Raw genomic sequence first — 72,089 nt, 5'->3', positions numbered from 1 at the left:
GGGCTTAAGCCTTAACGCAAGGAACTTAGCAAGAAGGTAGGTAGGACCTCCAATGGTGTTGACAATGGGCCTTAATGGAGCTCCTTCCTTGTGAATTTTGGGGAGACCATAGATCCTGGGAGTGATAGGGTTGCTCTCAATGAGTTTATGGTGTAGGGAACTCACTGAGCTAATGGACTTAATGGCAATAGCCACATTCCTAGCAACCTTTTTAAGGGGTTTTTGGGAAGCTTTTTATAGCTACCGCTATTATGAAGATGATCTAACATCTTATTGTGGTAATCAACCCTGTTAAGAATGACGGCAACTCCACCCTTGTCTGCCTTAAGAACAATGATATCTTTGTTCTGGTTTAAAGATCTGAGGGCTACAGATTCTTCCTTGCTCAGGTTGCTCTTGGGGGGCTTAGCCTTTCTCAAGACAACAGCACAATCCTGCCTAATAGTGTCCTTGATTTTATCAGGTAAACCTCTGATCCCAAACTCAATGTCACAAATGATATCATCAACAGGAATTTTCTTAGGAGCTAAGGCAAAATTTAATCCCTTACTTAAAACTTTAAAAACTGAAGAGGGAAAGGAGAAGCTAGAAAGATTAATTTCTAGCTTCTCCTTTCCCTCTTTGGTTTTTAAAGTTTTAAGTAAGGGATTAAATTTTGCCTTAGCTCCTAAAAAAATTCTTGTTGATGATATCATTTGTGACATTGCGAAGCAGCGAGTCCCTGCACTAAGTTCAGCCTGCATAATACGTGATGTGTCAGTGTCATAGCTATCTTGGCAAGCTCTTAGTTCATGCTAATCTTAATAGCTTACAAAAATGCAGGAGATCTAGTGGAGTACATCTCCAACACCATTATAGGTGTAAGTATGCACACTAAGTTCAGCCTGCATAATCTTGGCAAGCTCTTAGTTCATGCTAATCGTAATAGCTTACAAAAATGCAGGAGATCTAGTGGAGTACATCTCCACCACCATTATAGGTGTAAGTATGCACTATGTGCTTTGAATAGGCAACCCCTGTTGACATGAAGGGATAATAAAAGTAACACAAATCAATTTTGGAAAAGACACAATGCTTGTGCAACAACTTTCAACATGTGCATCATACATACAGTGCAAGTTGAACAAAAAATCCAAACTAGAACTCTCATATGGACAGCACAAATTATGTTTATAGCTGTATCTTCCTAATAAATACATGATATGAGTTCTATTCGCATTCAGTAAGCTTGATACGGATAGATAAGCATGACACAGAAGCTTAACCCTACAGAAACCTAGTCTTTATCATAGTGCAACAGCTTTCAACATGTAACTTCTTACCAAACAAATTGCCATCTGGACTTCTTATTCTTTCTTCTGTATTATGATAACTTGGGTAGGAAGTCTTTGTCATAGTTGAAATAAAGGTTTGCATGGAAGCTAAAAATTTACATTCTGTTTCACATTATTCAAAGAATGTATAAATACCTTACCTTTGGAAATGTCATATGATACAATCCCAGGAAAATTTAGAATATTTTAGGGAAACAACAACGATATTTTGACATGTTATTAGCTAGTGACGCTGGCATTCACTGTTTTGTGGAGTTTCGACAGTCAAAATTATGCCGATTTTCCACTGCAAATACCTGAATTTTCAACGTGAAAATAAACATAGTATATACAAGTATGACAATCTTATACAAACTTTAGAAGCAATGACATTCTTATGAGAATCATTGTACTAGAAGCAATGCACTTTTCGGTCTAATGCCAAAATGAAAGTTACATGAATGATATTTCAATATAGGTTCTGAACCAGATAAAAAAACAAAGATATCTGTAATCTATGGACAAACGTGGCAGACAAACGTGCCGCTGCCGCATTCATTATGGTGAAGAAGCTTACAGAGATAAATCTTTGCTTGTCTTTAGCAGGTATTGAGAGGGATCTATCTGCTGAAAGACTCAATGCAAATACCCTTTTTAACAGTTTCAAAAGGCAAGTTCAAGAACAGTTTGAAGATGTGCACGTTCTAAAGAAGGACCTCCTTTATAGGATCAGTGATCAAACAAAAGAGATAGAGAGAGCTGGGGAAAATCTAAAAGGTAATCAGGAGAAAGAAAACACATTGGTCATTGCCTTTGTAGATGCAATCCTTGTGGCCAAAAAAATGCAACAAAGAAATGACAGGATTATGTAAAATCCAACACCAGATAACAGATGAAGTTTCTAAGACAGTGAGTTACTGAGATTGTAACTCTGCTAGGGACGTGGCATTCAGAGTAATAGAGACACCTCGCTATGCAAACGAAGACAGAGCTTTATATGAAATATGCAAAACAACCGCATGGAATTATGGACCACACAGTCTAATAGCAATAATAGTTACAATTTAAATAATTGTTGAAACTATAATATAAAGTGGAAAACTGGAGTATTTAGAATAGTTGAAAATCTCACAATCCTAATGGTGTGCAAAAAGATATCATAGAAAATTATTTAAAACCAAGAAGAAAATATCAGTATAAGAAGTCATGACGTGTCGTCCGAAAGGGGTGTTTTAAAATCTGAGCAACTAATATCTCTAAATTTTGTTTTAGAATTAAAGAGCCTATTAATATAGATTCCAAGTAAAAGCCTCACAAAAGGTAATACATAAGGTTCAACATCGATTCGGGGGACCGGGGGCAACAATTTCACGATGAAGAGACAGGCGCTTCGAAGGAACCATTTGGTATGCCACGTTTCCGTGCGTACAACATACGTGTTAATAGCCAGACCACTCAATTACAGGAACCTGAACCGGGGGCAACAATTTCCGGTCTTGAAGAAACTGGTAAGGACCTTGAAACTTTGAAGCAAATTCTCGAAGCTATGCAACTTAAGAGCTTTCTACAGTCTGCAAAAGATAGGGACTTGAATCAAGATCAACAATCCAACTTTCCTCAGCACAATAGACTGAATGATGTTGACGATGCATCGAGAATGAGGATCTTCAATGAAGCAAAATTGTTGTCCAGACAAAGAGAAATGCAACGTAATCTTACAAGAGCTTTTGAAGCTCCTATCGTTGTAATGAAGCCTGCAAAACTTCTCAGCAATCTAAAGCCTACAAGAACTTCAGAGATTCTCGGTAATAATCGTGAGAAAGTGCGCTATGGCTCATCGCAGATTGGCTACAAAAGCAACGGCAATAGAGTTTCCAGTCCTAGTAACAACAAATCTTTAAATCATTTTGGCAATGAGATTGCTCCGACTGTAAGGCAAAGATGACAGCGCATGGCAAATGAGGCTTTACAAAGGGAATCTAACTTGAGGAGATCTCGGACCTCATTGTCTCCTCAAACTGCTGCTAGAACAACACAGTCTTCTTCTCCATTGAGCACTGTAAAAAGTCCAAGTTCTTCAAGCCCAAGCAACCAAAGAGTTACAAAACCTGAAATGGAAAAGAAGGCTAGGAATTCAGGAAGCCCAATGAAGGAAAGGGATAATGGCAGAAGTTCTCCAGGGACATAGTCTCCAAAGCCTGCAAGACAAGTTGCTAGCAGAAAGATTGCATCGGACAAAGAACACGGGTCTCCTTGCAATAAAGCGAAGATGAAGGAAGTTTCTGCACTGGAACCTGATGAAAGTGAACTGAATCCAAGCTTGGATAATCCGCTGGTAGATGAGACCTCCCAGCGTTCAGACAGTAACAGAAGTATAATATCTATTTTAGATTTGGAGGTAATTTTTTTCCCTTATAGTATACAATGAATTAGGCATTTTCAACCTTCGAGAAAGAGATTCTTGTTAAGTATTCAGAAATAATTTTCTAACAATTTTTCCTTGATTTGTATACACATGCACATGCAGAAACTATCTTCTGCAAAAATCAGACAAGATGATAACTGTGACGCAGAAAGTGATTATCTCGGAGGAAAAGATTTAGATCGCTGCGAAAAATCATTGGTACCTCCAGAGATTCCTGAGCAGCCAAGCCCAGTGTCCGTTCTTGATCCATCGCTCTATAAGGAAGATTGTTCTCCACCTCCAATTGTGAAGCGTTCCATCACTTTCACAGGTAACATAATGAAGCTTTAATCATTCTGTTAATCATGTTATCTTCAAATAAGCAACATCTGATAAAAGCGCATTATGTTTTAGAATTCCCAGTTTATATGGCTCGAAAAAATTCAGCTTTCATGCTTCAATAAGTAATAAACAGATTTTGAATACCAAGATGATAACTGTGACGCAGAAAGTGAATATCTCAGAGGAAAAGATTTAGATCGCTGCGATAGAAATTTGTGACATAGTAAATTACCTGTGAGACAGATTGAATAGCGGACCCATCTGAAAAGGCGAAAGGAGATGAGGACTCGGGCTGCGGGATGTTGTCGAGCGCACGACATCGAGTCATGGGAGCCAACACAACCCTGCAGGTACGTGAACATGAGTTAGTACCTGAAGCTCACTAGCTTTGCAGAAAAATTATATAAATTACTTGCTCTGAAACTAGACTAGAAATTTGTGACATAGTAAATTACCTGTGAGACAGATTGAATAGCGGACCCATCTGAAAAGGCGAAAGGAGATGAGGACTCGAGGTGCCATTGAGGATACACTGTCTTCGTGATTTTTCCCTCTGCTGAACTATGATTGCTAGCAGAAGCTATTGCAAAGCATAAACAATGAAACCAGAAGGCGTCTAAGAAGAGAAGCGGAAGAGTCCGGGAAAACAATTTGGAAGTGGGAGAAGGGAAGTAAATGCAAGAAACATGGGAAGCAGATGCAAGGTGTTGATATTGGGGACCGCCCTCCTGACACCTGCCGGCAGCCACGGACACCTGCAGCTTAACACCAAAGCACAACCTTGTAACAGCCAACAGGATATAATACCTTAGGAAAGCTTGGCATACCCCGACTGTATGCCTATTCGCACTTAACATTAAACATTAACGAATTAATGTTAGCATTAAAAGGAAACCGCTCACGGTCAGGGCCAGTTGATTGTGCGCAAATACGAGTTTAGGCTATGGTCCGGCCTCTTCCGCCTCGGGAAGAGGCCAAATAAGATGGGAAAGTTTGAGCGGGTAAGCAGACATAGGTTAGTCGGAGAAAACACCGCACAGACATTATAATAACCGCCGTATAACAGACTAGGTAAACACCAAACTAATGCTAAGTCGGGAAATAGCGATTACTATAGTCCCTGCCGGATGCCAGATGGCAGGGACTAATAAATTTAAATATGGTTGGAGGAATCTTTCCGAGCAAAATTCCATGTAATAATATTGTTGTTGTTAGGCACAAGATGGATACAAATCTAGGTAATCATATTATTTTATATCTTGATATTAGCTCACTCTAATTTCTACTAATAACTACTAATGTACACGTGATTTCAGATACACAATTACTCGGAAGGCTACATTGGCATTAAGATCTCACCTAAATTCATTTTCAACCAACATAGCATAGAGTAGGTCTAGGAGTAGATTAGTTACTTTTGTTTTTAATAGTTTTAGCATGTTAATATTTTAATATTTTTTTTGTAAGTATGTACGTATGACTTATCTTGTTAAATCTTCAAAACACATTTAGGATTTTTGAAAGGGAGAATATGAATCAATTATGGATCTTTATTGACTTGAAATAGATTTTTTTTAATTGATAAATTTTCTCTTATTCAACTTGTTGAACATTTTTTTACATCTTAATTCTCTTTCTTTTGAACAAGATTGGATTTGATATTATATTTTGATGCTAATGATGATGTCATATGTAATTCACAGGAGAGTTCCTATATTTTTCTCCACCTACATTTCCTTGTAAAAAGTTTGTGCTGCTTGTTTGGTTTAGATCCCTATGGAAGAACTAATTGTTGAAATTAATCCATGTTGATGATAAGAAACTTCAATTCCAACCAATGGTTATGTCAAGCTCTCATGAGTCACCTTTATTTACAAGATTAGAGGGAAAAATAAGGAGGAGGAATCTATGCCTAAAAGAACCAAGAAAGATGTTGCCCTTTTGAAGATTTGACAATCTCTAGGGAAAATTTTGAGGGAAAATCATTCTCTTGTATTCAACATTTTCATCTAGAACAATCTTCTTTTGTTTTAACTATAATAAAGGAAGATGAAATTTTAGAAGTTACATTCATGGACCTCTTCGATGACTGTCTCTTCTAAATGTCTCTTCGAGCTTCTTATTTTGAAATTTTGATTAGATGCTTCTATGCTATTTAGCTACTTGGGAATAATAATCTTTACATATCTAATATTTTGAATTCCAATGTATTAAAAGAACATGGGGAAAACAGATTTCAATTTGCACAAGAAGTTGTTTCAGATATACATGATATTAAACATTTTTTATCTTGTTTAGGAGAAAGTAGAGTTGATTTTAATAAGGTTGATGATGTTAATGTATTTCCTAGATCAAATATTTTGAATGATGCATTAACAAATAATAATGATTTAGGAAAGGATATTTCGTTTGTGCAGACTTCTAGTAGAAAAACTCGTTTTTCCTCTATTTCCAATAGCCATTACTATTTATATCTTGATATGTTTGATGCTTCTCATGTGTAGATAATTGTACCAAATATTCTTATGAGGAGCTAACTATCAGTGATATACAGTTTGCAAATGAGAAAGATGAAGTGGTGGCTTTGGAATCATTTCAACTCTTGATCATTTAGAATATCAATTGCAAGATAATAAGGAACATTGGCATTGTGTCAATTCCTTATTTTCTTATTTCATAAACAAATGACATTCTTGATAGTGATGTATCAAGTTGAAGATGAACCATCATCAGGATGCTTTCAGGGAAGTTTTCTTTACCTTTTCATCTCTCTTAGTTATTTATCATCTTTCTCATAATTACATTTGTTAAACATTTATGTTTAAGTCTTACCTTTCACTTTTCATTATCAGTTAAGAATTAAAAGGACTTAGTTATGAAATGTTTAGTGTGATTAGTTTTTAAGATTGTGAAGCAAGAATAATTTTAAGAGAACAAATTGATGTAACTATATTGATGAAGACCTTAACATTGATATCATAACTTTGCATATTCGATCTCTGACATTCTTTCCAAGGAGGTCGCGCAACAACATAGGGGGCAGTGGATAATTCAAGAACATCGATATTAGGATATTTATTAGTACTTCCATCGGCCTTTCATAGAACAGGATGGGGATGATTCTGAATGATCTGCCATGATCATTCGGTGGCTATAAGTATTTTTGTTTTCTTCTGTTTTGAACTATATGATCTGTTTATGCGATTATTTACTTGTATATATTTATGCCTTTTATGTAAATATTGATGGTCCAAATGAACATGGAACTGGACAGAATGGCTTGGTCCATATCTGATATTTTGCATATCCTTATGTAGATGATACAACATTTAGTTTTAATTTTGTTAATGGAAATTACGATTTTTTTCTTGGGAAAAAAAAATATCATAACTCTGCATTTAGTTTGGAATTTATTTTTAGGATTGATCAAATTTTTATTTTAAATTCATTTTTCTTGTTTGATTTCAATAAAAAATCCTGAATATCTCAACATCTCCTACATTGGTAAAAGAACTTTTATCTATCTAGTTTAAAGTAAACAATGTAATTGAAGGATCTAATAGGGACAAGAGTTCAAATTTACAATTCATCATATCCCTCATAATCTAGTTCCTCCTTTCTATTTTGATTTAAGATATTGGCTTACACATTTTTTTCCTTGATTAAGATGTTGGTATATTTAGAGTTTTATCTTATTGGTTTATGTTACATTTTTTTGTTTCATGATAGCCCTTTGTTTTCTTTTTCTTTGTCTCAATGAATGGATGGTCTGATAAATTGCACCTATCATATTATGATTTCTTCGATATATTATTTAATAAAGTATGCTTTGGGCCTAATTCTGGTAAATATAAGTAATGTACATTTTCTTTTGTTTCACTTTTTTATTTGGTTTCAAGTTTTAATATGGGGAAACTTTTCAAGGCTACACAAGTAAGATCTATATTTCATTATGGGGTTTTATTTATCTGAAACATCTCCATTAGGTTTCACCTATTTTGGAGGGGGCGGCTAGGGAAATCATATATGCCTATGTTCAATGTTATGATTTATCATTCTTGGTCAATGCATTCATTGTCGAATCTAGTATGCCGAGATTCTGCAACTTATGCCTCTTCACCTTGCTGGTAGGGCAAATTCATTTGTGGTGGTTTCGGTGGCACCCTATTTTGTTTCGAATGTTGTCAGCTTAATGCCTTGGCATTTTTATGCTTATCATTGTCATTATTTCCTTTTCGACACTACCACCACCTCTTGCATTGACCGTGTGAAGGTCCTGCTAGAATTCGTCAGCCTTTGCCACCATCGCTCTATTGTTGTGGTCTATATTGTCCTGCCTATTTAGTTTGTGTGTGGGTTTGCGTGTTGGTTCATTTCACTATAAACGACTTTGTCTGGTTTGTGCCCTGGATTCTTTGATGGTTTGTTGGATGTGTATGTTTTACCCGTAGCCAACATCATCGCATCCTGTGTTTCTCATGATGTTGTTGTGGGTTTTCTCCAAGAGTGGTTTGTAGATGTTTTGCCTTGAATCTATTCATTTTTGGGTTGATGCGGTTTTTCGTCACCGCCTCACTTTATACCCACTCTATGCTCACTTTTTGTTGCTAAGGGTTTTGGCCTGTGGGTGTGCTTGCTAGTGAACGTTTGAGTTGGATTTATGGTTTTCTTGTTGTTTGTATGTGGGTTTTTGGCCCTCAATAATTTTTTATGTAATAGGTCAAGCCAAATCTCCAGTTTTATGGAGGGCTCCTTGTCTAATAAATTTTAATACACTCTCAAAGTGTATATGCGGAATGTAATTTATCTTCATCCTTTTAATGAATGAACTTATGGTCCTTTTCTAAAGAAAAATTAAAAAAGAATTAAAAAAAATAGGTTTTAGTTATTTTGCATTAATTAGTGATTATGGAGGAACACTAAGACATATTTCAAATAGTAATGGTTCTCTTTAAGTAGAGGAAAGAGTCTATATCAATTTTCTTTTAATCCCACCCTTCATCCCATCACATCAAAGATTTTTTTTTTCTACATTAATAGTTTAAGAGAATATTTTGGGGTCAAATTTTTAGAGTATGACCTCTATTCTATAAAATAAAATCATCTCTTGTACCACCTTCGTCTCTTCACCCAATTGCATATTTCAATTTTCTACAAATTAAATCTAAAGGGTGAAATTTAACATAAGGGAATTGAAAACACTACAAAGTGTTGGAAGTACATATAAACTCGTCGGGGCTATGGACGGTTGCTAGGAGTGGGGTGATGCGTATATGGAGATGAGACACCTTCGTTGGGCCTATGGATGCTCATGGGCAATGAAGCGATGTCAGGAAAAATATGTAGATTATGTGCCTAATAGATGTTTTCTTATCATAAAACTCCATATTTGTGTCCATTATGTTCAATAGTAGAAGAGTAGCATAAATTAAATTTTTGGATTCATTGTTAAAGACAGAATCGATATCAAGTACTTAAAATTTTTGAATTGATACTGTTAAATTTGTCTTATGTGGGACACATGAAACCTTATATAATGTTTACGAATTTTTTGAAATATATCATCTTCTTTTAAGAAAGTTAAACCCATTAAATTAAAATCAGAGACAACTGTTGCACTCAGTGTGTCGCCATTTTTTGAGCCCTCAACAATTCCCCTTAATTTTTAGAAAAGATAAAGGGTCGTCCATTCAAATTTTTTAATTATTGTTACTTTTGTTATTATTTGAACCTAACTTTCTTGATTTTTGGTTCGTTTGGATTGTTGAGCTCTCTTTTTATTCTCTTTAATTTTTCATGCTTTTATGATTGATTCTTTTATTTTTCATAACTTCCCATTTTTGGGGTTTTCATCGTTTTCTATTCCTCGATAGCTTTCCGGTAATACAAAATTTTCCTTATTTTCAAGTTTCGGATGAAAACATATGGCCCTCATAAGTTTTGCATTATTGAAGTTATTTCTTTTTTCTTTTTAAAGGATGTGGCAATTGATGTGGAAGATAATGTGGACTGATGGTGTGTCCTTTCATTTTTTAATTATTTTTAAAATTGGTTTATCTGAGCATCTAGGGGTCTCAAGTTGGAAATTTTAGTTTCTCACCCAAATGTCTTATTTATCCATTTTTATTTTATTTTGTGTGTTTTTTAATTTAATTTATTTTAATATTTATTCAAATTTATTTAGATATATCAAATAATCCAAGCATCTGGAGGTTTCATATTTGCAAACATTGTTTCACATTCAGATCCTATATTTTTGGTTTCGACATGGATACCCGTATTTTTGGTTCAGACCCAGATACCCCGATTTTTGGTTTACACCCGAATTTTTTGTATTATTATTTATTTGTTATTTTATTGTTTTTTTGTTTTGTTTTGTTTATTCTATTTTATTTTATTTTTAGTATTTCTTTTTATTATTTGAGTTTATTTAGATTTGGGAATCCGAGCATCAAAGATTTTCAAACTTGTGAACATTGTTTTTGACCCAGATTACTGGATCTCTCGGTATTTTGTAATTTAATTGGTGTTAAATTACTTACATGAATTTTCAACCATGCCTAGTAAACTGATGAAATGTACGTTCACTTTTTATGCTCAGAGTCCTTATTACATGAACAATTCCTAAATTAAATTGAGATACTGAAATTCACATGTTTTCTTAACAACTATGAAAGTAAATATGAAATCAAGACTATTGCTCTTTCCTAAAAGAAATATCACACTCTTCTTGAAATAAACATCACACTTGCTTCACTCTTGCTTGAAATGAAATCACACACACACATTTACTTGAAAGAAAACTTGATAATGAAACCAGATCTAAATTACTCTGACAGAAAGAGAAATTAACTCTATACTTAAATTGAAATCTTATTCACACAACTGTAACTCAAAACCATATTGCAAATCTATATCAATCCACACTCTGTTATACTACTTTCATGTGCATAAGAGATCTCGACTTCACTCATTCATCCTACAAAAAATGACTAAACAATTATACTTTGTTATCAATTGTGTGATCATTGTTAACAATCAAACTATTAGTGAAATAAATTAATTAAACACAATATAGAATGTGGAATTAAAATGTTAGTTTGAAAACAATAAACCCTTACAACTCGAGGGGGGACTCCTGCAAGAAGTAGGTAACAACACGACTCCTTCACAAGATTATATATGCATGGATAAATCACACAACAAAAGGATGAAATGAAACAGAGTTTTTAATTGCAAAAACATAGTTTTAAAGACAATATCCCAGTCGATCACTGTCATGCGAGAGGCAGATTTATAATCTCTTACGAATAACTATTTTAGAGTATTACGACCCTACCCTACTCGAAAATGACTAAAATTAACACGAAGAGATAACATAACATGATTTCCTCATGATTTTCTATCAGTGAAGCAAATCATGAGGCTTAATATTTGCATTCATTAATTCCTCGCTCGTCTTATTTGCCTTCTTCAGTGGTTGGATTTTGCTTTGACTGAGATGCTACAATGCTTTCCTTATCTATCCAGGTTATGAAATATCAAATCTTTCACGTATAAGTTCGTTATGAGATGAGCCCACTCATCTCACAATGATATAAAATCATTTCTCTCTTATCTCTTATTCTTATTTCTTTTCTCTTATTGCTTATTCCCTTTCCTTTCTCCTCTTGCTATTCCCCTCCCCCTCCCTTATACCCTCCCCTGCCCTTTGACATGCTCCGCTTACGCTTACCCTTGATCATTGTGCCAACTATTTTTCACCTGGCCATATGTCTCGTTCCTCGGCTGGAGTTTCGGAACCTGTCAAACCTTCGATTTTGCTGCAGAATTGGTGCAATTCAGTAGCTCATGCAAATATTAAGTTAAATAATAAAGAACAATGACACTTATGAAATAGAAGATGATTAGATACCTGTTATGCCATATACCTTGTAAACTGATGCCCAATTTAGAGTTATGAGAGTCAAAAAGAAGGAGGATGGAATGTAAGAAAGTGGTCAAAAAGAGGCAATTTTGGGGTTCAACATTCCCCCACACAGAAGACATTGCATGTCCTCATGCAAAATTTCAAAATTTTTAATCTTTCTCTGTCACTAAGCATCTTCAAAATCCTGGGCAAGGACATCTAAGTTAGTCCTCTTTGTTTTCTTGATGCTGACTGTTGCCATCCTTGGTTTCTTCATCAAGATTCTGTTCTGCAAACTTGTCACCTTTTTCTTAAGAAATTGATTTTTAGTTTTCAATTTCTTATTTTTCTCATACCATAAACCAAGATGTAACAGGATGTTGTCATTTTGAGTTCTCTGGATTTCATTTTGTGCCTTTACTGTTTCATTTTCCTGCTTCAAATGTCTATTTAGTACCTCCAATTCATAGATTTCCTCTTTGAGAGTGTTTACAATTTGGGGTTCTTCTGGAGGATCAAAATGAATAATTTCTTCTTGGTTTGAGGATGATTCAACAGTATTTCTTGTAGCTCTTTGTTCCAGAGACTCTATGTAGTTGTATATTTCTTGCTGGACAGGATCAATTTCTGGAGTTCTCCTAGCTGGACTAGCAACTAGTGATGGAACTCTTGGTTCTTCTTCTTCTTCTAAATTGACGAATTCTGGAGATTGTTGAGACTGTGCATGTAGTGGTTTATTAAGCCTTGCACTTCTTCTTACAATTGATGGTGGTTTTTCAGTAGTTCAGGGATGCTTTTTAACTTCTTCTTGCTTTATTTCTTCTTTCAATGAACTTTCCCTTTTATTGTTGGCTATATTTCTTCTAACATTCTTTTGCTTAAGAGTTTCTAACACATTTATAAGAGGGGTTTCATCATCAGAGTACTGATATTGCTGTGTTTCTTGTGCAGGTGAGTTTTCTTTAGGGTTTGAGGGAAATTTTCTTCTACTCTTCCTGGTCTTATCACTATGTCCTTCTGGTTCAACTTCTTTGAAATGATTTCTAATCATAAAATCCTCCAATTATCTCCTTTGCTTTTTAGATGGGATTCAATTAGAATTTTCACTAATCCATGATGATACAAGGCATTACCTATGGACTGTATCTTCCTCTGAATATTTCGAGCCATTTTTCTCAAACTATTAAGCAGGAAGTAAGGTAGGTTGATTTCATTACCATAAAGAAAATTCATCATCAGACAAGCATGGTAAAAGAACATGTTCCCAAACCTACCCTCACAGGTTATGAATTTTTGAATAATTAACAGTAAATTGCTCCATTTATTCTTTAAGGCTGTGACCAGAATTCCCTACTTAAAGATAGAGATATCCATATCTGGGATTTTAAGGAATATTTCCCAGTCCTTCTCTTTGATATTTCGGTTTTTGAACCAGATTTACCTGATTCTCGGCAATCCGATAGCATCTGCTATGAATGACTCTGTCAAAACTAATTTCACATCCCCAATTTCTGCTTCTATGCCATCGTATTCCCGAGCAAAGGATTTTGTCACTTCTTTCTCGTGCCCATCAAATTTTTCCACAAATTCTAACCATTGTGCTTGCTACAACTGTTGTTTGACCTGTGGGTATCCTTCAAGGAATTTAGCCCCATTTGGCTCTGAGCGTACAATGACTCCCATGTTGGAGAAGCCTTAGCCCCTAATTTCTCTTTTGACAGGGTTATGGAAGAAATTTAGTTATGGAATGGGTCAGAGAGACAAAATTTAGGTAAAGGGCAGTTTCAGCAATGAAACAGGGCTAAGTGAAATGGATATGATGCAAGAACTGCGCATGAAGTGGAATGATATACGAAGAGAAGGGAGTGAATTTAAATGATAGCAAGGTCTCATATCAAAGTTATATCTTTTGACAATATATTTTCATTAAGATCAAAGTCATGTGAGTAATGAGAGTAATCATTATTCAAAATGGCAGTAGCAATGGTCATTCATCTTTTTATTTCATAATTCAATGTTTTTACCTTTATTATCTAATTAATATTTACATACCTCATATCTTTGCCTTACTCATTTTTTTTGTCGTTTTGTAGGTTGTACTCCGCTACTTTAGTTGTAATATTTATTGAATTTGTTTTAGCCATGATCTCCATTTGCCCTGGTCACAATCTCCCAAGACAACTGCAGAATTCTATCAAAGTTGCAGATCCTTGACAATTTTTTAGCTGTGTTATTTTTCAAAAGAGAAAAGAGGAATAAAAAGAAAATGGGACTAGAATAGGGAAAAGAAAATCTAAGCTGCCAAGAACTCTTGGTTTTCAACCTGGATTTTCTGTATAAACATGCCAACAATGTTGGTTTTCATGTTTATACAATTATTATTATTTTTATTCCTTTTTGTTATTTTTTATTTGGAAAAAGAAAGTAGTTGCTAAGTTGGAGAGGAAGAAGAATCTTCCTTGACCAACTTCAAATCAAGATTATCTTGCAGATTTCTTATGAATTCTTCTCTTGTTAATGGTTTATGATATATTCGTAATCTATGACCATTTACAAGGAAGGTTACTTTCTCTTCATCAATGGTTCTGATTCTGACTACTCCATTATCAAAGACAGTTTCAATCTCATAAGAAACAAGTCAATGAGTTTGAAATTTTCCATGAAAATCTTTAAATTTTGAATCAAAAAGCAATGCCCAATCATGACGTTGAAATTTTCTTCCTTTGATAAACTTATCATGTCACCTGGATCTTTGTTTTCGAACTATATTGGTTCTATGAATAGCATCATGTCGTATCTCATCAAGTTCATTCAATTGCTCCATTCTTTGTCTTTGGGCTTCTAATAGATCAAGACCCAACTTGGTTGTTGTTTTAAAAGTCTTTATTTGGAACTCAATAGGAAACATGACTTTCTTTCCATAAACAAGTTCATAAGGAGTGTGTCTTGTTGTATTTCTCCATGTGGTACGATATGCCCATAAAGCTTCTGGAAGCTTTTCTGCCCAATCCCTTCTATGCAAATGCACAGTCTTGGTAAGAATTGCTTCAATTACTTTATTGGTAGATTCAACTTATCCATTGGCTTGTGGATGATATGGAGTTGACTTCCTATGTTTGATTTTGTACTCCTCCATTATCTTCTATACCAACTTGGATGTAAATTGAGTGCCTTGATCTGTCACAATTTCCCTTGATTTATCACTTCACATCTAATTCAGCACACTAGTTTTTACCTAATATTATTATTATATAAATTAATTATAACGGCTAGTTTTCTACATAATATTACTATTCAACGACTAGTTTTCTTCCTAAGTCCCATTGACTAGGTCAACCCTTGCCTTTAATATTATTCTATTAGATTATATTATTATTTAATTAATAAGTTGTGACTTTCTCGATAATAAATAATTATTTATTACACAACCGTTGAATTTTTAACCAATTGATTTTATTTCACAAACGACTAACACTGGACAATGATGCATCCATGATATTTATTCTCTTAGATCGATTGATTTCTCACCTTGTCCTGAGGATGAACCACATTAGTTGGTTCGAAACGTCGACCCAATCCTTACGATGTGATTAATCCGGAAGACTTTTCTCTAAATTGATGGATCACAAAAGTATTAGATCTAACAATAAATGAAACTACAACATTTTCAGTAGCAAAAGAAAGTGCTTTAGCTTCTACCCATTTTGTGACATAATCTGTACAAACAAGAATGTACCTTTTTTGTCTTGACGATGGATTGATTGGACCAACAAAATCCAAAGCCCATTTCTCAAAAGGTTCAATAAGTACCTAAGGTTGTAGAGGCATTTCATCCGAAGGAACAGGTTTCCCCATTCTTTGACAACTGTCACATCTCTTAACATATTCCTTGGCATCCTTAAAAAGAGAAGGCCAATAATATCCTAAGAGAAGGAATTTATAAGCAGTTCTTTTATCAGCGAAATGTCCTCCACATGGTTCATCATGACAAGCCTTTAATATCTCTGGTACTTCATCCTCTCTAACACATATTTGAATGATTAAGTCAGGTCTTGTCTTGTACAATTCTTCATTTATCCATGAATAAGATGCACTAGTTTGAATAACCTTCTTTTTCTCTCGAGGAGACAAGTATGATGGTAACTTCCCTGTAGCCAAATAATTAGCAATATCTGAAAACCAAGGAGATTTAATAGATACTGCAAAAATATATTCATGAGGAAAATTATCTTCTTCGGGAACATCATTATTATCATTTTGGATTCTAGATAGAAAATCAACAATTGTGTTTTATTTTCCAGGTCTATCCAAAATAGTAATATTGAATTCTTGTAATAACAATAGCCATCTTGTAATTCTGCCATTAGTAATTGATTTATTCATTAAATATCTAATTGCAGAATGATCTGTGTGAATGAAGGTTTCATAACCAGTGATATAATGTTTGAATTTATTGATGGCATGCATAACAACTAAAAATTCCTTTTCTGTTACAATGTAATTTAACTCTGCAGGAGTCAATTTTTGCTTGTGTAGTAAATGGCATGAGTTAAATATTTTTGTCCTAATACAGCTCCTAAATTTGTATCTGAGGCATCAGTCGAAATGTGAAAAGGTAGTTTCCAATTTGGTCCTCTTAAAATGGGTGCTTCAGAAATATTTTCTTTCAATGTTTCAAAAGCTTTTTGGCAATCAGAATTCCAGATGAATTCACAATCTTTTGTAAGCAATTTGAAAAGTGGAGAGGCTATATTTGTAAATTTTTCTATAAATCTTCTATAATAACTAGTTTCTTAATGAGAATATTTTCCAAATTTTTAAGAGCTTCTTCAAAAGAGTTTCCATAGACAGTAAAATCATCCATGTAAACTTCCACACAATCATGAATTAGATCAGAAAAAATGCCTAAAACTGCCCTTTGGAATGTTGCAGGTGCATTACATAACCCAAAAGGAAGTACTCGATAAGCATAGGTTCCCCATGGACAGGTAAAAGTTGTTTTATCTTGATCTTTTGGAGTTACTTGGATCTGGTTATATCCACTAAAACCATCTAAGAATGAAAAATACTTTTTCTCTACCAATGTATCCAGGACTTGATCTATAAAATTAAGTGGAAAATTATCTTTTAAAGTAGCTTTATTCAATTCCCTATAATCAATGCATACTCTCCATTTTCCATTCTTTTTTGGAACAATTACCAATGGTGAAACCCACTGGTTGTCTAATATTGGATAAATGAAATTCACATTTAACAATTTTTGTAATTCCTCTTTAACAATTTCCCTTAGATTTGGATTCATTCTCCTCTGGGGTTGTCAAATTGGTCTAGCATTTTCTTCAATATAGATATGATGCATACAAGTGTTAGGATCAATTCCTTTCATATCAGTGTATTCCCATGCATAAGAAGAGGAATGTTCTTGCAACATCTTTATTAATTATTTCTTTTGAGATTCTTCCAAATTATCATTAATATTCAAAGTTTTCCCTAGAAAAAATTCTATTAAAGAATTGCCAAATTTCTCCATAGAATGTAAAGCCATTTGACGAGATGATAGATATTCAATATTACATTGTTCTTGAAAACTTTGATTTTGTTCACAATATGAGGAAGATTCATTATTTTCCATTAAATTCAAAATTTGATCTTCTTCATCTATTTGTGAAGTAACAAAAATTGGTCGTATATCAAAGTTTTCATTATCATCTTTTATCCATGCTTCACTTTCCACTTCTATCATTGTTTTTGCAGGAGGATATAATTTGAATTTCTTCGTCAAACTTCCATTAGAGATAACAGTATCACCAGATCTACAACTTATAAAAGCATCAGCTGTAGCTAACCATGGCCTTCCTAGAATCAATGGGTGTCCTCCTACATTATTCTTGGGTGTCAAGATCATAAAGTCAATAGGATATTCCCAAGAATCTAAGGATACAAATACATCTTCTAACACACCATCAGGTTTCATAACAGATCTATCTGCTAATTGCAATAATATAGGTCTCTATTGAAGATTAGGAAGTTTCAATTGGTTCATAGTTTGTTTACTCATGATATTTATGGTTTCTCCTAAATCAATCAATGTATTTGGAATCTCAATGCCATTAATGTGTGTTTTCACAATGTTACTTCCTGGATCTATATATTTTTGAATTGATGTCTTTCCCTTTATGACATCTGCAATTTTTCCAACTAACTGGATTCTTTTAACTTCTTTCCTTTTTCTTCCTGGTTTTTAATGCTTAACTCCCTAATTTTCTTTGAAAATATTGTCTTCAATTCATCTATCATATCATAATCATGCAACACAATCTATTTTTCTACCCCTTTGTCAATTTTCAATCTTTCAGGAAAAGGCGGATTTTGAAAAGAAATTGAAAGTTGTTCTATAATGGGAGTTGATTTTAAATGAGTATCATTAGAATGTACAGGGGTGGTTTACTTTTGAGAATTCTCCTCTTATGAAGAGATGTCTCTTTCTCAGAGAGGTCATCTTTCTCAGACTCCTAGATAACAATGGATGGTGACTTCTTTTCCAATACTCTACCAGATCTAAGTTGGACATTGTTTAGATCTAATGGAGTTATCATGTAAGTTTGGAAATTCTGCCCTTCCATGTTGTAAACAGGCTGTGAATTTTTATTATTTGGATTTGGAAGTGGTTGAGCAGGCAGTTGATTTGGCTTTTGTGGAAATGGTAGTGAAAGTTGTGGGTTTGGATTTTGAGGTTGAGAGGGTTGAACAAGATGAGGAAAATATTGTGGTGGAAAAACAGGGTAAGGTTGTTGAAATTGAGGATATTGAGGGTACTTTCCATAAGTATTTTTCCATCCTTGTGCCCAAGGTTGAGGCCAAGGTTGCCAAGGCATGGGTGCAGTCCAATTATTTTGTGATGGTTGTGCATATGTTTGAGTGTTGAAACCTTGGGTCATATTCGATTGTGGATTTTTCCATGGTCTCTTAGCAATAAAACAAAGAGGTTCTACTTGATTTGACATTAATTCCTCTTGATATACAACTTTAAGGTCTGGTATTGAAGTACATTCTTTTGTATCGTGATTTTCTGCACATATAACACAGGTTTCCACACTTTTTAAGTCAAGAGGGCATTCTCTCAAGGCATGCTTCTTTCTACATTTTGGACAAAAGATAGATAATGCAACATTTTCATCTTTTTGCTTGTTTTGTACTTTAAGGGTATCTATTTGTTCACTAAGACTCCCCAAAATATATGTTTTAAAGTTGTCAAGTGAATTGCCTATATCAACCCTACTTATTGTCCTAGTTGTAGATTTATTAATCCTATACATAATAGGATCTCTTGGATTTTTCTCAGTTCTTTCCTTTCCTCTTGAAATGTGTATGCATAACTCACAAATATCTCCAAATGATAACTGAGAAATATCTCCTTTACCCATCAAATTGAGAAGATCTATCCACTCATCTCTGATAGATTTTAGTAAGAGAGCTTTCAAAGTTTCTTCATCTAGATTATGCATTTTAGCCCTTTTTACATTATAAGCAAATTTTTCTACAAAATCTTTAATATTTTCATCTTCTTTTTGTATCATTTTAAAGACTTCATCTTTAAGGTTATGGGACATACAATAATCCTTGTATTTTTCTGAGAATTCAGTTTTCATCTGTTCCAATTTTCTTATAGAATGTACTCCTAATCCCATAAACCATTTTAATGTTGCATCCTTAAGAGTGGCTGGAAACAATTTCAACTTTTGAGTATCAAGCAAGTAGTCATAAGATCTACACAAGACTTCAAACTCAAAGAGAAATGCTTCAGGATCCTCATTTCTTAATCCATGAAAATGAGGAAGGATGGAAGGTGAGATATTTTTCATTGTGGTTGTGGTATCTTCATCAAAAATGGGAAATCCAAAAGGTTGTGGATCGCCTCTACCACCTCCTCTTCCTCTTCCTCCACCACTTCCACCTCCTCTATTTCCTCCTCTTCCACCTCCAATACTAGGTTGTTCACCATTCTAATTTTGTACTTCTCCTTCCCCTTCTCCTGCTATTGTAAATTCCTCAGAACTAATGTAAGGTTCCAAAATCGGATTTTCTAGTTCCTCCTCTAGCTCCTCTAGTTATTCTATCAATGGAATGTTAAAATAGGTTTCTTCTTCTTCCTCTTCACTAGGTATTTCTAGTTCTTGTCCTAGAAGTTGTTCTCCAGTTGAAGATAGAAAAATTACTCCTTCAGTTGGGAATGTAGGATCTTCTTCTTCTACTACAGCTTCAGTTGAAGAAGTTGGTGAATCTTTAGGTTGGATTTCAGATCTAAGTACCTCAGGAAGTCTATGTCTGTCTGCAATTGATGGAATATGAGTTTGGGTGGATGGTGTGGCACTATGAGGTCATGGTGGGGTGAGTGATGATGTTGGAATCAAACTCCTACCTCTACTTACAAATATACCTCTAGAATCTCTTTCCCTATGCATATCATTTTTATTTTTTATTTTTTAATGAAAATAAAAATAAAAAGACTCCTATATACACTTCCTCGGCAATGGCGCCAAAATGTTTACTTACATGAATTATCAACCAGGGCTAGTAACTGATGAAATGTATGTTCATTATTTGTGCTAGGAGTCCTTATTACTTAAACAATTCGTAAATTAAATTGAGATACTGAAATGCACATGTTTTCTTTAACAACTATGAAAGTAAATATGAAATCAAAACTATTGCTCTTGCTTAAAAGAAAGATCACACTCTTCTTGAAATAAACATCACACTTGCTTCACTCTTGCTTGAAATGAAATCACACACACACTTTCTTGAAAGAAAATATCACACTTGCTTGACTCTTGCTTGAAATGAAATCACACACACACATTTTCTTGAAAGAAAACTTGATAATGAAACCAGATCTAAATTACTTTGACAGAAAGAGAAATTAACTCTATACTTAAATTGAAATCTTATTCACACAACTGTAACTCAAAACCATACTGCAAATCTATATCAATCCACACTCTGTTATACTACTTTCATGTGCATAAGAGATCTCGACTTCACTCATTCTGTGATATCCCCAATTTGGTTTTTTTATTTAACAGGATTAACTAAGTTTATTGGGGAAGTGCGAAGCATAGCGCAATTTTGTAATCTAAGCATTGGAGACATTTTTGGTACATGGGACTTAGGATAAATCGAAAACTTCAATATTAGTGGGATATGGGGGCCACCCCTCATGGAATACGAACCCCTTGGAGGAAAAATCAATTTTGTGGAAAGGAGGTCGAAATATTTGGATGAGGCCACCCGCAAGGAAAGGTGAGGCAACAATTATAAATTGAGGGTTGAAGGCAGCATTGGGGACCTTTTGATAATTTGACATTTACACATTGTTGCTCTAGCTATTCAGCTGAGTCACAAGTGTTGTTTAGCACCAGAGGTTTCCAAGAGGAAATCTCACCCTCTTCTTCAGTGGACCATGAGTGCCACGCTAGGGAGGTATTTTCATGACTTTGTGGAGACTTGGGGGACTAGTCTCAGGTGGTATGACTTGCCTTAGCTTCAACTTAGATGTAGAAGAAGAACCACGTAGATCTTAGGTGAAGTGGGGTAATGAAATTAGGGGCTATACCATTACTGGGCAATTCCTTGTCCAAGTTACAGGTGAAGGAAGAGAATTTACAGGAGTTAAGAGTGACCTTATCAGCAAGACAGATTTCTTTGGTTGGGCCTCTGTAGACTTGTCCCAAGACTGCTCAGTCTTTGGTGGAGTTGATTATGGGGAGGCTTGAGAGAAGGATTTAGGAGCTGAGATGCTAGGATTTCATCTGGAGGGCCATTGGAGGAGGATTGTTGTAGTTTGGAGAGCAGAGATTGATAGGAGCAGCCATAGTAACAGAATTCGAATTTGGTGGAGGGCCAAGCTGTGAAAGGTCAAATTTTGAAGGTTGGAACCAAGTGAAACCCTTTCTGGGTTTTTGACAAGGATCTCATATCCAAAAATGCATAATTTTCTAGGCAGATTTGAGGGGTCAAACAGGGGTCCCAACTCAACCAACAACAAGAGGAGCTAGGGGAAATTTGGGCTGAAATTCCGAGGTCAACATTTGGCCAATTCCTTCATGGGTTTTTGGTGGAGAGCTTGGGGTTAATTTCCCGGAATTTTCCAAGCACCAGAGGAGGCCCTAGCAGTAGTTCTTCACAGCCAGCAGCATATTTCTTGGCAGTTTCAGCGTAGAGCCATGAGAGAGATGCATCATATTTGGGAGGGACTTCTTATTGTTCATTTGGGCTTAGCTAGCTTGCCTTGAGCAAGCCCAGGTGCACTCTTTCTAGCACCTCATTGTACCCTCTTCATATTATAATAAAATGGCTCAGCAAAGCAGTTTTTGGTGCAATTTCATGGACTGATTCATGTGTTTGATTTTCATGGTTTTTATGTCTATGTTTTCTTTGTTATTTACTGTAAATATTCCCTAGGAATATTACCCATTCATCATACAGCAAAATGACTTAAAAAACTGTAATTTGTTATCAACTCTGTGATCATTGTTAACAATCAAACTATTAGTGAAATAAATGAATTAAACACAATATAGAATGCGGAATTGAAATGTTAGTTTGAAAACAGTAAAACCTTACAACTCCAGGGGGGGCCTCTTATGAGAAGTAGGTGACACATTACTCCTTCCAAAGATTATATACGCATGGATAAATCGCACAGCAAAAGGATGAAATGAAACAGAGTTTTTAATTGCAAAAACATAGTTTTAAAAACAATATCCAAGTTTGTCACTATCATGTCGAGAGGCAGATTTATAATCTCTTACAAATAACTGTTTCAGAGTATTACGACCCTACCCTACTCGACAATGACTAAAATTAACACGAAGAGATAACATAACGTGATTTCCTCATGATTTTCTATCAGCGAAGCAAATCATGAGGTTGAATATCTACATTCATTAATTCCTTGCTTGCCTGGTTCGCCTTCCTCAGTGGTTGACTTTCGCTTTGAATGAGCTGCTACGGTGCTTTCCTTATCGATCTAGGTTATGAAGATAGGTACAAATCATTGTGCCAACTATTTGTCACCTGGCCATATGTCTTGTTCCTCAGCTGGAGTTTCGGAACCTGTCAAACCTTCGATTTTGCTGCAGAATCAGTCACTAGCTGCAGAATTGGTGCAATTCAGTAGCTCATGCAAATATTAAGTTAAATAATAAAGAACAATGACACTTATGAAATAGAAGATGATTAGATACCTGTTATGCCATAGACCTTGTAAACTGATGCCCAATTTAGAGTTATGAGGGTCAAAAAGAAGGAGGATGGAATGTAGGAAAGTGGTCAAAAAGAGGCAATTTTGGGGTTCAACAGTGGGTTTACCTGAATTTTTAGAAACATTGACATACATATGTGTGCATGTAAATTATTAGCAGGGGCTCCACATTCTATACATTCCATAAATTCTTATGCAATTAATGGTTGGAGACAATAAAAATATAAACACCACAAAATTGTCTTCCCATAATGCATGTGGAGAGTGAATTAAAATTGTAGATCAACAGTGAAGATTAGCCCATGAATTAAATGAAAACGGTGGTTGAGCGCTCTCTTCTTGTGGCCATTGCTTGAGTTTCAGAAGGCCAAATTGAGCCCAAAATAGCTCATTGGAAAGCTAAGAGTCTAAGGAATATTTTGAGAGAATTGTTCTTGTTAAAATTACAATGGAAATGCCTGAATTTTTTTTTAAGAAATCAATAAACATTTTTATTGTTATTTTTCATGTTTTATTTTTATTAGTTTTATTTATATTTAAAATTTCGTTTTCATTTTAATTAAAGTTTCCCGTTGTATTTATAAAATTAAATTAAATTAAATTTAAAAAAAAAAAAAAAAAAACAGTAATAATTTGGAAAGATAAATGCAACAGATAAAATGAGAAGATGAAGGAAATGATAAGTGATTTTCAATGGAAAAGAAAAGGAATCAAATCCCAGCAATTCAAGAGGAGAATAAGCAACCAAAAGAAGCAATAACGGAGAAGATCAAATGTTGAGATTTAATTCCACGTAAATCGTCCCAGCATATAATAGATTTTTTTATATTTTAGAAATCAATTTGAGGAAAATAAGAAGAATATATATTTTATTTTGAAAAAAAAAACAACATAATTTTCAATAGATGGATGGAAAATACATTCTATGGATACACCCAAGGCACATTCTAAGTATCCTAGCATATTTCCCTTCATTATAAAATACCGACATCATCAGTGCCCACGATCAGCGAATAAAAATTGTATACAATCAACAATATGTGTTTAGAAATGAAATTGTCTTGAACATTGTTCTGTAACATGTATCGACCCAAGCATCTACCATCAAAAAACATAAAAGTGCATTATCAACATAAAACCAACTATCATAAATTGAGTAAAGGTGTTGTAGGGTGACTTCATTAAAAGGCATGTGAAAAATATATATGAGTGTTGTCCTCTATCTGTTTAGAAATCCTCCTAGACCCCATATCCTAAAGAGCGCCTTCTTTAGAAAGGAAGTTTGTCTATTTGTTTTGCTCCTTATAAATATAAAAAACAGAAATATGATCAAAAGCTTTCTTAATACAAATGATCTCCTCAACTATTGGAAAAAGTGTGTGGTTGTGACATCTTTGCACCCCATTGAAAATATTGGCCACCAACATAGAATCTCCAAAGACTTGTATGGACTTTACACCTTTTTCATAGGCGAAAATGAGAAGATCCTTCAATGCCATGAATTCAACATAATTATTTTTCCCACGGCCTAGACCAATTTGATTTATAAAACAATGATTGTCATTCATGAAAAGAACAAAATCACAGCCACAGGAGCCATTTTCAAGGGTTGCATCATCAAAGAAAGCCCTCAGAGAGGTCTGATCTATTTCCAAAATATCTTTCTTGTTATTTTCCTATTCTCTATTTTTATACAACTCTTTTCAATGAAGAATGGGATGGAAATTATTGGACTGTAATCCAAACTGAGATTTTTAATGAGAAGTTGTAGAAGAATTTTTGAAGATCTAGAAAGCTCATTAGATAATTTTATTATGTAATTTGACGAATTTATGCAATATAATTGTTTATGTGTGTGCTCATTTTTCATTTATTTCAACATTTTTCTTTTTCTAGTACTTTCCTTTTATGAATATCACAATCCATATTTCCTTTATGTAAAATGAAATGTGTAAGTGTTTTCTTGATTCATTTAGTTCCATCTTTGCTCTAAATCCTTGGGTATATCTATTTTTCATAATCTTTGCTCTAAATCCCTGAGTATATCTATTTTTCGTAATTTGATATTCACCCTCTAGTATTGAGACTTGCTCTCATTTATGAGATAAGCTATTTAATTTATCTTTTGCAAGTTAAATTAACATTGCATGCAAATAAATAGAAAAATCCAAAAAGAAAAAAATATGTATATTATCATTAAACTCTCTTAGCAAAGCACGCATTCTTCAGGTGGCTAATTGAGACCACATTTCCGTCAGAAAAAATTACCATCCCAAATAGTTGTGGTTCTCTTACAAGTCTACATCTGGGTAATTTTTCCCCCTCTGTTGTTGTTCTAAGCAAGTTTTTTAAACACCGTCAGTTGGATATAATTAGATAATGATTATTATTAAATATTTAGAACAATTAGATTAGATTAGTGTTATTAGTACAGGAAATCGGGCCCATATTTTGTATCACCACACCAAAGGAAAAGAGGTTTAATTAGAATCCTAATCGGGTGATATCTCCCCTATTGTAGGTGGAATTTTTCCACCTATCAACACATTGGAAGGTCCAATTTCTTCTTTTCCCTTTATTCTCTCAATAAGATTTTCCTTAGCCCTCGACTTACTAGATGAAGTCAAGTTTGATTCAATTTCAATAACATCAATCTGTATTTTAGCTAAAGTGTCAGAACTCCTTTCTCTCAACATCAAGGCAAAGTCATAATCAATTGTTGCTACAAAAGTGGCTTTGGATGTTGTAGTAGATGGATTGATTTCATTTTGGGATCTTATTATAAACTTTATTAAATTTCTTAATGGAACCTGAAATAGATTCACCTTTTTTCTTTTACATAGAATTGAATTATGTCCCATAATAAAAATCTTCTTTCCTTTCACCCCATTGTTTCAGAAAGTATTTGTTAATAAATCCCATGAAGTAACAGATTCAACATAAACTTTTCTAAACCATGTATGTACCTCTCATTCCAAATATTGCACAACAATTTCATATAAAGATCCTCCTCTCGCACATTCATATTATCAACAAAATTTTGAAAAACTGCAAGGTGTTCTTCGACGGATTTTCACCTTTTCCATTATACTTAGGAAAATGTTTGAGATATCCTTGAGAAATTTGTTGATAGCCAAAAATGACCTCATCGACGTTTGTGAAGACTACCAAGTCAGAGTCCCAAGTCAAACTATTTTTTGTTTGTGGTGATGGCTCTGACTGGTTCTATTCGGTCCAATTACCCCTCACCCTTCCTATTTACTTACAATATATTTGATAATTCATCAACAAGAAGAGAAATATCATAATTACCCTCTTGATACTAGCTTGCAAGAAAGCAACCCTTAAGCTGAATTGAGGGCTTAACCAAGCCACACCTAAGGTTGCTCCTATGTAAGGAGACTTCTAAAAGTGTTTTTTTAAACTTAAAATACTAATTAATCTAGAATACAACAAGCAAAAGAAAATATAATCTATCCTATCTCAATTAGGACAAGATATATATATCACCCAAATCAAGAGCAGAGTAATTAAACAAATGGAGGTTTAACATGTTCTTTTAATGATAAATATCAAATTGCAAAAGAAGCTCTAACAGTTGATATAGTAAGTACACAACATGCATTGTTTGGATATTTTAAAACAGTGAATGATTAGCCATCAAAATGTAGAAATGGTTCATACAATCTAATGACAACTAAATTAACTTAATATGGAACATTTCTAAGTGAAAAGTTACTCAGAAAATTGTTTTAATGCAAGAGCAAATGGGAAAATCAATAACATATCAATTCCACTACAAGATTAGATAGTTGATCTGTTGACACCTAATCATCAGGATTGGGTGAATATAATGTAAATAAATAAATAAGTAATATGAACAGTCATTGGGAGATGAAGTGAACAGTCTCTCCCTCATGTATATAATGAAGACCTACCTGAAGGAATAAGATATACGAATCAATTTTGCTTTGAGGAGTTACTGCCTGGCCTGACATGGTATCAGAGCCAGCTCCCAAAATTAGTTGTAACTCCCTTCTGCCTACTGAGCTCTCTGTCCACTGCCCCTGTGCGCTCTGTCTGCCATAATTGATTCTGAGCCATTCTACGCTTATCTTCCATAATTAATTCTGAGCCATTTCTGCCATGCCTCGGACCTGAAAATCTTTTGAATCGCTAAGTTGAATGCCCTTGAGGCCGTGCTACTACATTGAATGGTCCGAGTAGCTATGCGGAGGAGCAGTAAAACGTTGTTGGTGCGTGAATGGTGCGTGAATCGTCTCCATGACCAAGTTCACTGCGTGAATGGTGCGTGAATCAAAGCCTCTATCTACACGAGAGAGTGTTGATGGATTCCAATTGATTCTCTGATGGTTCAGATCCTAGAGGTATTAACCAAAGCTCTCTGTCTTACGTTAATGTTAGCTTCTAGAACATTTCCGTGAACGCTAAAGTTGTCGTGGTCTCCACATCCCACACTATTAATATATCTGCATTTGTGAACGTTAAAGCTGTCGTGGCACCAGTACCAAGGTTACATCATGTTGACGAGATGAAGTGGTTCATGGTTGGAAATTGGGTTATCTAAAATGTTTTATTTAAATGGTTTTGGAAAAATTATTTTGATGAGATTCAGGTGAAGTAATATTAAAAACCCTGTTGTCGGCACTTGTGTTAAAAACCCTGTAAGGCTTCAATAATCTTGAATGGCAACTCGTCTTTATTGTTAATTCAAGGCTCCGAGTTTGAACCATGTGAAAATTGGTTTGTATGAGCCACGCGTTGAATGTACATGGTATCCTATGATGTGTATGTGAGTTAAATGCCATGCGTTGAATGAACATGGTATCTTGAACTGTTTTGGTACGCTGCCTATGAAGCGTTGTCCTATGATGTGAGTTGAGCCCTGATTTTGTGCATGTTTTAAAATCACTGCTGTGTGTTGAAATTTTTTTGAAGGGCTACATTGAGTGATCAAGTTGAGTTGGGTGAAAAAGTTTGTTGTCCAGTCATATCAGAACTATATTTTTTTTCCCATTAAGAGTAAAAGTTTTGCAGCTGAAGTTTTTTTTGTTATAGTATGCATTCAATCATATCCATCGTGGGAATATTTCTCACTGGCAAAGATAACTATCCTGAGTGGTCCTGGATGATAAAACACACGCTCATTTTCAATGAGTTGTGGAAAGGAGTGTGTGTTGGAGACGGAGACAAAGAGCCAGAACAACCTACATCAGACAAAGAGCTCGTCATTTGGGAAAACAAGAACAGCAAAGCTTATGCATTAATCACAGCATCTGTAAATGAAGAGGTGAGTCGCCATATTTCGCCATTTTCAACTGCTTTTGAAGCCTTACAAAAGCTGAAAGAACTCTATGACTCAAATTTTGTACTTGAAGTTGTTCAACTCATGATTAAACTCTTCACTCTTGAACTGCAAAATAATGATCCTCTTGCTCTTGCATCTGAAGTAAAGTCTATAATGCAAGATATCAAATCCACTAAGGTTGAATTAGATATTCCTCTTATCGTTTTTCTCAAGGCATTTTATCCTACTTACTCCAATTATCTTGAGTCATTGCAAGCAAATGGAAATCTCAAAGATATCACCTTTGACTCTCTTGTGAAAAAGTTTGTTGAAAGAGAGAAAGCTTTTGGAAAGAAGACAGCCCCTGAATCTTCTGAAGAGGCTGTATGCCTTTCTCATAAAGAAAAGAATCATGCTAAAGATTCTTCCAGAGGAAGAGGTGGTCGAAGAGGAAGAGGAAGAAATTTCAGAGGCAGTGGGGGCAGACACTCTCAAGGAGAAAAGGAAAATTTGCACTGCATACACTGCAAGAGAAATGGATCACATGATGCCTCTACATGCAAGTTACCATGGGACAAAATTGAGCAGCAAAGAAACCAACAAAAAGGTAAAACTGATGATACAGATAAAGGTAAAGCACCTGAATCCACTCACTATGTTGTGGCACAATGTAATATTGGAGTAAATGAAGATTTATTTAATGCTTCACTTGCTTCTTGGAAAAATGATTGATTGCTTGATTCAGGAGCAACTTGCCACATGACTCATAGAAAATAATTTTTTTGAAGAATTCACTGACAATGTTGATGGAGCAGTATACTTTGCAAGCCAATCAAAATCAAGCCATCAGGGCTTGGCACAATCAAGCTCAAACTGCCTGGTCTTCCAGACTTTCTTCTGTATCATGTTCTATATCTCCCACAGCTCAATAGAAACTTGTTGTCTTTGGTCCACATCCGCCAGCAAGGTCACTCCATTCATATGTTTGATGGCAAGCTTGACGTAAGAAAAGCATCTAACCACTCACTTGTCATGAGGGGAATAGAAGAAGAAAGGCTTCTCAAGCTACAAGGAACCTCTGCTCGTGCACAACATTTCTCATACAATTCTCATCATGAAGAAGGTACACTTCCATCAAGTTTATTATGGCATGCTAGACTTGAACATTTGAACTATGAAACCCTCCGCTTGTTGAAGAAAAATGGTATTGTTAGTTTGCCTACAATTCCTAGGAAACTTAAGCAATGTGATGCTTGCATTATAGGAAAGCATAGAAAACAGTCTTTTCATGATTCACATTCAAGAGCACAAAGAAAACTTGAACTCATTCATTCAGATTTATGTGGTCCAATTCCTGTTCCTTCCGCAAATGGAAATAAATATATGCTGACATTTATTGATGACTACACCAGAATGTGTTGGGTTTATTTATTGAAGAACAAATCTTAAGCTTTTCAGACATTCAAGAATTTTCATAAATGGATTGAAAATGATGCACAATCTCATATTGGGTCTATTCGCACTGATAATGGAAAAGAATACACATCAAATGAATTTGAAAACTATCTTCACCAACATGGGATCAAACATCAAACAACTGTGCCTTATAATCCCCAACAGAATGGTGTAGCTGAAAGAATGAATAGGACAATATTAAATATGGTACGATCCATGCTCTTCTTCAAAAATGTAAAGATAATGTTTTAGGTTGATGTTGTTCTATGTGCTGCATATATAAAGAATAGATGTCCATCTAATGCTATTAGAAATAAGACTCCATATGAAATGTGGTATGGACATGTTCCTTCGGTAAAGCATCTCAGTGTCTTTGGTTCCACCTGTTATGCCTTGATACCAAAGGTACATAGAAACAAACTTGGTGCTAGAAGTCGTAAGTGTATCTTCCTGGGGTATTCAAACACCTCCAAAGCATACTGTCTCTATGATGAAGTAAATAAAAAGTTTGTTGTATCTAAAGATGTAATTTTTCTTGAATCATCCAAAACTGACAATGTTGTTGAGGGGCAACTTGATCGCTTGGATAGATTCACAAAAACAAAATCATTTCAAGAATTTGATAATCAGATTCCACATCTTGAATCAACATGTGGAATCTTCTTCTAGATCAACATGTGGATTCCTATACTAGATCAACATGTGGAATCTTCTTCTAAAGAACACTCTCCCCTGCATGAAACTCCAACAATGGATGATGTTTTAAGTGATGTGATTGATAGAACTGGGAGACTCAATCTTGATTCAGTCCCAACTCAATCAATAGAGCAGCCGGGAGCATCTGAGAAAGGTCCCCCAAAGTGGTTGACAAAGACACTTGAAAGTGTTCATCCTGATGAGGTTGGAAAGACAGGAACTAGAAATTCAAACCGGCAAAATGGAGGTGATGTGGATGACTCTAATTCACCTGTTGATATGGATTTTTCTTATGATTGTGAATTGAACTTGTCTACATATTTTGAACCAACTTCCTTCAAAGAAGTTGCTTCTCTTGATGAATGGAAAGAAGTGATGCAAAAGGAGTATGATGCCTGTCAGACCAGGAGTAACTCCAGACTAGGCAAAAAACTGATTCATATATTTCATTAGGTAGCTATTGTTATATACATGAATGTGACTGATCAGTTCATCTTCTTGATGACTGTTCACATTCCACATTCACCTAATCGCAGAGGATTAGGTGTCAACATTCCCCCTTTAATCTGAAGGGATGTTGGTGAGTCCAAGCATCGTTCTGAATCTTTCAAGCTTTTCTCTTCCAAGCGCTTTGGTGAATATGTCTGCAATTTGCTCATTTGTGGAACAATGACAAAGATGGATTGTTTTGGCCTCAACATGATGTCGGATCAGATGATATTTAGTATTGATGTGCTTTGTACGATCATGGAACTTTGGGTTCTGTTGTGGTCACCAACAACCCCCCTCTTTGTTTGGTATTAGCAATAACACCAAGCAAATGGGGACCCTTAACAAAAAATCCAAAAAACATTTTATCAAAATTTTTGTATTTTGACTCCCTAAAGCTGTATCGCATCGCGAGAAGAGAGTGAAGCGTTTTCCTATGCGCATAATAAGCTGCGAAGAAGCGACGCGAAATTCATCGCATCGCATATATTGTGAAGCGCTCTTAAATGAAAAAATTAAGGAATCGCCGACGGCCGATATGTGACGTCGCATATCGCAACATCGCATAAGCAGCACACAGTGATTGGATGATTAAGCGCGATTTTGCGATTCGCGATCTGTGATTTGCGATCTGCGATGAATGATACCATCAATTCCTGCGATGACACATCTTGACATCGCAATCCTCGATACTGTGATACAAGTCGCAGAAATCACTCATCGCAAAATTTCCTCGACATAGTGTTCAAGGAAAGCTGTATGTAGACCAAAATTGGGCGCGCGCCTTAAAAGAAATTAATGATTGTATGCCAAAGTATCCAAGAAGGATTGTGTTGTGTTTTTCGAAGAGTCAAGTCATTATGAGTGTCATGATTATGCATTCATTAGAGCTTAAAGCTTTCATGTCAATCTTTTCGTCATTACTCTTTTCCTTTGCGTAAACTGTAAGACAGCAACTAATATAAATCAATGTGCAGGAAACATCTAAGGAAAAGGGGAAAGCGTCAATACTCGGGAAACAGAGAAGAGATGCCTTCGCAAACGGATGCCGCATGCAGCAGGACCGCGGATTCCAGAGTATCACTCAACAGATACTGATGGAAATAGACTATCCAAGACTCAGAGTCAAAGGCGCACAAAAGCAGCATGTTTACAAAAGATCCTGAAGCTTAGACTGGGTAAAGCAAAAAGAAAAACGCTAAAGAGGGAAAACGCTCCAGAAAAGCCTGGAACAAAGAACGGAAGCAGTTTTCAATACAGAAAATTGTTCAGAGAGCAAAGTCCCTAACTTATTCAGTCATTCGCACGGCCGGAAACCGAAATAGCAACAGCACAATCAGTTTGAAAGAAATTTGGGTTATACCAAGTATACACACAGTGAATACACCAAGCCAGAGGAAGATTTTCGAAAATATCTTCTAGTTTGTCAGAAAACGGTGCCAGCTCTTGTTATTTCTATTTTCATAGCTCAAACGAAAGGAGAAGACAACCAGCCGACTCTTCCCAGGCGAATGTTGCATTGCTTACAGCACTAAGGAGCAAATACAGAAACAGTTAGAAATTAGATTCAATTTTTAGAAATAAATTTGCTTTAGTAGAAGGGCGGTCATTTGAAACCGTGTCCTAAATTTATGTAATTAAGATTAATTAGTTAGTAGTATTTAAACCCTTCTCAGGCATTTGGAGAAGGGTCCGGAAATTTGTCAAAAAACTTGTCCTCAGAACATGCACTTTTGCACCCTCGGAGGGGGTTTTTGATGAATGGATGGATCGAGATTTATCAATGTTTGCATTTTAATGTCTGCTACTGATGTTGCACTTTTGTACTCTTAGTAGATGTTAGAACAAGTAGAGATAAATCGTTATTGCTTGAAGTTTATGGGTAGGATTAGTCATAAATGGTACTTTTATCTCTTGACCAATTTCTGCTTATATTCTTAAAGTGATATGCAGTTTTCAGTTGTTTATATGTTAATGTATGAATGTGTGGGTTACCATTTGGCACTTCTGTACGGTGGAGTCATTTATTTGTGCTTGACATATGAATAACTTATTATGCGATATGCTGTTCACAACTGTTTTGCTTAACTTTTTATGCAGAGTGGTTTATCTTAATTGATTTCTATTCTTATGATAGCTGAATGATCTTTATTACCAGTTATTGTTCGAAATCTCTTTAGATCGCATAATAGAAGAAATACACCTCGGGTTAGCATAGATTAGATGTGTTGTTTCTTATTAGATTACAATAGCATAGAGTTAGTTTAGAAGTTTGAATTAAATTAGCTTAAAATACTCCTGGATCAGCATCATCCAACTCTACACATACACACACCCCTTAGATTGGGAAACTGGTCCCATTATCCCCAGTCGGACCCGCTATACCAAACGGATAAGGAGCTGCCAACCAAGGTCCGGACCGGGTGGGTATCCCCCTTGTTGTCGACCCGATTTTCGGGGCTTCAATAGGTTCTTGGCCAACTTTATTGCAGAGGTGTTGTCAATCATGAGTGGAGTTGATTGTACTTGTTTTACCTGCAAATCTTCAAGAATTTTCCTGAGCCACACAATTTCTTTCGTTGCTTCAGCTGCTGCCACGCATTTTGCTTCTGTTGTGGAAACTGCTAGAACTGATTGTTTGCGTGATCTCCAAGAGACAGCTCCTTATCCAAGACTCATAGCATACTCTGAAGTAGATACTCCAGTTTCTTTGTCTCCATCGAAGTCTGAATCAGAGTATCCAATCAAGTTGAAGTCGTCCACCTGTGTATACTTGATTCCAAGGTCTTGAGTTCCCTTCAAGTACCTTAGAACTCTTTTTGCAGCAGACCAATGTCCCTCACAAGGCTTTTGCATAAACCTGGAGAGGATTCCAACAGCAAATGAAATGTCTGGTCTGGTAGTAGTGAGGTAGATGAGACTTCCTATAAGCTGTCTATACTTTGTTGCATCCTCAAATTCCTTTCCTTCAATAGATGTGAGCTTTAAGTTTTGTTCCATTGGAGTAGAAAGACGATTGTACTCTGTCATGCCAAATCTGTTTAACAAATCTCCAATGTATTTCTTTTGAGAAAGAAATATGGATTTTGGATGTTGGGTTACTTCAATGCCAAGATAGTAATGAACATAGCCCAAATCAGTCATTTCAAAACTTTTTCCTAATTCTTTCTTTATGGATGCAATATAGCTTTCATTGTTCCCTGTCATTAAAATATCATCTACATATACCACAAGATATACAACTGTTTTGCCAACTTTCTTGACAAATAAAGTTGCATCATCAAGATCAAAATGATTGAAGTTGAGTTTCAGAAGATGCTCAGTTAATTTTTCATACCAAGCTCGCGGTGCTTGTTTGAGGCCATACAAGGACTTCACAAGTTTGCATACTTTTTGTTCATGTCCTTTCACAGCAAATCCTTCAGGCTGGGACATAAAAACATTCTCTTTTAGATCTCCATTCAAGAATGCAGTCTTTACATCCATTTGATGGACTTTCCAACCGTTCTGAGCTGCTAGTGCAAAGAGTGTCCGGATGGTGGCCCATTTTGCTGTGGGGGCAAAAGTTTCCTCATAATCGACCCCTTCCTTATGTGCAAAACCTTTTGCCAGAAGCCTAGCTTTGTGCTTGTCAAGTGAGCCATCAGCTTTGTACTTGTTCTTGTAGACCCACTTGCAGCCAATTGGTTTGGTTCCAAATGGAGGGTCAACCAGCTTCCAAGTGCCATTCTTTATGAGGGCATCATACTCCTTTTTCATCGCTTCTTTCCATTCATCATGAGAAGCAGCTTCTTTGAAGGAAGTTGGTTCAAAATCTGTAGACAAGTTCAATTCACAATCATAAGTAACATCCATATCAACAGGTGAATTAGAGTCATCTACATCACCTCCATTTTGTCGGTTTGAATTTCTGGTTCATGTTTTTCCAATTTCATCAGGATGAACACTTTCAAGTGTCTTTGTCAGCCACTTTGGGGGACCTTTCTGAGATGGTCCAGGCTGCTCTGTTGATTGAGTTGGGACTGAATCAAGATTGAGTCTCCCAATTCTATCAATTACATCACTTAAGGCATCATCCGTTGTTGGAGTTTCATGCAGGGGAGATTGTTCTTCAGAAGAAGATTCCACATGTTGTTCTAGTATAGGAATCCCCCCTTCAAGATGTGGAATCTGATTATCAAATTCTTGAAATGATTTCGTTTTTGCGAATCTATCCAAGCAATCAAGTTGTCGCTCAACAACATTGTCAGATTTGGACGATTCAAGAAAAATGACATCTCTAGATACAACAAACTTTTTATTTACTTCATCATAGAGGTGGTATGCTTTAGATGTGTTTGAATACCCCAGGAAGATACACTTACGACTTCTAGCACCAAGTTTGTTTCTATGTACCTTTGGTATTAAAGCATAACAAGTGGAACCAAAGATCCTGAGATGTTTTACCGAAGGAACATGTCCATACCACAATTCATAAGGAGTCTTGTTTCTTATAGCATTAGATGGACATCTATTCTTTATATATGCAGCACATAGAACAGCATCAGCCCAAAACATTATCTTTACATTTTTGAAGAAAAGCATGGATCGTACCATATTCAAAATTGTTCTATTCATTCTTTCTGCTACACCATTCTGTTGGGGATTATAAGGTACAGTTGTTTGATGTTTAATCCCATGTTGGCGAAGATAGTGTTCAAATTCATTTGATGTATATTCTTTTCCATTATCAGTGCGAATAGACCCAATATGAGATTGTGCATCATTTTCAATCCATTTATGAAAATTCTTGAATGTTTGAAAAGCATCAGATTTGTTCTTCAATAAATAAACCCAACACATTCTGGTGTAATCATCAATAAATGTCATGATATATTTATTTCCATTTGCAGAAGGAACAGGCATTGAACCACATAAATCTGAATGAATGAGTCAAGCTTCCTATGTGCTCTTGAATGTGAATCATGAAAAGACTGTTTTCTATGCTTTCCTAGAATGCAAGCATCACATTGCTTATGTTTCCTAGGAATTGTAGGCAAACCAGCAACACCATTTTTCTTCAATAAGTGGAGACTGTCATAGTTTAAATGTCCAAATCTAGCATGCCATAATAAACTTGATGGAAGTGTACCTTCTTCATGATGAGAAATATATGAGAAATGTTGTGCATGAGCAGAGGTTCCTTGCAGTTTGAGAAACCTTTCTTCTTCTATTCCCCTCATGACAAGTGAGTGGTCAGATGCTTTTCTTACCTCAAGCTTGCCATCAAACATATGAATGGAGTGACCTTGCTGGCGGATGTGGACCAAGGACAGCAAGTTTCTTTTGAGCTGTGGGAGATATAGAACATGATCCAGAAGAAAGTCTGGAAGACCAGGCAGTTTAAGCCTGATTGTGCCAAGCCCTGATGGCTTGATTTTTGACTGATCTGCAAAGTATACTGCTCCATCAACATTGTCAGTGAAATCTTCAAAAAAATCTTTCCTATGAGTCATATGACAGGTTGCTCCTGAATCAAGCAACCAATCATTTTTCGAAGAAGCAAGTGAAGCATTAAACAAATCTTCATTTACTCCAATGTTACATTGTGCCTCAATATAGTGAGCGGATTCAGGTGCTTTACCTTTGTCTGTATCATCAGTTTTACCTTTCTGCTGGTTTCTTTTCTGCTCAATTTTGTCCCATGGTAGCTTGCATGTAGAAGCATCATGTGATCCATTTCGCAATGCAGATCTACTTTTTCTCCTTGAGAATGTCTGCCCCCCCCCCCCGCCTCTGAAGTATCTTCCTCTTCCTCTTCATCCACCTCTTCCTCTTGTAGAATCTTGAGCAGGATGCTTTTCTTTATGAGCAAGGCAAACAGTCTCTTCAGAAGATTCAGGGACTGTCTTCTTTCCAATGGCTTTCTCTCTTTCAGCAAACTTTTTCACAAGAGAGTCAAAGGTTATATCTTTAAGATTTCCATTTGCTTGTAAAGACTCAAGATAATTGGAGTAAGTAGGATAGAGTGCCTTGAGAAAAGCAATAAGAGGGATATCCAGCTCAACCTTAGTGGATTTGATATCATGCATTATGGATTTAACTTCAGATGCAAGAGCAAGAGGATCATTATTTTTCAGTTCAAGAGTGAAGAGTTTAATCATGAGCTGAACAACTTCAAGTGCAGAATGTGAGTCATAGAGTTCTTTGAGCTTTTGTAAAGCTTCAAAGGCAGTTGAATATGATGAAATATGGCGACTTACTTCTTCATTTACAGATGCTGCGATTAATGCATATGCTTTGTTGTTCTTGTTATCCCAAATGACGAGCTCTTTGTCTGATGTAGGTTGTACTGGGTCATTGTCTCCTTCTCCGACACACACTCCCTTCCACAACTCATTGAAGATGAGGGTGTGTTTTATCATCCGGGACCATTCAGGATAGTTCTCCTTGCCAGTGAGAACTATCCCTACCATAGAGATGATTGAATGCATTCTGTAAAAATTCTTCTGCTGAAAAAAAAAATCCTTATGTCACAGCCTTATGTACTTTATTTTCCTCTAACGTTTGATAGAAGCATCAGCATTTCTTTGTACATATCACTTCAATATATCATGCAATACTACTATGTTGAAAAAACGCACAAGGGATCACTTCAATATATATCAATATATCATGCAATACCACTTTGAAAGCAGCGCAATATATCACTGTATCACTTCAATGTATCAATATATCACTTCAATATACTATTTTGAAAGCAGCGCAGTATATGACTATATCATTTCAATGTATTAATATATCACTTTAATATATCATCCAATACTATTTTTGAAAGCAGCGCAATATATAAACGCTTTAAAAATTTTGAATGATACTGCACAATACTCAAACGTTTTGAATGATACTGTACAATACTCAAACGTTTTAAACTCTCAGTCTTCACTGTTTCAGCAGATTGAGTCTCTTCCAAGCGCAGAGACAGTGTACTCTGCTCCACCGTCGGTCAATTTGTGAAATTGTTGTAGCCGTTGCAATATTTGCGATTGGAGGGAAATATTGTCATTACCATTTCCTCCACAGTTCCCTGTTCGATTCCGTCTTTCACATGTTCGAACACTTGACATAGAAGAGAAGGTAGTAAGCGGCAATGGCGAAAGAGGAAGCAGCATCCATGGAGGTGGAGGCGGAGAGGACAACAAAGCCCTCAGTTGCCGGCGCTTCTTCGCCCTTCGTAGACAAAACTCTGGCTCCTGGAGACACAGTGCTAGACCTAACGCGACTCGATAATCAGACTCTCAGACTGGGCGGTGGTCTTCGTCAGGACTGTGACAATGTTACTGTAACAAAGGTTGGTAGGCTCAGGTATACAAAGCCAAACAAATATTGGGTTGAAGGCTCACAAAAAAGGTATACACCTGCCGTGGAAGACAAAATTATTGGCATTGTTGTTGATAGCAAGTCTGATAACTTTCTAGTGGACATAAAAGGTCCAACATGGGCTTTTCTACCCGTTCTTGCATTTGAAGGTGGAACAAGGAAGAACATACCAAAGTTTGAGACTGGTCAACTGATCTATACGCGAGTGGTTAAAACAAATCGTGACATGAACCCAGAGGAAGACACAAAGCGAGATTAGCGATGGCGAGGCAGCGTAACTGATGAGAATCAATGAGACGCAAGACAATCAATGAGACGCGCAGGTATTCATGGTCAGAGAATCAATGAAACGCAAGACAGAGGTAGCGCTCAGGTATTCATGCGCAGAGAATCAATGAGAGGAGTTACGACTATTCTTAGGACTGGCTCTAATACCATGTCAGACCAGGAGTAACTCCAGACTAGGCAAAAAACTGATTCATATATTTCATTAGGTAGCTATTGTTATATACATGAATGTGACTGATCAGTTCATCTTCTTGATGACTGTTCACATTCCACATTCACCCAATCGCAGAGGATTAGGTGTCAACAATGCCCTCATAAATAACGGCACTTGGAAGTTGGTTGATCCTCCATTAGGAACCAAACCAATTGGCTGCAAGTGGGTCTACAAGAACAAGTATAAAGCTGATAGCTCACTTGACAAGCACAAAGCTAGGCTTGTGGCAAAATGTTTTGCACAGAAGGAAGGGGTCGATTATGAGGATACTTTTTCCCCCACAACAAAATGGGCTACCATCCGGACACTCTTTGCCCTAGCAGCTCAGAATGGTTGGAAAGTCCATCAAATGGATGTAAAAACTGCTTTCTTGAATGGAGATCTAAAAGAGAATGTTTTTATGTCCCAGCCTAAAGGATTTACTATGAAAGGACATGAACATAAAGTATGCAAATTGGTGAAGTCCTTGTATGGCCTCAAACAAGCACTGCGAGCCTGGTATGAAAAACTAACTAAGCATCTTCTGAAACTCAATTTCAAACATTATGATCTTGATGATGCAACTTTATTTTTCAAGAAAGTTGGCAAAACAGTTGTATATCTTGTGGTATATGTAGACGATCTTTTAATGACAGGGAACAATGAAAGCTACATTGCATCCATAAAGAAGGAATTGGGGAAAAGTTTTGAAATGACTGATTTGGGCTATGTTCATTACTATCTTGGTATTGAAGTAACCCAACATCCGAAGTCCATATTTCTTTCTCAAAAGAAATACATTGGAGATCTATTGAACAGGTTTGGCATGACAGAATGCAATCCTCTTACTACTCCAATGGAACAAAACTTAAAGCTCACATCTATTGAAGGAAAAGAATTTGAGGATGGAACAAAGTATAGACAGTTTGTAGGAAGTGTCAACTACCTAACTACTACCAGACCAGACATTTCGTTTGTTGTTGGAATCCTCTCCAAGTTTATGCAAATGCCTTGTGAGGGACATTGGTCTGCTGCAAAAAGAGGTCTAAGGTACTTGAAGGGAACTCAAGACTTTGGAATCAAGTGTACACAGGTGGACGACTTCAGCTTGATTGGATACTCTGATTCAGACTTCGATGGAGACAAAGAAACTGGGGTATCTACTTCAAGATATGCTATGAGTCTTGGATCATGAGCTATCTCCTGGAGATCACGAAAATAATCAGTTCCGGCATATTCCACAACAGAAGAAGAATACGTGGCAGTAGCTGAAGCAACAAAAGAAAATGTGTGGCTCAGGAAAATTCTTGACGATTTGCAAGTCAAACTAGTAAAATCAACTCCACTCATGATTGACAATACCTCTACAATAAAGTTAGCCAAGAACCCAAAGTTCCATGATCGAACGAAGCACATCAATACTAAATATGATCTGATTCGACATCATGTTGAGGCCAAAACAATCCATCTCCATCATTGTTCCACTAATGAGCAAATTGTAGACATCTTCACCAAAGCGCTTGGAAGAGAAAAGCTTGAACGATTCAGAATGATGCTTGGACTCACCAACATCCCTTCAGATTAAGGGGGGGAATGTTGACACCTAATCATCAAGATTGGGTGAATATAATGTAAATAAATAAATAAGTAATATGAACAGTCATCGGGAGATGAAGTGAACAGTCTCTCCCTCATGTATATAACGAAGACCTACCTGAAGGAATAAGATATACGAATCAATTTTGCTGTGAGGAGTTACTGCCTGGCCTGACATGATCTAATAAATAATCATTTTCATATGCAACAAAAGTGCCAAAATATGAAGCAATTTACAAAGATTTTCCATTGAAAAGAAGTAAATTGGCATTAGCAAATCAAAGTACTTGCAAATTTAATCAATAAACCTGGTATTCCCTGCACTATTTCTTAATGGATCTCCAACAATCTTTCACAAATCATGGGCTCTGATACTGAAGAAAAGAGTTGCAATAGTGCAAGCTCTATTTTAAATACAAAGGTTGTTTTTTGAAAAGCCAACCCCAAAATAATTTAGATCTGAATTTTCCTCTTCCCCTACAGCAAGAATTATCCTTGCAAGAGTGCAAAAAAACTTTGAAATTGCAGAGAAGGGGAACCCCTTCCTCCTCAAAATTGCAATTTATAATTTGCAAAAAGATATCTAAAAATAAAGAGTCGTTGGGAGACAGATTTGCTCCAACAATTTTTAGCTGGAAAAATTCTCTTTTCTCCCTTGTCGATGCAATATTATTGATTCAAGAAATTTTGGGGTTGATATTTCTAACTACTCCCTATCAAAACCAATCATAATACAGAAATAAAAACAATTTGATTTTGTACAACAAAAATAAAATGCTAATTCTCTCAACAAATTTCCAAATAAAAATTAAATTAGACAAATAAAAAAATAAAAAGTATTCCATTTTGTGATTGTTTCATGTAGAGAACTTCATTTGAGCAATCTAGAAAATGAATTAATGACAACAGTTCTTCCAAGCCAATGAAATTTTCCCCAAATTCAACTGAGCAAAACAAATTTTGTTGCAAATTCGTTTCTCAATATTCTGCTACATTTTTGGGCTATTAAATATTCTTATCTACTTGATTTGATGTTGTGAGATGATTCTCCGTGATTTTAGCTTTCAAACTAGCTATCATTTGCTCAGTTTGGCTTAGTAAAACTCAACTTATGGCTTGTCAAAGATTAAGTTCCAAAATTAATTGCATACTAGAAAATCCACAAAACTGGGCCATTATATTAAATTTATGTTTAAATAAAATCTAAAAATTATTTAAAATAAAATAACGGACTATGTACAAAATAATTCATAAAAAAGATTTATATTATTTAATGTATTTAAAATAAATAAAAAATTAAAACAAAAATAGATATATAAAAATTAAATAAAACTTAAATACAAAATGTTTACATATAAAAATACTTGGACTATTCAACTAAGTGGAGTGTATACATTGAGAGTATGAAACAAAGTGGAACGACCCGAGAGTTTGAAATGGAGGAAGAGAGGGAGGAGTCGGGCTCCACGTGGAGTGGGCCTTCCCTCCAATATTACATATATATATATATATATATATATATATATATATATTTATATTTTAAAGCTTCTGAAAGCCTCTCACGTGAGCCCATAAATGACTATGCAAGCTTGATTCCCATCTTATTAGTCCCTGCCATAGCTAGTACGTAAGCTTGATTCTCATCTTATTAGTCCCTGCCATAGGTAGTACGTACTATTGTAATTGATATGCATTGGAATATGAGTAATTTATAGGGATTAAAAATGCTTTAACCAAAGTCTTGTTGTATGTGTTGTATTCATTTTTTGTAGAGTTTATTAAATATTGAAACGTCTTTATATTAGCCAATGAATGGTTTGAAAAGTTAGAAATCTTATTTAGCCTTTTCGCAGCGCAGAGAGGCAATACAAACTTTGTATTAAAGAACATACCGTCGAGCCTATTTTTCCATCATTGAGTAATGTTAGCGTTACTTCTAGTATTAAACTAAAACATAAAATGTTGTCACAAAAGACTTTGGGTTTATTACCTGTGAGGTTCTTACATGTAACCAGTGTCTCATGGCAGGTTAGCCATTGCAGTGTCTCATGGCATGTTAGAAATCTACCATGGCCTTCATGGTTACTAATACAATGCAACCTCCACTACCAATTAAACTCTATCTTCACTCAGCACAACTCTGAACAAGTCAAGAAGATTAGGCATTGAGGACCAGTTGGGAAGGTTGGGTGTTGAGGACCAGTAACAATGATAACAAGGATCACTGAACTTATCTATCTCCATTGTAATTTGTTGTAAGGACCAGAGGACCAGTAATACTATATCAGCTAAGCACAGCTCTAAATAGGGTGGGAAGGATGAGCCTTGAGACTTTACATGCTTTCGCAAGGAGCAAGACCAGTAACAACAAGGATCGTTACTCAAAAGAGATAATAGTTAAACACACATATCTTTGTAAACTTGACCCTATTCAAATTGCTATTGATTATGCTCGAGTTGTTAGCTATCAAAGCCCAATAGATGACCTACTTGACCATGTTGTTCACTGTCATATATAGAGCCTTCTAAGGAAATCGATGCATATAGAGAAAAACTGAGATATATTGATTCTAAAACTGAACCTTGAGCCTCCTTACTAGATATGTTATGCGCCTACTGGGTAAACTTATAATGGATCTGCATCATCTATAATCTGCTTCCCCCACTAGCTGGTTATTTGGATGATAAGTTGTGAACCTTAACTTGTGTTGTTGTTAGGTTGGTCATCCTCACTAGTTTGTTGTTCGACTGGAAGCCCAGTGTTCATTTGGTGGTTGCTCCTCCCTTACTCTCATTGATTGAGTTAGTATGCAAAGATAATCCCAGTAGTAGCAGGGACACACCCTAGCCCTAGTGGAAGGCAGCTCATTCATTCGAGGGAGGGAAACTAGAAATAACTCGAGCACAACACTTTGAGCTACATGCCTGGGATAGGCATACACAGAAGGACGGGTGAAATAAAAAATAGTCATATGACGTATATAACAATGGATAGCTATAACAAGCCTAAAAATGATCACTTCTTGAAAGTGGTCATAGAAATTCAGTTAAACCTCCAGTTAGAGTTCCATACAACCTTAGCATTCAGATAAAATAACCATTTCATTGTAGAAACCTAAAGCATAAATGGTTGGACCTTATTTGTTTGTCCAAGCCAATGAGCCCTAGCCATTGCTTGCAAATCTGCATGTGGATTCTAGTCACTGCACATTATTTTGAATATGTCCATAAGAAAGAGCACGAGCTCATAATGAAACTTGTTGCCCTAGTTTATTCCAGAATGTCATCTCACAAAATAAAAATGAAGCGATCATATAATCTCATTATCGTTTATCCCCAATTATCGTGCTCGTTTTGAAAGTATAAAACAAGACCTTGTAGTATTAGGTGCATCAAACGAATCAATTCGTATTTGTCTTTCAACTCCACTTGTGTTTCCACCAACCCATTCATAATTCCATTGCTTCAATAAAACATTGAGATGTCAAGAAACAACAGTGAAAAAAAATACACATTTCTCCATGAAATAATAATTATAATGCAAGACCAAGATACCAATAGGATAAATACCTCATACAAATGAAAGCACTAGATGAAAAAATCCAATACATACCCTATAACTGAGATAATCTTATAATAGGTCTAACATATGTTGGAATTGTGAATAGATAAGTACTCTATGTCCTTGATCTTTAAGTTTTACCATCATCTTGTCCAACAAGTATAATTTATCAGAAGCCTCCAACAATTGTCTGCCAGGTAAAATGACACTTTAGAACCTCCAAATACAATAGTAGAAGTGGGTTACAAACCTCCACTACTATCAAGGCCTAGACTCTTTCATCTTTTGTTCCAAGACGGCCGTTTATAAAATAAATCTACATTTTCAAATGACCTGTAAGCCTCTTGTCTATTGTTGATATTTGGTTGCATCCCTTCACCTTGTCCATGATGCTCCACCTAGGTACCAAAAACCAGTGGCGAAGATGAAGTATGAAATTCAGAGACTTATTTCAGCTCTACATCCTTCTCCCTAAGTAAGTAAGCAACGGAAATTGATTTAATTCCCTAATTTATACCTTTGGTTGGCATATCCCTTATCGCTTTGTTGGGTTTCTTACTTGTTTCAATGTCATTTATTGGAGTTTTACCTGTTTCAGTGCCATTTCCTATCATTCGGTTCCTGATATTCGGTAACAATATTCTGCCTAAAACTAAAATCTCGTCCACACAAAAGTATGGTAAGAAAATTTGTTTAGAAAAAGTATAGTAAGAAACCAGGAAAGCGTTTGCATATGTGTTGTTTCTGGCTTTGAAAAGTGTTGCCTCGATCTTCAAAGTGGGCAGTTGGCATGCTTAGAGCTCGTTCTCAAGCTCTTCAGGAAATTGCATACATCTAAAGGGATGTGTGGCAATAGGGTGTCTTTAATTATGATATGTGGTGTAGAGGAGTTGGTGGGATCCGCGTTTGCCAATGTAATGTTACTTTAATTACTGAAGTCAATTAAAGACTATGCATTGATGTTCCAACACGAGTTGGATGGGGTTCATGGGCCAATACAGCAGTCGCCATCTTGTTGCCTCATTCATCAAGGGTCGTGTATCACTTATTTGTGCAACTCGCTAGAGAATAAGCTTTCAACTTGTGTCACCCCACTATGTTTTTACCATGCATGTCGAGATTAATCCACCTCCATACATGAGTCGCAATTGGCTCAGAAAGATGGCGGGCATACATATAAGGCCCAAGATGCATACAAATCTGGAGCATAGCTCAAATGCAGTGATTGGTGGCAATAATCAACAACGAATGATTTGTAATATTTTTCTCCTAACATGATTTTCCCTTTGTTATTTGGAATGAGACAAACATTGGATTGTGGTTTCGTCCTCTACAAAACAATTACACACCATTTCCAATCTCAATAATCCCAAGGGCTTATGTAAAGAACACCAAGGCTCAAGGAGTAAGCCCATTCTATACATTTACATAAGCACATACACATTATGTTAAAGAATGAGCCATTATACTGAAAAAGGAAAAAAATACATAATAAACCATTGTGAATTGGTCGCTAGTTTTATAGAAGTCTTGTAGTCTCTTTCATACACAACATTTTTAACTATATCAACCTTGTTTTCAACCACCTAGATTTTCATAAATGATTTATTTTACAGTTGTTGAATTTTTGAAGAAAATTGATGCCTGTGGCCATGTAGTCATCCTCTCAGACAAATGGAAATAAATAAAACTCATATATATTGATACATATCCTCTTAGTGAGCTCCAAAAATTGATCAATGAATCATTCAATAACTCCCAAATTCTTACGTTTTCAAAGGTACTTAAGGCAAGAGCAAGGACGATGGGTAATACTTTTGGAAACTATTCGCCTAATTGAACTCGAACAAATAGGGAGTCAAGCATAAGCTTAAACTATGATCCAATGGCAATAAAAAACAAAAATTCAATTAATTTGAATTCTAGAAATACTCCTTTAAAATGCTTATTATGATTATTCCTAATTCACTAATATTTTAATTATCATAATTATCATCCTCATTTACATAATATTTCGTTCCTTGTATGAAAAAGGGAACACATGCACAAAAAAATTGTTTTATTAAATTTTAGATATGATAAAATTTTAATTATCATAATCATCATCATCATTTACGAAATATGTACCGAAAAAAGAATCATCATCATTTACGAAATATGTACCGAAAAAAGAATCCATGGATCATAAGAACAAATTTTATTATTCTATTAAACTCCTAACATGATAAAATCACAACATTGGGCAAGCAAATTTTTTATTAAAACAATGGTAAATGGAACTCATAAGTTTAGGGCCCACTTGCGTGGATCAATAACTTCTCTAAAGTTGAGTGAGATATGTATTTTATATATATCGATTCATGGGTTGAAAGGCCTAACCCAGTTGCCCAAGTTAGTCCATTTTTTCCTAGACAAATAAAATAATCACAACAGTACAGGGAAGCTCAATACAGGAAAGCTCTGGCCTTTTTTAAATATAGAATACATATACATATACCAATACCAATAGAGATGGAGATACAAATTTCATTGGCAGGGACTTGCTGCTTCGCAACTTCCGTTGTTATATATATTTTTGTAATATGTACTTGGGAGCACGGGATGAGGTTATCCCATGTTAACTATCCTAGAAGAAATTTATGAAGCACACTTGAGAACTTCCGGGAAGCAGGTCTCGAGATGATGTAATATGTATTTTTTTTTGTTTATTTTGTTGTATATATGTTTATATTATATACAATACAATTTTACTATAAAGTTTTATATATATAAATTTTGAATCTGGTGGTTTTATTATTAAATTAATTAATCTAAAAAATAATTAAATAATAAAGATATTTACAAATTAATTAATTTATAATTAATTAATTACAATTAAATAATAACTAATAAATTAATATAAGTGATTAAATATAAGTTGATTAAACTAAAATAATGAAATTTATTTATAATTTATAAAATACAAATTTACAGAGTTTAAGTTTAGGTAGTGGAAATCAATTAAACTTTGAATAAGCGTCATTTTTAAACCGTGAGTCCAAACTCAGCAAAATCAGAGTTGTTGGGAAGTTGGTAAGAAATTGCACACAATGAAGCAATCAAAACAGAAAACCAAGGAAAATGAAAATCTCGCAAAAATTTAAAAAATCAAAGCATGAAAGGAGTGATATGACCAAATTTACATAAATGGTCCCCATATCTTTTGTAAACAAATTATGGGGGTGTAACCACCTCCTCCCACGTTTACCCACTTTTACAAGCTCTCAAGGGTAAACATGAGGTGAGTGCTACTATGACATGACCTGACCTCCAAGGTCCAATTATGAAAGTGGAGCCTATAAACTGGAACACATACTACCACGCCTCAGGGACACTAGATCACTCAGCATCCTGAAAACCACCCTTGGTGATCAATCCATGATTTGGAACTCATTTTCACAAGCTTGACACCCCAACTTCACCCAACACATTGTGCATGAGGTTGGGAGGTTACAACCACACCCATAAGCCTTCATGCATGCGGTTATGACTAAGATCTCCTTGTTTTGTGCCTGCAGTTGCGATATATGTGCCAATTTTTAAGGGATGGCCTACATGCCACTGCCTAGAAATGCTCGTAAGTCTCCAGAATCAAGTCTAAGGTGCTAACAAGTCTAAACAATGAATGTTAAGGATAGAACTCACTCAAAACATGTTAGACTCATTATAAACATTTCGTCAAACATGTAGCGAACATGATAGCTACAGGTCATGAATGCATATTTGATCCAGATCTTCTTAACTTCATCAGAGAATCATCAAGAAGGATTAATTCCCTCTCAAGCTAGCAACAACACTTGTTAGCACATGCATTCATCAATCATTCAATAACTTATCAATCATGAATAATATACATAGCAAGAGTACATCATATAGCCAACAAATAATCCATGAGAAACCAACCATAAGATCAACATAATAACCAATACATGTGCTCATCAATCATAATAAGAAAATAGCTCATATTAACATATCCAAATGCCAACCAAGTCAGGGACTTACACGTACCACCCAACCATAGATTGGTTGAACCAAAATATCTCTTCCAACCAATCACCCTCGTGCCATATTCCAAGCATGAATGTGGGATCATATGGGTTAAACCAAAATAAAACCAACCAGGGCTTCCATAGGCCAAACCACCTCAACCCTCCACCACAGTGATTTTACCTAAACCAGTCCAAAGATCACTAACACCAAACAAGATTAGATGCCTTCGACTTCCTTCCCAACTCTAGAGGAATTTTCTTGTCTCCATGCATTTGTCAAGATTTCTAGGAGAAATCCAATCTCCACCCTTGACCCTTGAGAATTTTCTTAAGACCACCTCAACCAGGATCTAAGTCTACCGGCCATCCAAAGCTTAGACCAAAACAAGGAACCCACAACGCCATGGCTATCCAGGAAATGGAAAGGCAAAGTTGAAACCACTGTCAATCTAGGCAATTCCATGCCAGTGACAGCAAAATAGCTAAATAACCAAATGCATGTACCATGCATTCAAATCCAGCCATTCTAAATCACACATGCACAGTTATTTTATGTCCTTACTTGTTGTTGTCCAAACTTCCTTTTGTGCACCCTTGCTTTCCTTACTTGCTTGTCCAAGTGCTTTCTCCTTCTCTTTTTGTTGAAAATTGATCCAAAGTCAAGAAAATGCTTTCAATTGTTTCTCAAGTGCCTTTTTATCATTGATGTCTACTCTCTTCCTTTCCTTTTTTCTTTTTCTTTCATTTTCCTTCATTTTATCTCTATTTTCCCTTGCATGCACATCTGTGTTGGAAATAATACTGAGAGGGGGGGGGGGGTGAATCAGTATTATCAGATCAATAAAACTTTTTCAATGCTCAGAAACATATACGCTACTTCAGTTAAGTGAACCAGCGTGTACACGCTACTGTGTCTAAAGAAAACAACGTATAACCAGAAAACTTATAATTCAGTTAGTTTATCTTCAGTTAAGTGCATCAGGTCATTATTCACCATATTAAGAGTAAACAGTATAACAGAACAGATCATCACACAAAAGCCACACATATGAACACCATGATATAAGGTGGAAACCCAATTTGGGTGAAAACCACCTGCTGCAAGTCGTCTCTATCTTTCTTTAATAAGAACTTCAGTTTACAATCTTTTGTACTGGTGCAGCCTTATACCAGTACGCAGGCTACAACCTGCAGAAGGCTTCAACCTTCTCTCGTTCTCCAAACTTCCTTGGAAGGGAGCTTCAACCCCCTTTGCTCTTGTACTAGCTAAGATACTAGTACGTAGGTGCAGGCCTACAATCTTCTTTCCTTCAGGTACCACTTTTCATACATTTTTAGACTGGATATAACTGAAGCACAATATTACAATCTGAAGACCACAATTCATTCAACCTTCATAGCAGATTACAAAACAACCAATACTCACATCAACAATCTTTGAATCACTGAACCACTGAAACCCTGTCAAACCCAGTCACCAGAACACAGAGCAGACTACAGAACTCTGCAATAACAGTCAGACCCAGCTGCAACCCAAAAATCAAGCTCCAAAAGATATACGCTACTTCAATGAAGGCAACCCGCGTATACACGCGGTTTTACCGAAGACAACCTGCGTACAGATCTAAAAATAATTTTTCATAACTTGCAGCTGTACCAGACATCAGTTATACCCAGAACATAATATTGCGTCAGTCATGCGGATCTAGAAATACGCATAATCAACTATTTAAAGATAGTTCATTTCAAACCATTTGATCTCGATCTCTCCTTAGATCTTGTTCTCCATCAACCGATGAGATCTCTCCTTAGCTCAAATCAAGCAATACATCATCAACCAATAACCTGCATACTGGATCTAATACTTCATCAGATATTCAAGACATTTCAGATACACTTGCCTAATGATTTCCTTCTCCTTATATAGCCTTAGGCCTTGTTCAATACCAAGAGCCAAAACCATAGAAATCCAATACCATCATCTTCAAAACTAGGGATCAACACGTCCGTCGAGACACCAAGGTCCAAAACCATAGGCACAACTTCCAAGGAATAACCGCCGTGGACCAAAGATAAGTTTTCCACATACACGCGCTTTTACTGAAGCCAACCAGTGTGTACACGCGACTTGGTATATAGCGAACCTGCGTATACGCGACTTGGTATATAGTGAACCTGCTTGTATACGCGACTTGGTATATAGTGAACCAGCGTGTATATATTTTTCTTCATACTTGTAGACTGATCATCAATTCCTTGCTGCTATCCTTCTGCACTATGATTTGTAATCAGTGTGATTTGCCATCAAGGACAACACTTGTCTCATAATGCCAACAATTTGTGTGTCTTCATCTTCCTTTTCTCCTATGTTCCTTTATTCCTTAATCAAATTCCATTTATTGCCTCTTTTCCTTTGCCAATTTCCATATCCATTAATAAATTACAAGTGATTCCCACTTTGATGTTTACCCACCATTCAACTTGGAATATGTGTCCCATGACCTTGGTCTTATTTCATTTACATGGATAATCAACCAGGGTTGTTATAGGGGGGTTGAGGCCTCAACAGAATCTCATATGGGTTCTATGGCAATCTAATAGGTGCATATCTTACAACCACTAAATCATTTACGTTTTGTGCAACCATTGTATTATGTTGAACAACTACCTGTGGAATTACTAATGGAGATTTTGTCTCCAAAGGCTTGATGAAATATTTTATATCTTCTCCTTTAGGAAACTTAGAAAAGACAAAAGCAATTTCTTATGGGATTTCAATTTTTGTCTTTAGTTTAGACAATGAAAGTAAATCATCTTTTAATGTTTTAAAACTATCAAGAAAAACAATTGTTTCAAAAGGAATACATTTTTCAAAGAACTAAAGTGTTCTTGAAGTTAACTCTAGTGTGTCTCCTAATATTTTTAGGAGTTTCACCCCTTTGACTTGAAGTTCCTTCGTGCAAAGTATTTGGACTCTGATTTTCTCTCCAAATCCTTTCGAAACTAACTTTCAGGATTTGATAACACTAGAGTATTCTCTAGATTAGAGTTACTACATGTATTTCTCCTTCCCGTTTCCAACTTTCTCGTATATTTCAATAAATGAATGTTATTAAGCTCACTTTCTTTCCTTGTTCACTAGGAATGAAGAAGCAATCCTTTCCCAGGGAAAAATACTTTCATTCTTTGTCCCTGACAATGATGCCAAAATTGATTGTTTTTCCTAGAGACAATTCCTAGTTTTGGAATCAATGCCTAGGCATCAAAGTAACATATTAATTTTCAAAATATATGTTTGGAAGTTAAATAAATAGGCAATATGTCTTTGAACCCCAAAACTCTTTCCTTTCAATCCAGCATGCCAATCCCCAAACTTTACAGACAAAATAGTTTTAAAGAGTGGTAGAAGGGATGCAACTAGGGGGAAATCGTTTGCAAAGAAGGGTTGTTTACGTCAAAGATTTCAAGGAATGTTCTTTGTACAAAAATCTTATGATTGAATTCCCAACCCCACTGCATATGTGTTGCTTTAAAATATCAAAATAAGGTTGTTAAGTGAGGTTGTTACTGAAGTGTTGTTAGCAAAACCAAATAGGAATGAGAATTAGTTCTTTGAGTATGTTAAGAATTCAAGGACTAAAACTTAAGAAGAATCCCATTGAACGTTTATGAGTTCAATGGGATATATTTATATCAGTATGGATTTGTCAAGGAATTAAATTAAATGGGGATTTAAAACAAAAACATAGAGATGCAGTGAAATTGAACTTCAATTAAAATAGCAAATGTTGAAATTATTTACATGCATAATGAAAGCAAACTAGCTCAAGTGGTGGTAGCTTATCTTTAAGAAGAGATGTGATGACTACTCACTGTCCAAAATTGTGTTATAATGAGGCTCCAAGGCCTTTTTATGATGAAGAAACAATGAGAAACCATAAACATCTAAAACCCTAACCCTAAGAGATGAAGTGTCAAAGGCTTAAGGGCCTTGATGAGGTAAGTTGGAATGTCAACTTTTCGAGGTCACAATTTTGGCATATGATCTATGTTTGGCACACATTATATCCCATTGGAAAGGTCTATGCAAGGAGAACAACTTTTGACTACAACACACATTTGTCCATTTCCCCAAAAAAACATTATTTAGGGCCTCAAAACGGCTCCAAAATTTTAGAACCTCAAAACTGCCAAAAATAAAAAAATAAAACTACTAGAATAGGAAAATCGTATTATTAGCCGGTGGAATAGGTGGATGGTCACCAATATCCACTTGAATCATATATATTCTTTAATCGAAAGAAATTATACTACCTCAAGTCATATAAAACCACAGGTACATTTGAAACATATCAAATATTATAAAAATCTATGAGTTTCATATAAATCAAACAAATTTGATTTCAAAGACGGCTGGTAGGTTTTTTTGAATATCATGATTTATCTTAGAAATCTGTAAACATATCACAGAAGAAAGAGACCATGAAAGGATAAAACACACATGAAAGAGAACATGCTACAAATAAGTCTGGAAACTAGAATTTTTATTGATATCTCAAAATTTGTTTTAGTGCTTTCCAGTACAACATGTAAAAAATTTCAAAACTTTTGAACCCCTTTCTTGAGTTCTTTCACTCTTTTTACAAAAAAATAAACAATAATTGTTTTAGTTTCCCCTAGTAAATGTGGAGCCAACTGTAACTAAAAGATTAGAATAACATTTTACAAGATTATTAACCCAAATAAACTAAAGAATTATAAAACTTTAATTATTCGACTTTGTCATATTAGACAAAGTCTCCATGGGAAACTTCGAGTCAAGGTTCCTAAGGGCTCATATTGAAATTAAATGATTCCATTGGTCACCTATTGCATATTGGAACCTAGTTTGATAATTAGGTTGTATCAAGAACAAGCTTTAGCTGCTAGTAGACCTGGAATTCTTTATGTAATTTATTGTCACCTAATCTTGTCATTTTATCAACTCTACATTTATCTTTATATAGTATCCAATGATATGCTTTCAATGACATCAAATTATCATGTTGATCCCAGCATGAAGGTAAACCCAATTGCACTAGCTTGTCAAATTTATTAGTGAACATATTGATATTATTTTTCATAACCTTGCAATGTTCTTGAGCTTGATTCATTAAAGACCTTTTGGTTAGCACTTTATTTTCTCCATCACTAGCTAAGTCTTGTCTTGTACAGCTAGTTCCTTTAGCTCTTTCCAATTCCTTAGGTTTAAGAATTCTACAATTTTAGTAGCCTTTTGGGGCATATCACCCAGTTCCCCTCTTATCTATCTAATAACATGTTCATTCTTATGAAGCATGGCCTTTTCGTTGCCTATAAACCTACTGGAATTCCACGTTTGGTTTATCTCTTGAACTATATGATCCCAAAATAGTTGTTTGTCTTCAATGATGAGCAATTTTCCTATTAAATGAGCATTCAATCTATTTATTTTGGCCTACCACTTCTTTTAGCAAATTTTATTTCTGTTGTATCTCATGTCTTAACAGCATGGTTTAATCCTAATACACTTGGAAAAGTCTCTTATACTTATCTAATTCAACTTTTGTTAGATTCAAGCTTGACAATGCCTTTTCCAATTCAATTGAAGCATCTAGAGGAACAATAGGTTGAATAGCATAAGAATAAAGTACATAACATACCCTACTTTGGACCACATGTGTTAGTTTTTGAACTTGTTCTTGGAGTTGTTGAACCTCTTTGTTCCTCTCTACAATAATGGACAAAAGATATTCCTTTTCTTTCTCCATCTAAATTAATTCAAAGGTATTTACATGCTCAAATTTTGGAACTTTTAGTCTTTTCGTCAATGCCTACATTTCAACCTCCTTTGCTTATATTAGAGTTTTGACAAATTTTGCATCTTGGGTCTGGTCCCAATTTTATAATCCACCCCTGTAGCTCGTCTACTCTCATTTTCTTTTCCATGGTGGAAACCCTTTCTTACTTTAATTAACTCTTGACTTTAGAAACCAGAAGCTTGGCTTTGTTCATATCTAATGCGGTTGTGGCTAAGTCATTAAATAATACCTCCATTGTTTATCTATGCAAATAAATTATCCAATACATTGATATCATTTAAATTCATATAAACATTGATAACCTAAAAATCTTGGGTTTCCTACATAACTTGTGACTTAGGTTGTATGAGGGCCAATCTTAACTGGTTCTTTTCAAAATCCATCACAAAAACTCACCTAGTCTAGGATGGGATAGCATTTTACACCCATATCTAATTTTATAAGTCCCTTTTGACCTCCAAACTCTTTTCCTTTATATCTAGAAAGTTTGAAGGAATCTTATCTTCCAGTTGAGGTTTTGGTTTGGAAGCTCCCTTTCCTAACTTTGTTGCAGAAGATATTGCTTCAGGACTTAAAAATTCTAACTAAAAGCCATGATCTCTTGAAATCTGATGTGGGAGCATAAAACCCATGTCAATCATTTGTTGTTGTGACCAAAAGATTCCCTAAATTTCCACTTGGGAGTGGATTCCTTCAATTTAAAATCTCATAAATTAGAATTTCTCATGTAAATACAAGTGTCCTAGTTCTATAAGGAATCGTTGTTAGGGAATTTTTTTTGAGTTACCATTCTTGGCCATATAGCACATTGTAAAAGAGACAAGTGAATAGGCTGAGATATTTTGTAACTTCTAGAAGAGGGACATATATAGATATTCAAGAGGACTATTAGTTACAACCTCCATGATGTAATCCAGATATTTTTCTTAGTTAAAGGTACTAAGGACAATTTGAAGTCAATGGGAGGAGTAGGAGAAGAATAGAGTAGAGACAGCCAAGAAGAGGCTGAGGACTGAGAGAGGTCCGAGAGGAAGAGTGGAGAGGCCAAATACTATGTCATCAGTTCATGTTGTACAGATCCTATGTTAATAGAAATTGCGTGGAATTGTACTCCATTGTTGTGTGTGTTTTGATCTTTATGTCTGCATGTTAGAATTAATGATGTAATTGGGTGTAAGTAGGTCGTATTTCCTAGTTGTAATTTAATGTGAGTGGATGATAAAGTGGGATGTGTATTGAATATCCTATGTATAGGGATAATCCAATCATATTGATCACTTTGTGCAAAAGATAAGTTACCAATGCATAAGGACCCCTGCTAAGAATTTGAATAGTCGCAAAGGCCATGATTGCGGTGAAAGTATTTCCATTCGGGGGTTTTGCATACCCGGGCAAACTCAAGTCCAACTGCCAGCTATTATAGCATCATTTAACACTCATATAGACTTGATGCTCTTTTATGGCCCTAGGAAATCCATTTTCCCATACATACTTGATTTATATTAAAAAATAATATTTCAAATTCCATACGTGACTCTGCCCACACTAAATTGCGTACATACACGTATCCTATAACACTCCACCCATGTATACCTTCTAAAATATGAAAAAATAAAATAAAATGTTATTTTTCGAGCGAGGTTCATGGGTTTTATCAAGATCCCACCTACAAGAGCCTGTGGCATAACTAAATTAACCAATTTTAGGTGGTATATAGACACCCCTTGGGTAGGACGAATGCATACAAGAGAAGGGATATCGACATTATACCCATTTTCCTCCCAGATCAAGTCTTCTTTTCCCATGCCTCCTGCACTCCCTGTCTCTAGGAAACCTTGGTTTCCTTTGCAGAGATGCTCGTCACCCTTATAGCATCTCCTTGCTCTTGTTAGAGAGGTTGTCCCCATGGCTCAGGTTGGATGGATCCGGAGGAAGGCTTCGTCAATGCCTTTGGCTTGGATCAAGTTGTACCTTTCATGTACCTATTGTTGTTATTCAATAAAGAAGCTCATGTCTTGTTCCTAATATGTTATTGTCTCATGAATAGTGGTTTATATGATTATATATGATGATCTAACATATGTTTTATGTATGCACATTGAATTATCTATTATGTATATGCTTTTGTGAATTGATTTGTAGGTCTGTTCATTTTGGAGGAAGCAAAGGCTTTAGACCGTACGGGAACATCATCAAACGTATGACCTTCGAGTATGTTTCCAAATCCATGTTTGGTAATTCATATGTTAGGCATGTTTGTTTGAATGCTCTTTGTTGATTATCTTGTTATAATTTGTTGGGGTTTTCAACCCTTGCATTACATAATTTTTCCTGCAAACAGAATTGGCGACTCCATTGGGGAATACCATCATGTATTTCCTAGAAGGGTTGTTGTTTGTTGATCTAGGTTTGGTTTGTTGTTTCTTGAATTTTTCCATCCTTCTTGACTCTTAAGCAATCTGGTCATTCAACCTGATCTCTTGGATTTGGGCTATCTTTTTTATTTTTCCCTAGTTTTCCTTTTATATGTGGCTTTTATTGTAGATAGTAGTGTATATACATAGTTTCTTCCAAATAAACTTGTGTATACACGTGTTTCTTCAGACACAGTTGCGTATATATGTAGTTTTGTAGTTAAACAGCCACGTACGTATCTGAAAATTTGAATTTTTTCATTTTTGGCTTTTGTTGGGGGTTTGACCAAGTTTGTTTATGATTTTATGATGTGAATAAAGCCTAGAATTATCTTTCGGTTAGTTGTTTTCAGTGTTCTTCATCTTGTTTGTGAAAAGCCTATTTCAAACTAGGGTTTGTATTTTTTCAAGCTTTTTGTGTTTCAAGTTGGGTTCCAGATCTTCTTTATGAATTCTTTGGTTGTTCTGTGCTTTTGGGACAAGCCTGGTTGTTCTTAAACTTGTTTATAACCTAGTCTTTGAATTACTTCTTTTGCAACCCTGAAGTTCGCTTATTTTTGCTTTTCCCTGCTTGTTTGTGAAAGGTGTTTGTAATTCTTGGGTGAATGAGAGATTCCAATTCTCTAAAGTCTTTTTTTATTTCCAAATTCTTTTGTATCTTGCTGATCAAATTATTTAAGGTGATTAAGTCTCTTATTCCACTTTAGTCTTTATCCTTGAGATGATTGGTGATTGGTGGGATTTGGGCCTTTTTCATGTTGTTGGTCTTCAAATAGATACTTGTTTTCCCTTTCTCAACTTTTTGGTCTTTTAAAATCTTTCAAAAGAAAAAGAAAACATTTTCTTTCTATTTCTTTTCTTTTGTTTTTGTCTTTTGAGTTTTTTGGCGAATGTGTGAATTCTTGTTTTAAGGCTAAGAATCTTTTTGCTTTGAGGAGTGTTTTTATTTAGAGATTTGCTTCTCTTTGCTTGATAAATTGGCTTTTACTTTTGGGATCACATTTGTTTTATTTTTAGCTTTTCTTTGAATCTTGCATTTGTATTCTAGTGTGCATTAGATTAAATGCATGTTAGACATAATTTAGTATTTTTTGTTAGGTGTTGAATGTGTGAGTGCTTGAAAGAAAAAGAAAAAGAGTTTTTGCTTTCTTAGCTTTCTCGTAGAACCTGTGTAGAAAATGCTTTCGTTGAAGAAAAAGGAGTGTTGCATTTGTATGTAGCCTTGGTTTTCTATTGATTTCTTTTGCGTCAAAACATCATTAGTTGCACTTTCACTTCCCTTTTCTTAAATAACAACCAACTAAAATAAGTGCTTAAATTAAAATGAACTAGACTTTTTATTTTTGTCATAGAAACATCAACTAGTCTAGGGCATTTAGGGCCTCAAAATAGGTGTGTGGAGAGTAAACTCTCCAGGGCCACTTAAACTAAAAGTATACAAGTTTATTAAAGAGTGGAAATCTAGTATCGTTAAGTTGTCCGAGAAAGCTCCTCTAACACAGGAGTTAAGCACGAAGACATGTGAAGATAAGGAAAGAGATATACCCTCTCTCCTACTTATTAGATCGTGCACCCACGACTATTTTGCCCGTATTCTAACCACAAGTTGGTGACCTTAGTTACCTTTCCTAGGGACCACACAGGTGACTGCGTGGGGGGAATGCATGTGTACCTAAGGCAGAAATCGCATCACTTTCATAGTACTTATGGAGGGTGCCCTTTTGAAGCTTGGGTACTTCCACCAGAAAAGGATATGGTCTAGAAGTCATCATAATTGCTTATGATATCTTTGCTAGTAGGCTTGGTCCCTCATCATCCCAAACTACCTTTAGGAGATCCTTATCTTCACTTTCTTGTATTTTGGTGTCTTATCCTAATCACCCGGAGCGAAAATAACTGGAAGTTATGTTCTTTGTTGTAAATTTGGGATATTTTTAGTGAGTTATCTATGCTCCTAGCTTGCCATAGGTGATTTGAGTCTTTAATTTTTCTTTATAAAGGTGGATGAATGACCAGTTCGTCAGTCTAGAAGGGTTCATGGGATTTCACCTGCGAGTGTTGAGCCTTCACCTAGAAGGAGTAAGAGTAATTTAGCTAGTTCTTTTGAACCAATGTTAGGTAATGCAATGGATACAAATCCTTCTCTGAGGGCTCTTATTTCACAGGGTGAACCTAGTCTAGTCCATAATCTAGACGGAAACACCCCAGTGCTTACTAGAGTACTCTTCCAATCAGAAGACGAAGTAGAAATTGAAGATGTTTCAGAGCCTCCTATGACTCCTACGAAACCTCTTCCTTCTCATATTCCCTACATTGTATCATATGTGGGTACTCCAAGTCATAGTTCGTCTAGCCCTATTCACTCTCCTTTCTTCTCAATAATCTTAGTGGTGTTGTCGATATGGATGGCATACATACTCTTTCTTCAGTTGTAGGAGGAGGTATTATTCTTATATCTACTATTACACTTAGTACGAAAGCTATTGGCACTACCTCCATCTCAATTTTGAGTGGGGGCACCCAACCATCTGCTCCTTTCATTGGAGCTTATCCTTTAGGAATGCCATCTAGTGGGATTCCCTTAGTTTCTTCAACATTAGCCTCTATTTCTCCTACATCTATGACTTTGATGGCTATTGGTTCAGTACCATTACAAGGTTTTCAATTTGGAAGTGGACATGTCCCTCCTTCCAATCCATTTTTGAATTTAGGATCAATTCTTTTCTCTAGTCATGCTCAAAACATTAATCCTTTTCAAGGGAACGAGGCCTTAGCATATCCTTTTGTTAGTGTTTTTGGGTCTGGGAATCTTTCCCATTTATTTGGTCAGCAAGGGAGTGTGCCCTTCCCTACTACTGGTACTTCACAGGTCTTTCCTCCTTTGGCTAGTGCTTGGAATTCTTACCAGGGTCTCTCCCCTTAATATAATGTTTTGTTGGGAGGAAGTTTTCTTATGACTAGTAATCCTACAGTAGGGGGTGGATACCCTCTGTATACCACTGGAATACAAGGTTTTCCTTATGGTTCAGGTGCTTCTAAGCATAACCCTTAGCATCCCGGTGCTTCTCAAAATCCAGGATACTCTTTTTTTAATATTGAAAATCCATTCTTGGAGCTTGGAATTATCCTATTCCTCTATGCTTACCATTATTTGAGACACTTAATTTGCCAGATATTTCAAAATTGACTAATGATCCGATCCATTATACTCTGGCTTGGCCTCCAGTCCCTACTAAACTTCCATCCGATATTTCAAAATTTGAAGGGAAGCCTGGTGAGGATCTAATAGTTCATATAACCACTTTCCACTTATGGTGCTCATCAAACTCCCTAATTGATGATTCAGGTAGGTTGAGACTATTCCAACGCACCTTAACTAGAAATGCGACTAAATGGTATATTCAGTTAAGAGGGGGAACATTTTCTATGTTTAGTGACTTAGCTACATTTTTTTTGAACAAATTTCATTTGCATGTCCGTTATGATGCCAAAACTGAACTCCTGGCCAATTTTGAGCAGGACAAGGCTACTCATATATCTAACCACATTTAAGAGTGGCGCAGAAGGAATAGATTGATCGAGGCTTATATCCATGATGAATTTCTTCTAGAATGGTTTTTGAAATTATTATAGTTGGAGATTTCTGAGGATGTGCCACTTTCTGGGGTGTTCACTAAAGAACAAGTTATCTTTAGAGCCCAGCAGTTAGAGCTCATTTATTCCCAGTTTGGAGTCTTCTATAAGATTTTGCTTGATGCTCCCAAATTGAAAATTGATCTCTCCAAGCTGAATCTGGGCCCCCATGTCGATGGAGTTTTAGGATTGATCGATAGTAATACGGCTAGTTTGTTGAATCAATTACAACAGTTTCCATTATAATATGATTATGCAACACAAACTACGTCATTAATGTTTTCTCCTTGTCAACCTTTAGCAGTTAATGTTGTTCAATCCTCAAATCCCAAAGGAAATCAATAATTTGATGGGAAGAATAAAGGATGTGGAAAGAAAAAAGATAAGGGAGGGAAGGGAAATGCTAATAAACCCAGTGATGACACTGGTGAGGGAAAAAAGGAATCTAAAAAGAAGGTTAAGTTCCCATGCAAGTTATGCAGTGGGGATCACCTTACCCATCTTTGCCCCAAGATTCAGGATGCTCAGTTCTTATTAGCTTATCAAGGTTCTTCTAGTTCCCAGATTGTGCTTACTAACCCTTTTCCCCAAGGGAAACAATTACTTATTGGCGCAAATGCTAGTATTGGAACCCCTACAGGGGGAAACCAGGATGGGAAATCTACATCGAATGTATATATGGTTAAGTCTCATGTTTATATTTCAACTAGAGCTCATGATTATGGAGAGCTAGAACCTTCTAAGGCTAAAACTGATTCTGATATTCCATAACCACTTCATATAGAGAGCTGTAGTTGAGCCTATACCTTACATGTCGCAAGGCTCCTCAAAACGGTCAACTTATAATCGCAGTGTTAGGGCTACTGAGAACTATTCCATTGTGGAAGATTTAGCTCAGAGCCCCTGTGCTATGTTGGTGTTAGAGGTACTCCAATCGTGCCCTACACAAAGTAGTGTTTTTCTCACTACAATCGGAGCAGTTGACCCAAAAAACTCTTTAGTAATTACATCTGATATGTCAAATGTTAAAGCGAGACTCCCTCATCATATGGCTTTTCAGATTGAATCTATGTATCGTAAGAAGATCATATTTCGAACCGTATTTGATGAAGGGGCTTCTAAATATGTCATGTCTATGTCATGTTGGAAAGCTATTGATTCCCCTGAAGTTGTTCCCTCTCCTATTCTCTTAATTGCATTCGATGGTCATTCTCATAGGCCTCATGGGATTCTACCTTCCTTCCCTATTTGTGTAGGGGGAAAGGTGGTTAACATGGAAGTAGAGATAGTTGATGCTAATCTCAATTATAATCTTTTGTTGGGTCACAATTGGGTTTATGCAATGGATGCCATTGTCTCATCTTTATTTTGCATCCTATGCTTTCCTCATGAACGGAGAATTGTTACAATTGATCAGTTAGCCTATTCTCCCAACGACCCTAATGCATCTCCCAACTCCACTATCCCTTTGGTGAATAATTCCAAGAAACCTGTCGAGAATTTAGGAGTTGGAATGTATTCTTATTTTATGGGTAATTTTGATCTTCCAACTCCTGTTGCTCATGTCAATGCAATTTCATCCTCCAGGATCGTTCCTCGATAATGTTCTTTTAGAACTCATTATTTTTTAGATCCTTGACCCTTTCCCCCTCCTATTGCCATATTACAAGAAGGGAAAGTGGCTGGAATGGCTTATCCAATATTTGTAGTGGAAATTGTGTATCAACATATTGTTAATTCTACATATTCTAATCCCATCCCTCTACCATCAAAGGATGTGGATGAGGATCTGGCACCGGTCTGGACAGTTGATTCCACTTCGGCTACGGATTTCCTTGATATTGTTTTACCATCCGAAGAGGAAATTCTAGAAGCAATGATTGGTGTAGAAATATCATGGGATGATTTGCATCACCGATCCTATTTTCTCCCTGACTTTTGAGAAGTTGAATCAAACTTGTCTAGTCCTCTCTCTAGTGGAAGTGTTCATAAAATTATGAACCCTTTGGCTCCACCACATTTTTTTGCAAAGGTAACATGCCTAATATTTTGTAAATTATTCCGATGAAGATTTTCAGGAGTCCTAATGTTATCTTCATTGGAGTTGATTGTTCCCCTGAAGAATATCTCAAGAAGTGTTATGCCTAGGCTCTTGCCTAGCATTTTCTTTGTTTTGTAAATATTATACATAGTTTTAGTTTATGTCTATAGGTGTCGTGGTGATGATGATATTTTTTTATTTTCTTTAGCAGGCTTCGATGGATGATTTAGTGTATTTAGGATTCACAGATGGCGCTAGTAGACATACTCAGAATTTAGCTTCTGTCGCTTGGGTAATACATTATCCATCTGGTTAGTTGTTGGTCGCAAGAGGCATATGTATCGGTCCTACTTCTAATAATATGGTTGAATACAGTGTTGTTATTAATTTACTATTTGAATCAATATCTTATGGTATTGAATCATTAGTGGTTTATTTCGATTCACAATTGGTTGTGTCTCAATTAAATAATGTTTATCGTGTAAGGGATCCTTTATTACATCGTCAATTTCTGAGAGTGAGATTATTGCAAAGGTCATTCACTTTTATTACTTTAATTCACATTCCACGATCAAATAATGCATTTTTTGATTCTATAGCTAACCAAACATTGGATTGGCATATTATTCATTTTTCACATTAAATTGAAATATCAAAAATCATTTTTATATATGATCAAATCATCATGAAATGTTTGTATATAGATAGATATAGTATGTCAAAATATTATAAAATGTCGACAAATGTCCTACAAAACTAAGGCTTAAGCCTGATCATGTCCATATATCAAAAATATCAATCATCTAAAATCTAAGTCTGTGGGCCCTGCCTTGGATGAGCATCCCGGTAGAAGACAATGGCATTCACCACTCGTCAGAAGAGTAGCACCCACTCTCATGGTACTCTAACCACTCATCTTTGTTAAGCCTCAAGGAGATCCTCTCTTGTTGCCATTGGAACCTGACAAGTCAAACTCTCCAAGTTCCTCTAAAAAGTATGGAGCACTATCTCAAACTCAGTTGATGCCCTCTCTGCATCTCTTCTGTGATGCATGTGCCTCGGTAGACCCTCGGGTCTCACTGGTCCAATATATGTATCATGATCATTTAATCTTGTAATATTTTTGTTTCACGGAAAAATATTTTGAATTTCTTGATATTATATTAAAAAGATAAAAACTTACCAATGTTGCCCCATGCAGCTCCTTCTAGAAGTACTAGCTCCGGGTCTTCTCAGAAGTCTAATCCTGCATAAGGGTAATACTTTATGGCCACGACTTGTTTCTCCCACCAGTGGAAGAACTCGTCATCAAAGGTCGCCTGAGTGACTTCACCTCCACCAAGTCACTTGATAAGATCTGCCCATCTGGCCATCTTGGGATCTCTAGGACTACTGATGGTTGTAGCTACTTTGGGTTGTAACGTCAAAACCTGCTCAAAGAAAAATGAGAAGTGGATGGTGCCATAGTTGAAATTATTCATTTTCCCTCGTCTTACTAATGTTAATTATTTTTTCATATTGGTTAAGAGCATTATGCACCAGTCATATACTATTGGTTTCAGGCATTCCACAGCTAGAACATATATGGTCGAGAATCCTGATGTAATGAAGTTGAACCTGCTATCCTGGCAATAGTAAATAAGATTATCTTGATGGGTAGGCTTGTGATTTCTTTGATTGGGACTTGTGATCTGACCTTGTTAGTATCTGGTGTGCAATACACAACAATGTAATCAACAATATTGAGGCCTCCACGGGCCTTCCCTTTCAGATCTACTGCTTCTCCCCTCCAGGAAAGTCCTGTTATGAAGTAGATATCCTCTACTTTGATCTGTAAAGGCATGTCATCTATGATGAATTGTTCCTACTTTGGGTCCCAATAATGAATCAACATTTCCAAAAATTCTAAGTTCTCATGTTGGACATCATGAAGAATTTGAGCAATCCACATTTTTTCAATCCATCCATTGACTCTTGATCATCAAATATATCATTATCAACATCATTGTGATCTCTCTCTCTCTCACCAAAAGATCGACATCTTGGAAAATGAGGGATTTTCATATGTTATAAATTTTATTTTTCAATCTCACTATCTGCGTACGCAAATTTTATAAGAGACAATCGCGTACATACACGATTTTCCCATAGTGAAATCGTGCATAGGGATTTCTATACGTGGTTTTCAAACTCTCAACTTGGGTACACACAGAGTGGTTTTTTGAAATCAAAAAAAATCTCCATAATTTGAGTTAATATACTAAAATTTTCAATCAAATGGATAAGATTAAGGTTATGAACTACTTGGAGTTCGTGTTTGTTGGATTCATTGGTGGATTTGACCGGATCGATTTGCCCAAATTTGCTCCAAGAGGCCTCTTCTCAACACTTGGATGGTAAAAATGAAATGGGGTGAGTTCAAAAACTCTTTTTATAGCCAAAATTTAAAACCCACTTTCCTAAAGTTCATTTTTAAACTTTATTATTTTATTTTATGAACTTTTGACCTTTTGCTTGAAGTGTTGGGAAAGGATCTTTTTAGGGTGACAAAGATTTTTCATGACTTAGTCCTATTTTTTTCGTCACTTCAACTCCATGATCACTAACCTATCGTGGCAGGTATCATTTTATAAATTGGCATATAGGTTAAGACATATCACTTTTCCATTGCATTATGCATCTTGACCTCATACTGTGATATTTAGCCATAGGGTCGACCCCATTATGTTGCAATTTTTTAACCCCTCTCACTCGTCGATTTGTAAAATCGTAACATAGTGGTAGAGCCTTTCCTTCCATGGGCTTCCTAGTTAGATCCTCGCTAGCATATGTCGCCCATGTTGCAAGTATTGTGTAGGATTGGGAGTCCTCTTTAGTTCCGCCATGACTTTGCGTTGAAGCCTCATTCTTCTTCTTCTTCACTATTTTCTGGCCTTATACCCTAGAGGCTCCCATGTGTTAAGTTGTACTATTGCATTTCATTTTGACCACTTGTACCCCTTTTGGCCTTAAGTTGGCTTCATTTGGACTCATGTATAAGCCACTTTTGACCATGACTTTTTGCAAGTTCAAACCATGCATTCATTAGCCTTTGCGACTTGACACCCATTTTTCCGTGGAGAGAACATCCCCTGAGTGTCGATGACCAACATATGCCACCTTGCATTGAGCATAGGATTATTCCAGTCCTAGGAAATAGTGCACTTTCCCTTGACACTCATTCTCTCCACTATACTATAGGCATTCTTTTATTATTTTTTTGGATTTAAATATGAAAAAATCAAAAAAAATCAAATATTCCAAAAATAGCGGGAACTTGACAGTTTCTTCCTTATTTTATGGCAACAAGAGTCATTCGTGTCACCCTTGAACAAAGCACTTAAAATGAGTCTTTCCTCCATTGGGATGGGACTTAGTTTGACTTTAGAGAAGCCATAATCTTGTTCTTGAGTCAGTCCTCCTCCAGTTGATTATCTCTTTCAAAAATATGGAGAGTTTGTTAATGCCTATTGCATTTCAAACTTATACAAAGTTATCTTATGTTGCCATAAAGTAACATCAAGTTGTGCTTTTGTTCTAGGGAAGTAAACTCGTTATTGGCCATTCTACGGTGTCTCTTGACTCATTTCTATCGGCCATACTCGGTTTGTCAAGTTATTCTCAGTTTCACATCGGCGACATTGTCCTATACTCATGTTGGTTAAGAAGGTCCCCATTGACTTCTTACTAGTGGGCCTACTCTTATCATCTCTGAAAAATTTCTTTGAGAGTGGACCTAGAATTGCACCCTGTCCCTATTTATATCATTGATAGGTGACCTTGTGCTCAACATTGATCAGTATTATGGATCTTTGGCTAAGTGGTTTCCCTTGTGTTTGACATCAACTTACATTATCACACATTGGGATTCGTGCAGTACCTTGGTTTCCATTTGACCCTATTGGTGGATTCCTTGCCTCTATGTCAGCTTTCATTATTGGTTGGTTCAGAGGATTTCTGTCATGCGCTAACCACATCTTATGTACACCAGAAATGTACTTCGGAAAGGTTACTTCATCTCTCTTCGTCTGAGTTCTTCCAAATTATTGGCTAGCGGGTTACACTCGCACTAGTTGATGTGGTATGCCTTAATGCCTTCCTTCTAGTGGATCTTTTCCCATCGACTCCAAATCATTGCTTTTGGAACATGGTCTAGAGTCATTTTTTTAGTACCTCACGGTTTGCAGTCATCAGTGGCAAGCTCCTTCACTTTCAATGGTGGGAATACATCAATGTCTCTTAATTGATAGATTATTTCAAGTGTTCGACTTCAACGCATGTATTCACACTTGTTAGATTGTACTGGGGTACCTTGACACTCATTATAATTATTAGTGAGTTGTCTCATGTTTGTTAATGGTATACATCAATGACTAGTAATCAAATGATTTCTCACATGGTCAACTTCAGCTCATTTATTCCTATAGTGTAGAAATGTACGATCTGTAGTTGGTGAAGACCTCGAGTTATGTTTGCATCTTGGTTCACTTGATAGCTCCTTCAATTTTCTTCTAGTGACACCTCCCACCTTTATATGTTGCAGTCCTTCACAACAACATCTTATATGTTGGCACACGAGTTTATGCAATACCACTATTCCACTTATATGACTTGGTACTTTTATGAGGACTAGTTATGCAACATCATTGATCAGATAATCTTCTAGCATCATTGATCGGATATTCTTCTATATGTGATATTGAGACATAGCTTCGTTGCGTTCCTTTGCGACTATGATCTAATGATCCATTATGTATTCTCTAGCTCCTTCTATGCACTTATGTAGACATTTTGGATATGCTTTTTAATTGATCAGTGGACATGCTTCATTACTTTTGAGCATGGATATGCCCGCCTCAGACATGAGTTTTCTTTCTGAATCCTTCCGTAGGTATTTGATGGGCTGGAATTTGGTGATCTCCTTTGGGGCTTTCAGATGACTCCTCTTTCTATATTTAATATATTTCATCCATCATGTACCCCTTCTGACCTCATATATTAGGGGGCATCTGTTATAGCATCATTTAACACTCTTGTAGACTTGATGCTCTTTTATGGCCCTAGGCAATCCCTTTTCCCATATGGACTTGATCTTATATTGAAAAATAATATTTCAAATTCCATACGTGACTCTGCCCACACTAAATCATGAACATACGAGACTTTGCCCACACTAAATCGCGGACATACGCGAGTCCTAAACACTACACTTGTGTATACCTTTTAAAATATGAAAAAATAAAATAAAATGTTTTTTTTTTAGAGGGGTTCACAGGTTTTACCGAGAGCCCATCTATAGAAGCCTGCAACATAACTAAATTAACCAATTTTAAGTAGTATATATACACCCCTTGGGTAGGATTAATGTAAACAAGAGAAGGGTTATCGACATTATACCCATTTTTCTCCAAGATCAAGTTTGTTTTTCTCATGCCTCCTACACTCCTAGTCTCTAGGAAACCTTGGTTTCCTTTGCAGAGAATCTCATCATCCTTATAGCATCTCCTTGTGATTTTTAGAGAGGATGCCTCTGTGGCTTGGGTTGGATGGATCCGAAGGAAGGCTTCGTCGGTGCCTTTGGCCTGGATCAAGTTGTACCTTTCCTATACCTATTGTTGTTAACCAATAAAGAAGTTCTTTTCTTGTTCTTGATATGTTATTGTCTCATGAATAGTGGTTTATATGCTTATATATGATGATATAACATATCTTTTATGTATGCAAATTGAATTATCTATTATGTATATTCTTCTGTGCATTGAATTTTAGGTCTGCTCATTTTGGAGGAAGTAGAGGGTTTGGACCCTACAGGAACATCATCAAACGCAGGACCTCTAGATATGTTTCCAAATCTATGTTTGGTAATTCATATGTTTGGCATGTTTGTTTGATTTCTCTTTGTTGATTATCTTGTTCTGATCTCTTGAAGCTTTCAACCCTTGCCTTAGGGAATTTTTCCCACCAGCACCAGCCCTGAAACTCGATCTCGGAACGAAGTAAGTGCAAGCTACAACCGAGCATATGGAGTATATCTGGTTCAGCAAGGGAGAAAGATAGATATATCTTAGTAGCATCCGATCAAACTAGAGTGGAGCCAAAAATTGGATTGGTTTTACTAAGAATGGATTATGATTTTGGTCCCCCCCCCCCTTTTGTTAATCTCCAACAAACGAGGGGGAAGGATAAAGTTGTGTTACATATTGATCCCTGCCTGTGATCACACCGTCGGTAGATGTTTGTTTATTGATTGGGGGCATACGATGGGAGTTTTGATACCGGACCCTCCCCCTTTTTGTTCATTTGTGGTAGACCTGAGGGAACCCAAAGTGAATGTCAATCATAGATCTAGCTACATGGATCTAGCTACATGGCATGTGCATCTTTCAAAAGTAAGTGTATGTCAATTAACAAAAAATATTTCCCCATTCTATCAGATTTTTTTTGTCTACTACTGAGAACTCTACCACAAATAGCTCCACTTCTCACCATCGAGCATTGTTGTTGACATCCTTTCGGCATAGTTCCTTTAGCTAATGACATGAAAAACATAACTTTGTCTGTCAAGATATTCTCGTCTTTCAGCCATTGGTCGATCAGAAATAAACTCAATGCGAGAAATTCCTTTAAGCACCAACCTAGGATTTCCAATTGCGATCCGTTTATCGACAGGTTTGAGAAACAAAGAATTCCATGCCAATTGATGTTTGTCTCAGTGTTGGGACCACAAGGAGGTTTGAAATACAAATGATAAGACCAAAACCCAATATCTTGATCTCGGAATTTTTTAGTTGTTGGAATGGAGTTCCATTCCGTCAGCTGTTGTAGAATATGTTGTCATATCAGGATATAACTTCTCGGATCAGGATGGTCGTTCATAGAATTGTAATATAAAGGAAGCGTGATATTTGAGACCTGAGGTTCCCAGTCAACAGTGTTCGTCGTTGCAGTAGAAGCGAGGTAAGTATTTAAGTCTAGGGATTTTAAACATTTTTTTTGTTATAACGTGAAGTGGTCGATAGGGGATGCCTAAAAGGCCTAGTGCCTTTATATTTAATCTATGGTTCCGAGGCTTAATCGTATCAGTCAAGTTTGAATTAAGTCTAGGAGCTTAGGGGCCTATAAAATTGAGGGTGTGCATGAAACTTTGTATTGTTCATTTTCTTGGGAGTTGAAAATTGCTAACAACGTTGCGTTGTGGGTGTAAAATTTGGGGAAGCATTGTCTAAAGTTTAATCAACCCATAATATTGATTTGGAGGAGGTCAACCTAGGCCACTGTATTGTGAGTATAGAAGTGTTAGACACCTAATCCTCCGAGATTGGGAAAAATTATGTAAATATGTAAAATAGAGAATTTTGACAAGTTAGAATAGGAAAATAACTTGGAATTTGAATCCCAAACCCCATCTCAGACGACAAGAAGAAAGAACATCGTGCAATCATTGACTACCATCAAAATGGATTCCTCCACTAGTTGACCTGAAACCTCTCATGACTCCATTGTTATCTTCGTTTATTCATTCCTTAGTCTTTTTGTAGATTGGGTGTCTAATTTAGTTTTTGAGTTCTTTGTTCTGCTCATTTTTAATCTCTCTCTTTAGGGAGAGAAGTATCAATAGTTATATCATGTCCTTCCATATTAATTTCGGTAGACGGATGCTCTGAAACTAATTCCTCTTCTATCCATGAATCTATATTTGTCAACTTTTCAATGTCAGTTTGGTGGTCACACTGATATGGAGTTGACAAGAACATTGATCTTTTGTTTGAAATTATGTGGTAGGTATCATAGTCCCATACCTTGCCTTTAGGAAAATTCATGGAGGCTAACATTTGGTCCACCACTTTGAAATCCTGTGTAATATTTACAATAAATAGGCCCACTTCCTACTTGAGCTTGAAATTTACCTCTTATTTTCTTGGAACAAAATGCACTGGGTTTCAATTTATTCTTTGCCTAATATATTCCAATGCAAAAAAATTGATTGGTAGGAAAGTAGGAAAAAATTGGGGAGGTACTTTTTAACCATTGTATAATTTTATATGCATACCAATCTCCTACTCTTGTGTCAGGGATTAATTGCAAGACCCGTTTAATCTCTAGAAATATTCTTGGTGGGAGCTCATCAAATATAACTAAAAATGATACATACACAAAATGTGTATGGTATTAAAAAAATCCTTCATTTTTCATCCTCTTTATCTTCACAAAAATCCGTTAAACCATTGAGTATTGATCACCTTCATAGTTTTGGACTTGAAAATTCAAATCAGTGTACTTCGTGACCTAAGAAAATAATATAAGGTAGACCAAAAATGACAGATACTACAAATATCTTGTATTTATGAAATTGGACAACTGAAAATTAATTGTATCTTAGATGTATACAACAAGGTCAAATTTTACTTTGGCCTTTATTATAGAAGAAAGAATGTTGAAAAACCCTGAAACACTTTCATCAATACAAAATTACATCATTGAGACCTTAGAAGCAAACAATGGCAGACAAGACTTCTCGGATAGACTTAGAGAACATATTTAATGGGAAATTTGGAATTAATTCTAGAAAGGGGGTACGAGCAGGTAACATAGACTCTAACATGACTTTCTTTTCATCCTCTGATAATTCCCTATATAGTTGAATTGCATTATCTTTAGTGAGTATATGAGGGTTTTCGATAGGTGGAAGACATAACATGCTACGTATACATTGAGGTTAAATTTGGATGATAGTGTGACCTTCTCTAGACACAATAGCTTGGCTACTTACCGTATAAGACATCCCACAGCAGGAAATAAACTCAGGAAAGTCATACGTTTGGAGAATGGAGATAAACCCCAAACCAGACTCCCATACTCAGAAAGGATTTTTTTGGTAGGCATGTTCACTTAAGGCCTTTTCTCTAACTTGAAATAAGTCTAAGTGACAATTGGTATCGTAGATATCCACTTCATGGTCAACCAATGGCATGTTATCAAAATTTGCAGGGTCTTGGGTTGCATGATTCAAACTCTTACACTTGTTCATTATTAAAAGGAAAGAGAAAGTGAAAGAAATTACCCATAATTATCTAAATGTATCCCAAAGAATTAACCCAACTCTAATGAAACTATGGTGTCTTTTGGGGGGGATGATGGAAGCAACAAGGGTTTTAGTGTACGAAAATATAGAGATTTTGAACTCACTAGCACTGGACGAAACGATCAGAGATCTATTGCATCGATGCTTTAGGCTGGGCCGGGTTATGTCAATATCTGCAACCTTTTCTGATTTGAGGTCGTTTCTATGTCTCCACAACGATGTTGGTGTTAGTTTTCTCAAAACAGGGAGTTGGTTAGTGGCGGCAGTTGGGAGCTATCCCTCTAGGGAGAAGCTGGAATCATTGATAGAGGCTAGGGATTTGTAGTACTAGGAAAGGTGTGGATCTGGAATGCATTCAGATATGATGATCTTACACCTCTCGCAATCTGTCATAGGAGATGTATGGTGTAGATAGGATAACCCATTCATGACTGTCGCCAAGATCTACTCCTACAACGAGGTTTCAACAGTCAAATCATGGCTGAATATGGTGGATTGGGTACCTCTACCCTCGCTGAGGAAAATATTCTGTCAAGATAGAGGATCGAGCATGGATCTGAGCCGCTCAGACATTATTTCGATGGATCGATACTCTATAACAGTAGACCGGAGGATAATCTCGACCCACCTCACGCCCACGTCGCTACAATCCCTGATAAACATCTCAGCTCGGTCTCATGGCATAAATCGGGGTCTTGGCTTACAGATCTTCCAACCAAGGAGATCGGTTCAGAACTTGCAGCCACCAACATAGGTCAGCCGAGAGCGCAGTCCAACAGAGAGAAATCCAAGGCTAGATCTTGAAGATCAAGTGCCAGATCTACCAAAAGGAACC

General features: G+C 36.0%; 1 protein-coding gene and 1 pseudogene across 1 annotated transcript; one reads left to right on the top strand and one right to left on the bottom strand.

Moving 5' to 3' along the window:
- Window positions 1-3,589: 3,589 nt before the first annotated feature.
- Window positions 3,590-4,916, bottom strand: LOC149186118 (uncharacterized). The gene is made up of 3 exons (XM_089409233.1): window positions 4,515-4,916; window positions 4,292-4,403; window positions 3,590-4,106 (listed from the first exon to the last, which is right to left on the bottom strand). The coding sequence occupies exons 1-3, from the start codon at window positions 4,914-4,916 to the stop codon at window positions 4,081-4,083; spliced, it is 540 nt and encodes a 179-aa protein (XP_089265359.1). The 3' UTR covers window positions 3,590-4,080.
- A 33,274-nt stretch (window positions 4,917-38,190) lies between these two features.
- Window positions 38,191-38,797, top strand: LOC149186117 (uncharacterized; annotated as a pseudogene).
- Window positions 38,798-72,089: the final 33,292 nt, after the last annotated feature.

Source organism: Pinus tabuliformis, chromosome 3_1, assembly GCF_031772625.1.
Source record: "Pinus tabuliformis cultivar Carrire ecotype Pingquan chromosome 3_1, CPIR1, whole genome shotgun sequence".
NCBI lineage: Eukaryota > Viridiplantae > Streptophyta > Pinopsida > Pinales > Pinaceae > Pinus > Pinus tabuliformis.
The sequence above is the reverse complement of the archived record's forward strand: the minus strand, read 5'-3'. Positions and strand labels throughout refer to the sequence as shown.

What these genes read in the sequence shown, in the direction of transcription:
- LOC149186118 (XM_089409233.1), bottom strand. Translation starts at nt 4,916, where the DNA reads ATGTTAAGTGCGAATAGGCATACAGTCGGGGTATGCCAAGCTTTCCTA. An exon ending in CTATTCAATCTGTCTCACAG is followed by an intron (nt 4,404 to 4,514) that starts GTAATTTACTAT and finishes ACGTACCTGCAG; the next exon opens with GGTTGTGTTGGCTCCCATGA. An exon ending in CTATTCAATCTGTCTCACAG is followed by an intron (nt 4,107 to 4,291) that starts GTAATTTACTAT and finishes CGCTTTTATCAG; the next exon opens with ATGTTGCTTATTTGAAGATA.